This window comes from Netta rufina, assembly GCF_964035555.1.
Source record: "Netta rufina genome assembly, chromosome: 27".
Classification (NCBI taxonomy): Eukaryota; Metazoa; Chordata; class Aves; order Anseriformes; family Anatidae; genus Netta; species Netta rufina.
In genome coordinates, this window is record NC_140151.1 from 5,626,770 (window position 1) to 5,684,715 (window position 57,946).

A 57,946-nucleotide genomic window follows, 5' to 3' on the forward strand; every position below is an offset into this window, starting at 1 on the left:
TGGGATGGGGATGGGGATAGGATGGGATGGGATGGGGATGGGAATGGGATCGGGATGAGGATATGGGATGGGATGGGGATGGGATGGGGACGGGGATATGGGATGGGGACGGGGAGCCCCCGCTGGCAGCCCAGCCTAGCCAAGGGCTGTGTGCCGCAGGGCAGCGCTCGCAGCTCCTCTCCCGGTGCCGTTTCCAGCCGCAGCCCCGGGCCAGCGGGAGCCGAGCTCCGCCTGTTGGGCCCGGGGCGCCGCCGGGGCTGGGCCAGGCTGACCCCTGCGGGCCGCTGACGGCCACGGCCCGGCCCCGCCGCCGGGACCCCGATTCCCTTGGGTGGAGGGACAGCGACAGCCGGTGGCACCGCCGGGACACTGGGGGCACTGGGAGAACTGGGGATACTGGGAGCACTGCGAGAACTGGGAGCACTGGGGAAGCACTTGGAGCACTGGGGACACTGGGAGAACTGGGAGCAGTGGGAGCACTGGGGAAGCACTGGGAACACTGGGTGCACTGGGAGCACTGGGAGTAGTGGGAGCACTGGGGGCACTGGGCACACTGGGAGCACTGGGAGCACTGGGAGCCCCCGCAGAGCCCCGGGGCCGGGCACCGGCAGCGGCGGGCACAGGGACCCAGCGCCCCGGGACGCGCTTGGCCCCGCCCCCATCGCTAAACCCCGCCCCCTCTCACACCGCCCCTCCAGGCCACACCCCCACAGCACCCCGCAGGCCCCGCCCCCCATGAGAAGCCCCGCCCCCTTTTCCCCGTGCCGCCCTCACCGGAAGGGGCGGGGCCCGCGCCGGAAGCGGCGGGCAGGGCGGCGGGGCGGCAGGGCGGCGGCCATGTCGGGGCGCTGCTGCCAGGGGCAGACCCCGAGCCGAGACATCCCCGGGCCCGGCAAGCGCCTCGCCCTGCCCGACGGCGCCCCGCTGCCCCCCGGGGACTACAGCACCACGCCGGGGGGCACCGTCTTCGGGACCACGCCGGGCGGTGAGCGGCCGCGGGGGGGGGGGGGGAAGGGAACGGGACCGGGAACGCGCTGAGGGGGGGGAGGGGCTCGGCTGAGGGGGGGGGTTCCCCCCTTTTGGGGGGCTTTTCCCTCTTTTTGGGGGGCTTTTCCCTCTTTTTGGGGGGCTTTTCCCTCTTTTTTGGGGGGTCTCCCTCTTTTTTGGGGGGTTTTCCCCTCTTTTTGGGGGGGGTCTCTCCGTTTTGGGGGGCTTTCTCCTCTTTTTGGGGGGTTCTCCCCCATTTTGGAGGGAGTTCCCTCTTTTTTTGGGGGGGATTCCCCTTTTCTGGAGGCTCTTCCTCTCTTTAGGGGGGTTCCTCTCCTTGGAGGGGGTCGCCAGGGGGGCGTTTTTTGGGTGAGTAGCTCCCCAGAGGGATCTTTGGGGGAGTTTTTTTGGGGAGGGGGCTCCCGTTGTGGGGGGGGCTCTGGCTCCAGGCAGGCTGAGGCTGCCTCCCCCTTCGGAGAGGGGCTGGGACGCGGTGGGGTCCTTGGGGGGCTTCCACCTGGGGCGGGGGTCTTGGGGGGGGTTGCCTGGGGCTGGGCGTCCCCTTTTTGGGGGGCTGCCCAGAGCTCCGAACCCCCCTGGGGGCAGGGAACGAAGGGAGCCGAGACGGGAGTCCCTGGAGGGGGGAGCACCGAGCCTCGCCGCACAGAAAGCACCCAAAAATCTCAGGGAATGCCCAAGAAGTTTTTTTTCCTCTGGCTGAGGGGAGGCAGAGCGGCAGGGGGCAGCCCCAGCGGTTTGCAGAGCTGCTTTTGGGGAAGGAGCCGAGGATTTCAGCGCTTCCTGGGTTAATGCTGCGGGCTGGTGGGAGGGAACCCTTTGTGACTGTGGGTGGGAGCCTCGTCCAGCAGCTCCCTCGCAGGGAACACGCCGTTCAGCCCAGTTCCTAGAAATCCCCGCGCAGCCCCGGCTCCCCCCGAGCCTGCTGCAGTGCCCCCAGGAGCAGAACGTGGCCCAAACCTCTCTCGAGGGGGCTCCGGGTGGGTGACCCGGGGTATTTGCAGCCCCCTCCTGACAGTGCTGCCTCGTCCCCGCAGGTACCAGGATTATTTACGACCGCAAGTTTCTGATGGAGTGCCGCAACTCCCCGGTTGCCAAAACACCACCTTCTGACCTTCCCGACATTCCAGGCGTCACCAGCCCAAGCGTGGAGGAGTTGAAGGTTGAGAACAACCACGTGCAGAACGACGATGAGAAACCGAGCGTCGGTGAGTGCCTGAGGCCCGAGCCCACCCCTGGGTCCCACAGAGGGAGCAGGAGGGCTGTGGGGGCTGACACGGATACCCCCGAGATGCTGTGGGACCTGGTTGCGAGGTTCTCGTGACTGTTAGGTTCTGCTGTGGCCCACAGCAATGTGAAAATGCCTTCGTTTTGGTGTAATTTGTATCCTGTTATCAGTTTTCTCATTGATTTGGCATTTAGCAGAATGCCACTGCACCAAGAGTCCCGTGGCGAGGGAATGGCAGCAGCTGTTCTTGCCTCTGCTTATCCTCTGCTGTTTTGCAGCTGTTTTGCCCTTTTTGAAAGCGATCAGGTTACAGTTCAGAGCAGGATTTGTTTGGGAATTTAGTTTTTTTTTTGCAACACACAGTGGCTGCTTTATGTAGGTCGGTTTTCCAGTACCCACCGCTGTCTTGAGCGGCTCCTGCAGAAGCTTGTGGTTGTTTATAAGACAGGAAGGTAAAAGTTAGCCCACGGCACAACAGGGGTCACTGCCCACAGTGCACACAAACACATCCAAGGCACCGTAGTAGGAAAAAAGCCAGGATTGCTCTCAAACAGTCTAAAAATAAAAAGTTGAGGTCACTTCTTGAAGGAACCTGCAAATGCCACATATGATCAACGACCCTGTCCCTAAAAATAAAGCTCCGAGTACCCAGCAGCTGGCTTCCCTGCTTACTCCAGGGAAATCTGGGCAGGGTCAGTGTTGCTCAATGCTTTTGCACACACTCTGCTGACCTTTCGTGCCCCCCTGGGTTCTCTGGCAGGCTGAGCCCTGGCTGCGTGCTGGGTGCCCGCTGGGTTGTGAGCTCTTTGCAGATACGATCCTCTCTGAGGACAGAGCTTGCTTTTTGCTCGCACGGGCTGTTTTGGTACCAAACTTGATGCCTGGGTGCAGATTTTAAGCCCAGACAGACACATTTGATGCACAACTGGATGCTGTTGCTTCGGTACGATGCTTGGTGTTTAACTTGGAGCTTCGAGGACTCATTCGTGTTCTGTCCTTCTCCACAGGCGAAGAAGAACAGTTTGACATGGACATCTAAAGCACATGCCCTGAGAGTGCTCATCCGTGAAGAACCAGGACCTTGTTTTGAGGATTCCCACCAGCCAGGCTTGAAGCAGCCCGTGCCTTGAGTGCCTCCCTGCTTCCCGGGCAAGGCAGCTCCTTCCCTGCCGAGAACACAGCGTGTCCTGCTCCAAGGACTGAACCTCAGCCTCTCCGTGTGGGTGTGAGCACACGAGAACAGCCCCTGCTGGCGGGCCTTGGGGCGCCAGGGGAGACAGTCTCACTGATTGTTTTTGTTTCCAGTTTTATGCTTTTGTTAATCATTTTAATACCGTAAGAGTTACCGAAATGCAATATACGGGAGAAATAAATCATTTGGACTCTCCTGGTATGGAGATCAATGCAATAAAACGAGCGTCTGTCCTTTATTCGTTCCAGCAAGGGAACCGCCAGCCCATTTCAGAGCTGGTGGGGCGGTTTTGTGTGCAGGGTCGAGATCAGCACCGTGCTTTTGGGTTTCACCCAAAGATGAAAGCTGAGCTGCCTTCAGCCCTCTGAAAACATCTGTGTGCACCACGTGTGACACCTGGTACAACACGGCAGGAAGTCTGCTTCCAGAAATAGTTAACCCAGACTGTTTGCCACCTGCTTTCAGATGGTTCTCGTGCTAGGTCACAGTGCAGGTGTCCATAAGCCCTTTTTTCTAAAAGCCCTGCTTCAAATCATCCCCCAAGAGGGGCAGGGCTCAGTCAGGCTGCAGCTGGAAGCGGCTCAGACGAAGGCAATGGGAGCCACCTGCTGCTGAGCAGCACCCAGAGGGTCCCCTGGCCCTGCCCAGGTCCCGTGCTGCTGCCTCTGCCTTTCCAGAGGAGCTGCTCTCCTCCAGCCTGCAGGTGAGGTTACTGTTTCTTTGTGATCTGTGCTGAAATCCTTGTCTTTACACTCTGCTCTCCTTTTTATAATTTAATGAGCAAGAACTAAATCTTGGGAGTTTAACTGGGAAGCCAAAAGTAAACTTGTTTGGCTTTGAGGGGGAAAACTTCAGCTGAGAGGTGTTTTACTGTTCAACTTCAGCCCTCTGAAGAAGGCATTCAAATTCCCAGCCTCAATACATCCTAACAAGTGTGTATTGCGTGGCAGTCCCTAACGCGCTGCCGGTACTGCTTCAGAGGTGGTGCTGGTGGTGCCTGGTCCTGCCCATGGCTGCGGAGGTGCCTCAAAGGAAAAGAAAGCGTATTAGGACGTGGCCTGAACTCGGGGCTTCCTAACAGACAATAAGTGTCTGTTCGAGTCTGTCTTAGCAGATAATACTTAAATACCCGCTAATTAAGCCCAATTGTGACATTATGATATGCAAGCCTTTAATAATGAGTAACAGAAGAAAGAGTCAAAGCAATTGCTGCTGATAAAGCTTGCATTTTTAACGATAAGGTGAAGTGTTTCTCTGAACCCGTAATGGGAACAGATCGAAGCTGCCTCCCAGTGCCCCCTTATCAGTCTTGCAGCTCCGTACCAAGTGCCGAGTTCTGCTGCGTGCATTCAGCTGCTATCGCTGCAGGAGCATGCGCTGTGAGCTGCAGCTGGCACCGACCCCTCTCCAGATAAATATTTTCAGAAGTAGCACCACTGAACTGCTCGGCTGCTGACAGCCTGCACAGCGGTTGCAGATTCGGTGTGCTCGGAGCCATCCTGCTTTTTCTGGTCATTGCAAAATCAGAGCGCTCTGCGGCTGTGCTGTCTGGGGGAGGAAGCAGGAGCCTTGTTTCTGAGCGCCCTTACCCTGTTAGGTTAATTTCTGAAGCTGGTTACTTTAGGGGTAGACCAGAAAAGCCGTGACAGGCTTTTGGAGTGGTAGTTGCAATAATTAAATTCATGCACTCGGTGTTGAAGCGAGTTTTCATGTTCTCTCCTAACCAAACTAACCCATGCATGAGCCGTGGTGTGCTCCCCGGGGTGGGATTTGGGGCTGGAGCTGTTCTAAAACTGCTGGGATCTGAGCTCCTGGTCAGCATCCCCAGAGTGAGAGCCGTGTGATGTCAGCTTTTTGTCAGCACAAAAGCAACTCTGTGGGTTTTTTTTTTGAGCAAGTGTCACCTATTGCAAGTAATGCCCTTAAATTCCATCCCACCCCCCTTGCCCAGAGGGTCATGGATTATTTTAAGTGCCAAGTGTTTTGTCCATGCCTGTGGCAGCTGCAGTGCATCGCTATCTGCGTGCATATGTAGGGCTGGGGGGGCATCAAAGCCCCGGCTGCCCGCAGCAGCCACCCGGAGCACCTGGCCAGGTGTCAAACGGGGTCCATCCAGGTCAGGATTCCTGCGGGGTTTGCAGAGGGAGCGCCCTGGGGCCATGGGCACATCAATGCCTTCACCTGGAGAAGCTGTGAGCCCGTGGCAGATACGTGACCCTGGGGTGCTCTGCGCTGATGCAATCCAGCCCGAGCCCAGGCCTTGACCTTGCAGGGACCACGCAGCCGCAGCCGCCCCTGCTCCCTTTGCAGTTTTCCTCCTTTCCTCCCACCCCTGACCAATGCCACATCCCTCAGCCGGGTTTTTTGGCTCCGTCTCCTGCCTGTGCCGAGTTTCTGGGGCTCCAGGCTCGCCGAAGCCGTGCGAAAGAGCAGCTCGGGCTGCCGGGGCACGTCCCTGCCGCGCGGGCATTTGGTCCTCGCCCCACACCTTGCGCTCGGAGCCGCCTTTGTCCCGGGGCCGGCAGCTGTGTGGGTGCAGTTGTGCACCCAGCGGGGAGCCAAGCAGCCGTGGGTGGTGGCCTTGCACAGCTGGGGTGCTCCGGGGAGGTCTGGGGGGACAAGTGTTGGCTTTGTCACGGCGTTTCCCACCCCATTTTGTCTGGGGCAAGGCAGAGCAGAGCTCCCAGAGGGCCCCTCCGACCAGTCCATGTCCTGGTGGTTGGAGCAATGCCTTCTGCCCCGAGCTGTGCCTCGCTCAGCCAGCTGGAGGGCTGTTACCGTGCCCGATAAGCCCTTGCTCTGTTTGCTCTCACGCGCTCTTTCCTCACGCAGCCAAAGCAAACCACGCTTATCTGCGCCTCCTGGAGCACGTGCGGCTCCCAGGGACGCGGGCACTGGCCCACAGGCACATGGTGGCCGTGCCTTGCTCAGCCCCGAGGCTCCTCAGTGCATGTGCCCACGGACGGTCCCTGCCCTCCCTCCCATCCCAAGGCCCCGGGGTGCTGAAGGGCTCACGTCCCATAAGCCCTGGCCTGGCCCCACAGGACCCCACAGCAGGCAGGGCCTGGAGCTGCCCCCCCAGCACCACCGACCCCGTCTGGGGGTCCCTGTGCCCCGCAGCCGATGTGTATTGGGCCCAGCAGGCCCCGAGCAGGCCCCGTTCTGCTCACGGGGCTCCCGGGCAGACACCTGCCCGCCCCACACGGAGCTTTGATGTCTCCTGTCCAGCCTGGGATCAATCCCGGCCTGGCTGTGCCCCCCCTTCCTTCCCCAGGGTCGCTTCTGAACCCGCTGCTGGGTTTCAGACACACGATGGAGGGGCCGAGATCTCGAGATATGGCCCCGAGGAGGACTGGGGGGTCCCTGGCAGGGCAGGGGGCTGGGGGGGAAAAGGGCAGCAGCCCTCTGGGCTGTGCTCCCTGTGGTTATTTTTAAGAGTGAGCTCCTAGCCTGCGAGGGAAAAGGCACAAAAAATAAATAATACAATAAAAATAAAAGGGTTTTATTTCAGAAAGAGCCCCGCTCCCCAGGTGTCTGCCCCCTGCCAGGGGTTAGCACCAGGGCCGCCCTCTCCCAGCGTTTAACAGCCCCCGCAAATGACCCTCTAATGACGGCTGCGGGGGCGAGGTGCTGGTGGGGAGGCGAGGGGGCTGAGAACCAGACGAGATTTGTTTATCCACCGCCAGGGATGTGGATTGGGGCCCATCAGGCTGGGCTGGGGATGTGGAGTCGGGGCAGGGGGGTCCTACGGGGGGGCCAGGCTCAGCCCCAGGTCCCCGCTCGGCCCCACAGCACTGCCCAGGCAGGGACCCCCGGCAGCAGTGCCCCAAAAGCGAGCTGCCTGCCCCAAATGAGTGCTGTTAGGGAATGCCCTGCCCTTATCTCCCAGGGGCAAATAAAGGTGGAAATCCACTTAGCTCCTCTCCTCGCTTCAAAGGCCGCAGGTGCTTCCACAGTTGCTCTTGAGCAACCCAAAATCTACATGATCAGGGTGGGAACAGCACCCTCACCATCCCAGGTGAAGCTTCCCATCCCCGGAGCAGGGTCACTTCTTTTCCTGATGTTCCATTTGGGGTCCCCTTGCTCCACAAAGCCCGGCGCCCTCTGCGTGCTGTGTTAGTGCTGGGGGCTCCCAAATCCACCCCCCGTGCCCCGATCCGCCCCAAACATCCCATGGGAAGCTGCACGAGCAGCCCAGCTCTCCTCGTGGCGGCCGGGCAGGGTGGCCCAGAGCACCCAAGGGTGGCCGGGGTGGGGGGCAGCATGGGTGCGTTACTCCTGGGGGGTCAGAAAGTCCATTTGTACCAACAGGGCACCCCGCAGGTGGGCTGGTGCTGCTGCTCAGGGGCCTTAGCCCCTTGTTTTAAGGACGGTGGCATGTTGGTCACATCGGGAGGGGGCTGCCAAGTGCTCGCCGCCCAGCTGCTCACACCAGACCCCAGCTGGAGGCTGGGGGGGACGTCCCGAGAGACCACCCAGCAGCAAAAAGGGGGTAGAAACAGGCAGCATGCAGCAGGCGTTTCTTAAATACATAATTTATTGAGGAATGGTACAAACACGGCCCTTTCCCTACCGCCCCATCCAGTGAGGGGTTGAAAAGGTGTGAGCAAGGCTGTTCAGAAAGCAGATGAAAGCAGCGCGTGAGCTGAGGTTTCCAGGGCAGGCAGGAGGGCTGGGGGGGCTCAGACGTACCCCGGCAGACCTCAGGGCTGCGTTACATCCAGGGGCACCCAGCTTACCCGTGCGAGCTCTTAGTAGGAACTTTTAATAGAAATCTGATAGAGTTTTCATAGAAATACAATAGGAAATGTAAGAGAAACGCCCACCCTGGGGGGGATGCTGCAAATCTCAGCTGTTGGGGTGCTGAGCGAGGTCGGGTGTGGGTGCTGCAGGTGGCCCTTGGGCAAGCCTTGGGCTACCGGGAGTGCTCGGGGCGTGCAAGGGCAGCACCGACACGGAGGAGGGATGCTCCACGAGCACGAGAGGAGCAGCACCAGCCCAGCAGCCTCCCCATGCATCGCCTGGGTCTGTCCCTGCCCTGCAGCGCTGCCACCCCAGGGGACATTCCCTTGTCACCCCCCCGCCACCATCCACCTCCCGCAGTCCTGTCTCAGTGCTGTCTCCTCTCTCATATCCCAAACCCCCAGGCACGAGGGTCTCGGAGGTGCTGGGGGCTCAGGGATGCCCCATCCGTGTGCTGCTCGTGGCTGGCAGCCAGTCCTCGGGGGCACACACCCCGCTGTCCCCTCCCCAGCACGGGGGGAGCTCGCCTCAGTTGCAGCCGCACTCCTCGATGACCATGTCCTCGTGGTGGCGGACGACGATTTCGCCCTTCTCGTAGTAGAGCATGGAGAGGGGGCTCATCCTGACGGGCGAGCAGGCAGGGCACGGCACCTGGTGGGGCTTGTAGAGCTGCAGCAAGCTCTGCGGGGACACGGCAAGGGCACGGCCTCAGCTCCATGCCCCGTGCTGCCAGGCCAGGCAGCAGGAGCACGGGGCAACGAGGGCAGCGGGGGCAGCGGGACCCCTCTTACCTGTATGTAAGCGTGGTTGGTGGGCTTGAAGGTCTCGTCCACGGGTGACGGGCACTGCCCCTCGCACCGGTAGGCGTTGTACTTCTTGGGGTAGACGATCCAGCTGCCCCAGCCGGTCTGCTCGAAATCCACCATCATGTCCACCCTCCGGCACAAGGACTTGGCGTTGGCGTCCTCCCCGGGGCCGGGAGCGTCGCTCACCTTGATCCTTTGCTTCTCCTTCCTGTTCCTGCGGTGCCGCCGGCTCCCCGAGCCCTTGGGGCCGCCGTCGCGCATGACGTGCTTGGAGGTCTCCACCGTCCTGATGAGGCTGTGGTCTCCTGGAGACTTGTCCTTGGAGAAGACAAGCAGCAGGGCGCTGTCCGCCAGCTCCTGGGGCACGGCCGGCTCCTCGGGGACGAGGACACTCGTGTCCCACGAGCTCAGCGTGGTGGTGGCCAGGGCAGGCACCGCGCTCGCCTCCCACAGCCCCGTTTCCGCAGACCCCGGGCTGCCAGGAGCCGCGTCCTGGTGGAGCCAGGACCTGAGCGTGCCGGTGAGGTCGAACACCTCCCAGGCGGCCTGGCTGTCAGAGGGGCTGCCGGAAAACCTGCCCAGAAAGAGCTCTCCAGGGCAGGTTCCTCCGGCCGGGCACCGCCGCCGGCTGTGGAAGACGTCCAGGGTGAGGTTGGGGGCCGGGGGCAGCGCGGGCGGGTGGACGCGCAGCTCGGCCAGGCTGACCTCCTGGCTGCCCCGCAGGGACGACATGTCGAAGGAGAGCGCCCAGCGGGAGCCGTTCCGCCGGGAACCTGCGGCAGGAGAGGGGACGTGAGGGTGGCCCTGGGGTGACAGGGTGCTCGGGGATGGGATGGGGACGGGGATGCTCAGGGACAGGGCACCCGAGGGCAGAGCCAGACAGGAGAGGCTGGGGACGGACGGCGCTGTCTGGGGATGGGGATGCGCAAAGGTACCGGGGGACAGCGCGGTGCTGGGATGGGGATGCTCACGGACGGGACAACCGGGGACAGAGCTGGTCCCGGGACGGGGATGCTGAGGGATGGGGCACTCGGGACTGGGCACCTGGGAGTGGAGCCGGTCCCGGGATAGGAGCGCCTGGGGACGGCGCGGTGTCGGGACGGGGACGCGCAAAGGCACCGGGGGACAGTGACAGAACCCGGGACGGGGATGCTCAGGGATGGGGCACCCGGGGACAGAGCCGGACCCGGGACAGGAGAGTTTGGGGACGGCGCTGTCTGGGGACGGGGATGCGCAAAGACCCCGGGGATGGGGGGGACAGCTCCGGGCCGGGGTCCCACTCACCGTGCGGGGCGATGCTGAGCGCGGCGGCGGCGGCGGCGCGGAGCGGGGCTGGGGGGGCGCGGAGGAGCTGCAGCATCAGCGGGGGGCAGCGCGGGGGGGCGCGGGGGGCGCAGCCCACCCGGAGCAGGAGCAGGGCGCAGAGAGCCAGCGCGGAGCGCAGCGGGGGCCGCATGGCTGCCCCGGGCCGCCCGCCGCCCGCTATTTGTACGGCGGCCCCGAGCGCCGCCCCGAGCGGCCGCGGCCCCCCCCGGCCCCCCGCAGCCCCCTCCCCGCCCGGTCCCCTCCCCCGGTCCCTTTCCCGGCCCTCCCCGCCCGCCCCCCGGTGTTCCCCCTCCCGGCCCTTCGGCCCCTTCCCGGGGGTGCGGGAGCCGGGGAGACATCGGGGGATACCGGGGGGGGATGCGGGGACACCGGGGAGGGGGTGTGGGGACACCGGAGGGTGGACGGGGACACCCCGGGGATACCCATGGGGACACCCCGGGGGGGGACACGGGGATACCGGGGGGACCCCGGGGGGATGAGGGGGGAGGGAACGGGGATACCCCGGGGACATCCCGGGGGAGGACACGGGGATACCGGGGGGACACCAGGGGTACGCAGGGGGACACCGGGGGGGGAATCAGGGACACGGGGGGGAAGTGGGGACACCGGGGTCACCCCGGGGACACCAGAGGGACAACGGGAGAGGGACGGGGACACCGCGGGGATACCCCGGGGACAGCGGGGGGGGCACGGGGACACCGGGGGGACACCGGGAGCGCCCCCCCCAGCCAAAGGAGCGGCCGGGCGGTGCCGGCAGGCGCCCAGCCCCTTTTTTCCCCCCTCCCCGCTCAGCCCCAGCCCCGAGCCCGGCTTCTCCCGCTGCCTGCATGACGTCACGCCCCGCCACGCTGACGTCACGCTGACGCCACGCTCCATTTCCCCGCCCTCCCCTCCCGCCGCCGGCAGGGGGCGCCGCCGGCCCCCCTGGCTGTGGGCCCCACCGCGGGCATCGCCCTTTGAAGCGGCAAATCTCGCGAGAGCGGCGCGGCCTCGCGAGAGCGGCGGCCATGGCGGCGGCGGCGGCGGCGGCGATGGCGGCCCCCGGCGGGGAGGGCGCGGAGGCGGCCCCGGAGCCGCCGCCCCCCGCCGAGACCCCGGCACCGCCCGAGCCCGGCGCTGCCGACGGCGACAGCGGGTGCGGGACCGGGCCCCGGGAGGGGGTCCCGGGGGTGCTGGTGCCGCCGGTGCCGGTACCGGGGGGGGGTACCGGGGGTGCAGGCTCCGCGCTCAGGCCCCGTTTGTGCCTTTCAGGGGAGAGGCGGCGCCGGGGGACGTCGCCGCGGCGCTGGAGGCCGAGTCCGGCAGCGGGAAGGACCCCCTGGTACGGGGGGGGCGGGCGGTCCGTCCGTCGGTCCCCGGGGGCCCGTGGAGGCTCGGACCGGGCACCGGGAGGGCCGCGGGGCCGCGGTTCTGTGCCCGGGACGGGATGGGGGGGGGGGGCAGGCGGTTCTGGGGGGCGGCCACGGCGGGAGGGGGGGGCCCATAACGGGTGTGAGGGGCATTTCCTTACGGTTCTGGCTGCCAGAGAGGCTGCGAAGCCCCCTTTAGAGATATCCACCCCCCCCCGGGATGCCACCCTGCGCACCGTGCCCGGGGGGGCCCTGTCTGGGTGATCCCCGGGGTTCCCCTCCGATCGGAGCTGTTTTGGGGCTCCGTGTGATCCCTGCAGTCACCTCGTCACGCACCTCATCGCTTTTTCCCCAAGCCACAAAGTGTTTCAGGCTCACTCGCAGCATGGCTTTATATCGGGGAGGGGGGTGGTGCAGAGATTCCCCCCAAATTCCCCTATCTTGCCAGTTATCAGTTTGGCAGCCCCCGCACAACCCTCCGCTGCCTGGCCGGGTCAGGCTCTCAGCCCCGTGCTCTGCTTGCAGGAAGGTGCCGGCGATGCCTCGGAAGCCTTGGACGCGCAGGCGGGCTCGGTGGACGAGGAGAACGGGCGGCAGCTCGGCGAGATCGAGCTGCAGTGCGGGATCTGCACCAAGTGGTTCACCGCAGACACGTTTGGCATCGATACCACGTGCGTAAGCTCTGCTTAGGGCTGGGCGTGAAGCTGTGGTGTCTCTTTTTATTTGTGCCTCGTATTCTTTTTTAAAAAAAGCAATAAGTCTGCATAAATTATGTGTGGGTTTCACCTCGCACTGTCCTTGTCCACGTGCTGTAAGCAGTGACAGGCTGCTCGGGGCTCAGTAAGAGAAATCGGTGCAGAAGCTGCAGCCAGAGGAAGCTGAAAGTTTAATGTCATTAATGTGCTTGGGCAGTCTGAACACAGCGTTATGTGCAGTCATTAACCCTTCACATTTCTGTGCAGTGCTTTAATTAATAGTGTGCTGTTAGGTAGAATTCAATCCTTAGTCAAGGAGGCAGTGGAGGAAATAATTTTTTTCACTAAAGGGTTCTGTTCCAGTCTGCTCAAATCAATGAGTTTTGAAGGGCTGCTACCAGGTCTGTCAGAGGCTAAATTGATGATTGGTTTGCTTAAGGAAAAATGGAAACGTGGAGTGGGATTCTCAAGGACCAGGACTGTGTATTTTGTGCCTAAAAAGTTCCCCAGAGTTCCACTTTATTTTAATTGATTGACTCTGGTTGGGCTCCATGGCTAGAGCTTCTGGGTTGGTCTGTTTTTGCTGGGTGAATTCCAGGACTTGTCTCAAACAAGATGACACTTATTTTGCTTACAGTTTTCCAATGAGTTTTGTGGCTTTTGTTACTGCTCATGATAGTATTTTCATCAAATTAATTTTATGGAACCTGTAAGATGTTCTTTTTGTAGTGAGAGCATGAGAGTAATTGGTTTCCTAACCTGCTCTTTTCCAGATCGTGTTTGCCTTTCATGACCAACTACAGTTTCCATTGCAATGTTTGCCATCACAGTGGGAACACGTATTTCTTAAGAAAACAAGCAAGTAAGTGTAAAAGCTCGCTCGTTGGAACTTTGTGCTGGATAATCCTAGAGGCTTCATTTTATCTAGAGTCTGCGGGAAAGTTTTTGCAAAAACTTGAGCCACAAGCCTGCACAGCTTTTTCAAAACATGTATTGCCATTTGGGCACTAACTTTGTAAAAGTGAAAATCTGTTCGGTGTGGGCTGGTGGGGTGGGATGGAACTTGCGGTGGTTTCGTCATTACTCGAGATAGCACGGGTGCTTTGTGCTCTGTTATCACTCTGAGTGCTCGGGTGTTTGATCTTCCTCGTGAAGCCTGACTCTAGCTGTGGTGTATCTTTGTTTTTAAGATCTCAAGGAAATGTGCCTTAGTGCTCTGGCCAACTTGACGTGGCAGTCAAGGACACAAGATGAGCACCCGAAAACCATGTTCTCAAAAGATAAGGTAAGGCTGCTAGAAGATTATCACAGACCAAAGTAAGTTATGATGTCGCTGAAGAGCAAGTTCAAACAAATACGGGCAGTGTGACTTTCAGACTTGTGTTGTTAACTGCTGTTGATAGGATTTTTATTTTTTTTTTTACAGGATATTATCCCGTTTATTGATAAATACTGGGAGTGTATGACAACAAGACAGAGGCCTGGGAAAATGACTTGGCCTAATAATATTGTCAAAACCATGGTACGTAATTGGAGTTAAGTTCAGGGGGGATTTTCTGTGAGCGATACAGTTGTCTGACATTCATCTTTGAGGTCTAGACTTAGAGCTAAATGCTGAAGATTCTAGTGCTTCTTCCTGCAGCTGCTTATGTAGTTGGTACTGGTAGGACATACTAATAGTACGTGTTTTGGCTTAAGCATTTGTTAATGAATTTGCTGTGATTGTATCCCGTGTGGCTTACCCTTGTTCTCTGTTTCAGTGTAAAGAAAGGGATGTGTTCTTAGTGAAAGAGCATCCGGACCCTGGGAGTAAAGATCCAGAAGAAGACTACCCAAAGTTTGGACTTCTAGACCAAGTACGGAATTAGATCTGGAAGGAAGATGTGCTGTTGGGAGGGAAGGGAGGGAGGGAGGGGTGTTAGTGCCCTGTTTGGACTTGGAATGGTAAGTTTGTCTGAGCCTGTACTTCAGCACTTTCTTTCCTTCCTTTTTCAGGATCTTGCCAATATTGGTCCTGCGTACGACAACCAGAAGCAGAACAACGCTGTGTCCACAAGTGGAAGCTTAAACGGCAAGTTCTTCACTATTTCTTTTTCCAGTATTTGGTTTGAAGCTGCATTTTCCCAGTCCTGTAGCCTAGCACGTGTGCAGTTACATCAGCTGAGATGCAACAGATAAACCTGTTGTGTGGACTGAGGTCGTGTTTGTTATGTTTGAAACACGTCGAGCCAGCCTCACCATCCCTTTCTATAGAGATTAACTTACAGTAAAGGTTCAGCTTTCTTCTTCATGGTGCCCAGCTACTTCAAGGTGCTCCCAAGAAAGCTGAGCTGGTTTCCTTACATAAGTGTTTTATTTTGCATACTTCTATTACTCGGATTTCCTGTTTTCCTCACCCTGGAGATTTGCAAGTAGTGAGGGAAGGTGTAAGTAATGTGTTCCCTTCTGATCACTGTTTGTGTTTTACTGTTACTCCTTTTTGTGGGATGACAGCTGTGCAAAGAACTTTCCCCAACTCGTTACAAGTAATTTTAGTGATCTTGCTGTAGTAGTATTAAGAGCTGGTGACATTTCCTTGGACCATTCCATGTGAAACGTGCTGAGTTGTTACCTAGCAGGGGGTGATTCGCACTTTTTAAAATAGGATTTAAGGCTGCGTTGTCTCCGTTTCGTGCACTGGTTGTTTTTTCCTTTAACTTTTGGAAGTTTCTCAAACGTGTGGTGCCACTTCTGTTCTTACAGGTGGAGCCTCTTTGGGTGGTGAATATTTACCTTTCAGCTTCTAAAACTTAAGTATTATTGTGGTTTGGAAAGCTTTTTTGCTCAGTTATCTTAGAAGCTATATTCAATTTAAAAATCAAAAGTGTGCCCTGATGTGATTGCAAGAGTATTTTAATACAAACCAACAATTTCACCTTGTAATGGTTAGCAATTAGAAGCTTTTAATTCATCATATTCTGCCCCGCCTGACTGGTTTAAAGTTTTATTTTCAGTTAAGTTTATTTTTTAGTCTGTGTTATCAGTCTAAACCTGATATTTTTGTGATTTAAAATTGTAAATAAGAGATCTGAGTCTATGACATCCTGATTGCTTAGGTAAATACGTGGTGACAACCTGGGGAGTCCCAGTATCTGCACTAAAGCCAGCAATTGCTGTTTAGATCACGTCACGTGTGCGCAGAATATGGTAACCCTTCAGAGGTCTGAGCCCCTCACACTGCAAGGGGAATGCTGATAATTCAAAGCTTGCGATGTTTCTAGTTTCAACCCAGTTTGTGGTTCTTAAAGGTGTTTATCTGCAGTACAGAGAAATTCTAGTTTTCCTTGTAAATCATAGTAATGCTTTTTGAAATAGTGTAATGGTAAAATGCATACGCGATTTAGCATACTGAAATATTAATACTGGTAGTAGGTTGGTAAAATATGACACGTAGCTTGTCCTGTAACACTTTTATTTATCACTAGAAGTTGGGGGCCATAACATGAAATGACACATGCTTTAATCATAGTACTAATTGTGGTAATACTGAAGAGAAACACCTGTAGTGCTTTTCCTTTTTACCCAACTTCGATGTATTGTATTTTATAGATTAAAATACATTGTGCAGTGCTTACTGCGTGTGCAGGTATTGGTGTCAGAGTGTTTCTCCAGCATCGTGTGTCACTGGGCTGCCAGCTTTGCTTACAATCAGATAGTGTATGCTGTAGGTTGGGTTTTCTGCTGCTTTTGCAGAAATAAATCTGAATTATGTGGCTGGAATCTCCATGAAAACAAATAATGCTTTCAAACAGGAACCTAGTGCTGCTGGCTGGAGATCTTTCTGCAAGAGAAAAGGTTTTTATAATTCTTATTGTAAAAACTGGAGTGGAGTTCATTGTATTGGTAAATCTCATTTCACTTCCACTCTAAGTTACGACACTTGAGAAGTTGACTGGAACCTACAAAAAGTTCTGGGTGTTTCTGTGCTCGGTGAAGTTTGTTTCCAGCATAGCTGTGTGGAAGAAGGCACACGAGCTAGTGAACAGATGTGAACTTGGCTGCTTCTGCCTCTTCTGTTCATGGAGATTCCACACTCACGGGCTCTCTCTGGTCACCGGTTGCTTACCATGCTGTCATTTCTCTCTGAAGGGGGCATTGCTGCAGGAGGCAGTGGGAAGGGACGGGGAGCAAAACGCAAGCAGCAGGACGGAGGGACCACAGGAACAGCCAAGAAAACCAGAAGGTAAGAGGAAAGAGGGCATAGTGACACAGTGATGAGCACCTTTAGCAAGTCATACGTTGGTCAGAGGGACAGCTGCAGTTTTGATGCCTCAGTCTGCCTCCCGTCTGTCTCTCTCTGCCCTTAGTAGATCTGTGGGGAGTCACACCATAACCCTGTGATGTTTTGTGCGTCACCTGCTAGAAATATTTGAAGTAGCTGAGTACGTGCTCATTTCATGCCAGCTCTCTTGGGAGCAAAGTGCTGTGCAGGCTGTGACACTGCAGGTACTGCTCTGTAAGGTTGTACCGGGCTGTCCTGTAGCCGGACTGCAGCCACTTGGAGATGCCAACCTGTATTTTTTGTGCTTCACAGCGACCCGTTGTTCTCTGCGCAGCGGCTACCGCCCCATGGCTATCCTCTGGAGCACCCCTTTAATAAAGATGGCTATCGTTACATCTTGGCTGAGCCCGACCCCCACGCTCCTGACCCAGAGAAGTTGGAGCTGGACTGCTGGGCAGGGAAGCCAATTCCTGGGGACCTCTACAGAGCCTGCCTCTACGAACGAGTCCTCCTGGCCCTGCACGACCGAGGTACGCAGCTGGCTGATCAGACACGTGGTGTAGCCAGCTCTTCTTACGAGGGGCCATCTCTCTAACCTCATGTTACACGTTACTGAGGTTGCACATTATTGTTTTAAGAGGTGCTGTGAACGTTAAATCCACTTCTGTGTGGTCACTTGTGCAGCAATATCAAAAGGCATTACAAATCCTAAACTGTGAATATGTTCTTATCTGCTGCAGCTCCTCAGTTGAAGATTTCGGATGACAGACTGACTGTCATCGGCGAGAAGGGCTATTCCATGGTACGAGCCTCACACGGAGTGCGGAAAGGAGCGTGGTACTTTGAAATATCCATGGATGAGATGCCTCCGGACACAGCTGCCAGATTAGGCTGGTCGCAGCCATTGGGTAAATAATTTTGCCAAGTACTTGTAGCAGGCAGTGGTTTCTAACTAGTTCCTTCTTTTTGTTGTTGTTTTTCCCAGTAATTTAAGCCTCAGAAGAGGAAGTGGTGTTCAGCCTGACTATTTTGTCACTGCTTTACCAAGGGATAAACTCTTCCTGTAGGTGCTCTGAGCTGTGCAGAACTGCAGTACTGGCAGATCCTTTATGCTGCTGCACGCTTGGCCTTGCTCAACGCTTTAGTCACCGTATTTGTGCTAATGACAGTTGTATTTATTAACTGAATGTAATTATTAGGCCAAAACATTAAGGGCTGTGCATATAGAAGTGTTCCTGATGCGATCTGAATGCATTGGTTCCTGCAGGGAACCTCCAGGCACCTCTGGGATACGACAAGTTCAGTTACTCCTGGCGCAGCAAGAAGGGAACCAAGTTTCATCAGTCAATAGGGAAGCACTATTCGTCTGGCTATGGCCAGGGAGATATCCTGGGCTTTTACATCAGTCTTCCGGAAGATACTGAGACTGCCAAATCGCTGCCCGATACTTACAAAGATAAGGTGAGATGTGGGCTTCGTTAACTGAAGAGGTGACTGTGGGGAATAGAGGGAAACGGCTTGCGCAACCTCGTTTTTCCTCTCCTTGAGTGTGACCTTCCCAGCCTACCTCTGGGTGTCACTCTGCTTCACAGCAGGGAAGTCTGAAGTGTTGACTTCAAGAAAACAAAATACCCCCACCCAGAGGCTCTACAGGGGAACGCTGCATGTGGCCTACTGAATGAGATCGCCCACATCTCATTTCATCTACTCTTCCCCTCCTGGTTCTCAAATATTTGAGCTGTGTGAATCACTCTTCTTGGGTACTCTTGGCACAATAGGCACACCCATCCCAGAGCAGGGCTCCTGTAGGTCTGCCATTCTTTAATGTCACTGTAGGTAACAGATTTTTGGATTATTTCTGAATTATTTTCCTAATATTTCAGGCTTTGATCAAATTTAAAAGCTACTTGTACTTTGAAGAGAAGGACTTTGTGGACAAAGCAGAGAAGAGCCTAAAGCAAGCACCTGGAAGCCAGGTAAGTTAAGCATTGGGAGGTGGAGTGGAAGGATGCAGAACTGAAGAGTGGTGAGCCTGCTGGGACTGGGTTTTCTGTGTGTTACTCACTTCTATTTACTCACTTCTATTTAACGGCCACAAAGGGAGGCTGATCATCAAAAAAAATACAAGTGAACTGACCAAACCAGCTGCATGCTTTGCCTGTAGTGTTCTTGCTGTCACTTAAGTATGTTAAAAATGTCTGGCATCAGGCAGAAGGGGAGTCACTGATAAGCTGCCTTTTGACAATTACTTTGTGGCTTACAAGTAAGGTCCTGAACATTAGCATCAGTGGAAAAAACTTCTCATTTTACTTTTCAGATAATATTCTTCAAGAACGGTGTCAGCCAAGGCGTTGCTTTTAAAGACATTTTTGAAGGCGTTTATTTTCCTGCTATTTCTCTGTATAAAGGCTGCACGGTAAGTAACGTACTGTCAAAGATAATGCCTACGTCCAGCCATAGTTTTATTAATGCATGGAGTGGACATGCTGGGAGGGTGTCAAGTAAGCCCAGTTAACTGCACAAGGATGGGGAGTTGTTTTATTAAAACCAGTCTAGAGCATTGCAGCTGTTCACATGTGGGATTTAACTTTATTTTACTGAGTGAGTGCTGTCCTTTGGTGTGAGGATGTATGTCCACGTGTTCTTGCACAGGGTGCAGTTAAGCTCAGGAGTGTAAGAGGGTGAGGCCTGAAGAATTTTGCCTCTCTTTTTTCCTCACTTTTCTAATGCAAATGTCTTCCATAGGTTTCTATAAACTTTGGACCCTATTTCAAGTACCCACCCAGAGATATCACTTACCGGCCAGTAAGTAATGACTGAACTTCTGTTCCCCCCTACTTTGTTTAAATACCCTGGGGCTATCACTAAATGTGGTTGAAAATTTGCTATGGTGGGGAGGAGTAGATTTATAGCAAGCCTGGATCTGAACCTCTTCAGGTTTTGCACTTGTAGCTTGATATTGCAGCTGAAAGGAATGTATGTAAAAATCTTGAAGGACAAATAGCATTTAAAAAAAAAACAAAACAAAACACCTTTGAATAACTTTAAATATTTCATATGCAGACTACAAATCCCTGATTATGCCTGTGATAGCTTTTGGAGATAGCTCGAGTACAGGCACAGGGGTGGCACTGCCCCTACTGCTGTACAAACAGCAGTGGCCAGCAGGGCTTGTCCCTCTGTCCTGAGCCTGCGTGTCGTGAATTGAGCTAACTGCCTTTTGTTCCCCTTGCAGATGAGTGACATGGGCTGGGGTGCTGTGGTAGAACACACGCTGGCAGATGTTCTCTATCACGTAGAGACAGAAGTTGATGGCAGACGAAGCCCACCCTGGGAGCCTTAAGAAAATAGGTGCAACTGTAACAGACCACGGACACGGTGGCTATCAAATCAAGTGGGTTTTATTCTAGGAGAAGGTGCATCACTCAGAACAATCTGTCAATGAACAAACACGATGAAGCCAATGCAGCTCTTGGTGGCAGGTGTTTTGTATGTATATTTGTTACCTGCTGAAGATTCACGCGCTACCCCTCTGCTGGAGTCTAAGTGAGTGCAGGTCTAGTATGTATTGTGCTATTTGTGAGCATCTCCCGGAGTCTTCAGTAACTTACGGCGTAGCTAGCTGAAGAAGCAACTATTGTGTTGAGATAACTTCTCACCTGATGTACTGGGGTTGTAACAGTCACTTTGCAGTGAGAGCAGGCTGCAGCTGGACCTACCTGCTGTCTGTATACGTGCAGAAGCAACATTGACACTTCTGCTCACCCGTGTTTGGCTAATTGTAAACAGCTTCCATCCAGAAGGATTGTGTTGTAACAAGACTACTGCATGTAAGACTGAAATTTGGGCTTCTGCCCAAACTGTATTTTTTTTTTTACATAAACTGGCAGCCAGTTTAAAAATAAACCTTTCCTTAAACTCTTACATTTTTGTCTTGTGATTTTTCTTCTGTTTAGATATCTAGTTTCATTCGTAACCTGTAAACTCAAAGTAGCTACTTCAAATCTGAAGCTCTCCTCCAGCTAACTGCATGAAAGCATTGACTGTCTTTACAGGGACTCCTGCCAATGACCATCATTACAGAGCTTTGAATAAATAGTTTTCCTGTACAGACATGCATAATTATAATCAAATAAGTTAGAGCTGCTTCACTGGGGGAAAGGAGGGGAATAAATTTTAGGTTAAGTCCCGTGTTTGCACACTGAGCAGGTGCTGGCTGGCCCCACCTTCTGAATCAGGCTCCTGGGACCTCCCTAATAACTAATTAGCCAAGGCCTTTAATAGCAGACATTACTAATAAAGTGTTAACTGATGCAGAAGGCCAAGCCAGCACATGCTGTATGTGCAAACACAATACCTGAAGGGAGTAAAATTTCAGGTTGTCCTGCACGTGCACTCAGAGCCTGTGCTGGCTGGGCTCGCCTTCTAAATCAGGCTCCTGGGAGCTCCCAGCTAATTAGTTAAAGCTTTATTAGTAATGTCTGCTATTAGAGGCCTGGCTTGTTAGAACAGGCTGGAGTTAAACTGCATCTGACTTACCTAATTACCAAGATCCCTACTTTTACCCCTGAACAAAGCATTAAATACTAGTCCGTGCAGAAAGGAGGGCAGCTGCTGCCTGGGGCTGGGCGCAGTCAGCAGCTCACGGCCACCGTGCGGGCCAGGCGCTCCCGGAGGTGGTTGGCGAAGTCCACCTGTGTCTGGGACAGAACCTGGTTGATGATCGTCTTCGGCAGCCAGCCCTAGGGAGGAGCAGACAGCAGCCTGTTAGTGGGACTCACCACGGACGTAACTCTTGCTTTTAGGGGGAAATAGTTCCCTGTGGAGCTTACCTTCAGGTCGATGCTAAGCAGCCATATCAACTTGGTTTGCGAAGGGTCGCCGGCCACCGGGCGCAGGATCATGCAGGTGGGACCGTTCTCAGCTCTACAAGGGCAGCAGCATGTTAAAAACCAACCTCTGACTTAACCTCAAAAAGCGCTGAAGCACTTAATTTATTAAATTAGGATTTCCTTCGCCATTTCTGCCTTCCCCAAAACAAAACTCCCTTTGCTACTGAAACATGCACCACAGCAAGGCTGAGCCCATGCTGGGATGTGGATTTAACATTCACAAAGCACTCCAAATGTCTGCTAAGCGAGCACAAGAGGCGGTTACCTCACGAAGCCCTGCTGCTCTGGCATGGCCCCGTAGGTGGTGGCCATGCCGGCCAGGACGCAGGTGGAGCCGCGCCGCTTGGCGCACCGCACGCTGACAAAGTCCCGCGGCCCAACGATGTTCCCGGGGGTGGCAGCCGCCTTCTCGTGGGTGATCACCGTGTCTTTTCCAATCTTCTGCAGAATCTGGACGGTACAAATCGTAATGTGAGGCATTTATGGCAAAAAAGGGCTACAGGTAGCTAAAAGATGGCTTTTGATGGCTGCTTGTAGCCAGAGGCATGCTCTCGCAGCAGCTCATCTTACAATTTCTCTCAATACAAGCATTGTCTGCTTTATCCTGGAATATAGAACATTATTGCCAGATTTCGATACCCAAAAAAAGGCAGGCATGTCTCTTAATGCTTTCAGACAAGCTGTGGAATAGCAAGGTGCTCGTCCCTGCTATCGGGTGCTGCTATTTCTCCTCCACTAACACCACAAACCACCGCAGAGCTGGGCTGCTGCCACACAGCAAAGAGCAAGTGCATTTCCTGCAGAATCGGTAACAACAGCCCTCCCTCTGCACACAAGCTGCTCTAGCAGTGTGATTACTGCAAAACAGGCTTAGTACCTGGAGTGGGAAACATCCAAAATAGATGTCTATCCCCAAGGAACGGGTGGAAAAACCCCTGCTGTGCTGTGCAAAGTGATTCCCCGGCCCCTGTAAGGCCACGTGGAGCAGCGGGTGGATCTGAGGGGGTCAGAACGGAGCCTGGCACCCCCCCCGTGCAGGCACCCGCTCCCTACCTTGACCTCCTTGACGCTGGGGTTCCAGTCTCCCATCTGCTCCATGTTGTCCACCAGCTCGCTGTACACCGCGTCCAGGGGCTGGTCCACCACCACCTCCAGGCGGAACACCTTGCCCACGTCAGGCAGCACCTTGCTCAGCACTTTGTCTCCGTTGTCCTGCCGAGGGGAAGGCAGGGTCAGCACCACCAGGACAGGACCGCCGCCTGCAGCAGGACCACCCTGGCACAGCTTACCACCACCGTCTCCGTCTTCCAGCCGTCCTGATCCCCGAGGATGCTGAGCGATTTCTGCAGGGCTTCCTCCCCCTGCTTGATGTAAGACATCTCCGCCTCGCTGAAGGGCTTCTCCTCCAGCCTCGAGCCTGGGAGGCGGCGGACAAAAGCCAGGAGGGAGCGTAAGAACATTACAACGGGCTAAGAGTCCTAATACCAGATAAGCTTTAGCTATACCAAATAGACTTCGCAGTGCCCAGGGGCTCAGGGGCTCAGCTCAGCTCCCCCAGCCTGCGCTTGCCGTGTGCAGAGCGCACCCACAAGCGGCTTCCCTCCAGCCAGACCCCAAGCACCGACCCGTGGGGGCCAAAACACAGTAGGAGGAGGCAGTCCCCCCCTGCCTGTCACTTACTGAGCAGGGAGCTCCTTCGTCGGACCTGGTTAATCCACGTGCCGGGCCCCGCGCTGTGGCAGGCCAGCCGGCTCAGCTCCTGGCTGATGGCGACCGCGGCTTGTCGGCGGAGACCTGGAGCAGAGAGGGCATCACTGAGCCATGCGGGGCGTTTGTCAGGCTGTGCTTCTTTCCTTTAAGCATACAGCACTGAGAACCAACCCTCTGTGCGACTCCTTTCACCCCCCACCACCACTTGCTGTCCTCATGCCACGGGAGCACAGGAGCTGCGCAGGCTCTGCTCCAAGCCCAAGCTGTGCCCAGGGAGCTGATGGCACGAGCAGGTGCCCAGGAAAGGCTGTAGGAAATGGAACACGAGATCCTGACAGCCAAGGGGCTGTTACCTACAGCTGCTCCTCCCGGGCTCCAGAGCAAGAAGCCTGCAGTGGGCTAAGCGCTCCCGCAGCACTCCCAAAGAGCGGAGGCGCAGCCACGCTGGAAACGGCGCCCAGCCCTCCTCCATCAGCCCCAGAAACACAGCCAGCAGCAAAAAAGGGTCCCGGGGACCAAAATGCACCACCCGGGGACCGCAGCCCCCCGTGCCCTCACCGGTCATGTTGCGCAGGTGGCGGTAGGAGATGGCAGCGCACAGCTTGAAGGTGGCGGGCAGCATCTCCGCGGTCGGGGCTGGCGTCTGCGCGGCGAGAGCTCCTCTGCCCCAGCCCTCTGGATGCTCGGCCTTAAATACGCCCGCTGAAGGATGCTGGCTTGTCAGCAGGGAGATAAGAGCCGTCACTTACGGCAGGGCCCCGGGGGCCAAGGCCAGCCCCCTCCCCGCACAGCTGCCGGGGGCCGCAGGTCACCCGTGGGCCGGGCGCCGGGCGCACGCTCGCGGCCTCGTGCAGCCAGACCCAGCCCGAGCCACGGGACAGAGCCCACCGTGCCCGGCCCCCTGACATGGGACAGGCACCTCACACCCGTTACCGGGGCCAGAGTTTGTGGGACTGCTGCTGAGGGGTCTGTGTGGGGAGCAGCAGGCACCCCCCCGGGCTCCAGCACCCCGCGGCTCCAAGCCAGGCACAGCCCAGCAAGCTCGGAGCCCCCGAGCAGCCCCGAGCCCCCTGCCCGCACCGAGGGGCAGCCCCGGGTCCCCCCTGGGGCCGGTTATCTGCGGGTGGGCAACGGCGGAGCAGCGATAACACTCAAGGATGAAATGACATTTCTGGGATGAGTTACGGCCCCGGAGACGAGCGCTCCCGAGCCCCCGTGAATCACCAGCTGCTTCCTTTGACGTCAACTCCTGCACCCTCCTGCGGGGAACCTGACCTTCCTCCTCCTCGCTGTTGCAACAGCTTGGCCCAGGGGGAGGTCAGCCGCTCGCTGCGCCAGCAAAGGACACCCCGAGCCCCCCAAAATGGGCTGGGGGCACCCGGGGAGCCCTGGGCAGAGCCCCTGGGGTGGTCGGCCCTAATGGTCCCCCCCTACCTGTGCTGGGCACGGCCCCACTGCTCTGAGACAGCTGCTCTCCATCACCACGTGCGGAGCACAGCCACCACCTGCACGCAGGAGCGAACAAATTTGCTTTCCACCCATGCCACGGGAGGCACCTTGCGTTTGTGTAACTGGATGGAGGCACTGGTGGCACTGGGAGGAAGCCAGAAGCCGTGCGCCTCCCTCCCCAGTTACTGCACCACGAGGCAGCGCCGCCGGGGAGTGGCAGCCCCCTCGGGGGGGTGCAGGGAGCCCCCCGTGCCGGGAGGCAGCCGGGGCTGTTGTTATCCCAGCCCGAGCAGCCGCTGCCGCACACAAGGCCTCGGCACAAGGACGCGCTCTTGTTTTTGAGAAGAGCCAAAACAGAGCCCGGGCAGAGCCACCCCTTCGGCTCCGGGGCTGTGCCAGGAGGGCACCGAGGGCCCTTGGGGGGGACCTGGAGAATTGGGGATGTCCCCGGGCTGCTCACCAGCTCCCCGATGCCGGGTCACCATCTCCTCTGGATGTCCCCTGGGGGTCCCACGGTGTCACCATGCCATGGGTCAGCAGAGCCTGCAGGGAGGGAGAGGGACCCGCAGCCTCCCACGCCCCAGCAGCACCGGGATGGGAAAGCCCCCGGGGTGCTGGGGGAAGGGGAGCAGCGGGGCCGGGCTTCGTGCCTGCTGTGCCCCAGCACCCCCCTCGCCGCAGCTCTCCGTTGGGGCAGGAGGAGCAGAGCTGCTCTGCCCACGCAGGACACGGCCCCAGACACAGCCCCACCTGCCCAGGCCCCCAGCTGGTGATGTTGGGATGGATCCTGAGCTGGGAAAAGAGCCAGACCCCCCCCCAAACCCCCGTGGGGTGCAGGAAAAAGGGAGCTGAGCCGCACGGCAGCCACCCCTGAGCAACCATTTGGGAGCCCCCAACCCCAGGGATGGGGGCTTCGTTCACCCACCCCCCGACACCGCCACACCAAGGCGCCACGCGGCTCAGATCGCAGCTTTTCGCTCAAAAACGCAGGTCCAGGCGCTCAGCGTACAAATATTTACAGCTCTTTACAAATGTACAAAACCCAAACCGAACGCAAACCCGAGGCGCAGGAGCCGGAGGGGATGGGGGGACCCCCCCGCGCACCGTACAAAAATAAAGGACGTCTCTGCTGGGGGGCTCAGCTCTGCACGGGGTCCTGGCCCCCCCCCAGCGCCGTGGGGCCCAGCCCCACGTTGGCAGCACCCCCACACCCCGTGCGCTGCTGCCCCCCGCACGAAAATTCCCTTTTCTGAGCCCGTTTCACATTCTGGCGGCCGTCGGTGGCTCAAGCAAGGGGGGACGAGGCTGTGCCCCCCCCAGAAGGTCCCTCCCCACATCCCCAGCCCGTGCAGGACCCCGGGGTGCTCCCAGCCCCCCTGCTCCAAGGCTGCTTTGTTTCTATTTGGAGAGCTCAGATAAACCCGCGGCCCCCCCGCGCCCGCAGAGGTCGCGCTCGGAGCTGGCGATAAGATAAGGCAGGCACTGCCCCGGGCTCAAACGCAGCAAAAATGGGTGCTGCCGCTCACGGCACCTGCACCCAGCCCTGGGGTGGGGGGAGAGGAGCCCCCAGGGCGCCCTCGGCAGGTGCTGACCCCCAAAAAACAGGCAGCTGGGGGGGCTGGGGGACAGGGGCTGGGATCTGCTTCCCCCCTGCGCCCCTCGGCCACCGCGCACGCCAGCCCCGGGCAGCCTCTGTCCCAACCTCTCCTCCGCGAGACCCCGGCCCCGGCAGCCCCTGCTGCGGTCCGAGGTGGCCCTGAGACGGCGAGGAGGGGGTGAGGAGGGGGCTCGGGGGTCCCCGGGGATGGAAGAGCAGGGTCAGGACGGTGCCGGTGCCGTGCTCCGGGCTTGGCAGGCGGCGCCGGCCGCGGGGAGGTGCGAGTTCGTGGCTGCCGGCTGCGGGGACGGCACGGGGGCACCGATGGGGCAGTCGGCCGGCTGGAGGGACAGAGGGACAGGGGGACAGACGGACGGTGAGATGAGGGGGACGGGGAGCCGCGGGGCAGCCCCAGGACCCCGGCGCTTACGTGGCGGCGGAAGAGGCGCTGCAGGAGGCTGCGCTTGGGGGGCTCGGGCAGCTGCCTCCAGTCCAGGTCCGGGGAGCGGGTCCCGTTGGGTCCGAAGACGTTGAGGTCCTTGAAGCACTCGGTCTCGATCATCTGGGGGGGGCAGAGGGGGGCTCAGCGGGGTCGCGGAGCTGGAGCTGAGCCCCCTGTTCACTGGGGACCCCCCCGCACCTCGTTCTGCCAGGGGATGGAGACGCTGCCGGTGGCAAACTTGGCGTAGAAATCGTTGTCGGCTTGGTCCAGGTTGACGCCTTTCACGGTGGAGAACTGCTCGATGTCCAGCACGTCCTTGCAATACACGGCCCGGGGCTGGGGGGCCCAAAGTGCCATCAGTTAGGGGTCTCATCCACGCCCCCCCAGCCCCACGGCACCTGCACGGCCTGGAGCCTTACGTCTGGCACGAAGGAGGGCTTCGTGATGCCGGCCTCCAGGCGCTTGAAGTTGATGGTCCTGAAGAAGGGATGGCGCTTCACCTCGGCGGCCCCGTCTGCCCCACAGCCCAGCCGCTGCTGGGGGTCCTTGGCCAGGAGCTGGGGAGGGGGGACAGGCGGTCAGGGGTGGGGGTGGCGGAGAGCCCCCAGCCCCACGGGGACCGGCGTGCCCCCAGCTCACCAGCGTGCAGATGGCCCGGGCGTCCTCGCTGAATTTATCCGAGTAGTGCTCCTGCTCCTCCTGCACCCGCTTCTCCACCTCCTCCCGCTTCACCCGCTCCTTGCGGGCGCGGAAGGGCGACTGCCCCGCGATCATCTCGTACACCAGGCAGCCCAGGCCCCACCAGTCGGGGCTGAAGGTGTAGCGCTCGTTGTTGATCACCTCGGGGGCTGCAAGGCACGGCCACGGCCCCGCATCCTCAGTGGCCATACACAGCCACCGGCCCCCCCGTGCCCGCCACGGCCCCACACCTCACCCATGTAGCCCACGGTGCCCACGCGGCCCCGGATCGTCTCGCCCTCAGGGATCTTGATGGCCAGCCCCAGGTCGGAGATCCTGATGTGGCCTGAGGCAGGGAGGGGTTGGGGGGGCCCATCCCACGGCCCCTGTGCGCCCTTCCCAAAAACACACCCGGGGGCCCCCACATTGCCTCCACGGGGGCGCACGGAGACCCAGCCCCAAAGCCAGGAGTGCAGGCAGAGCCCAACCCCGCGGGTCTCCTCCTCACCATCATCATCCAGCAGGATGTTCTCTGGCTTCAGGTCCCTGCAGAACAGACAGACAGACAGCCAGACGGACAGCTCAGCAGGGAGCACCCCGGCCATCCAGCCCCGCGTGCCCCCCGCCGCCCCCACCTGTAGACGATGCCCTCCTGGTGCAGGTGCTGGAGGCCGCAGCAGATCTCGGCCGCGTAGAAGACCACGCGCTCGTCCTCGAAGCCCGGGTTGCCCATGTTGTAGATGTGGAACTTGAGGTCGCCGCCGTTCATGATGGTCAGCACCAGGCACAGCGCGTCCTTGGTCTCGTAGGCGTAGGCCAGGCTCACCTGCGCGCCACCGTCAGCCCCCGGCCCCGCCGAGCCGCCCCGCGCCCCGGGGTGCCACACTCACCACGAAGCGGCTGTTGACCTTCTCCAGGATCTGCTTCTCGTTCAGGGCCATCGCCTCCCCCTTCCGCTTCTTGATCCGCTTCTTCTCCAGCTTCTTGCAGGCGTACATCTTCCCCGTGGCGCGCACTTGGCAGGCGCACACCTGGGGCAGGGCGCACCGGGGTCAGCACCCCGGGGACCCGGCCCCGCGCCCTCCTCCCGCCCCGGCCGCACCTCTCCGAAGCCGCCCTTGCCCAGGATCCGGTACTGCCGAAACGTGTCCTTGGTGACCGACTGCCTGCAACACGGCCCCGTGCGTCAGCCTCGCTCGGTGCCAGCCCCTCGCCCCCCTGGGTGCCCCCCGCTCACCTCTCCAGGTACTTCCACTGCAGGAAGCGGTCGAAGTACATGCTGTCCAGGTAGTCAGCAAAGGGTGCCCTGCTCAGGTACTGGCGCAGGGGGCTGCAGGGACACCAGGGACACTCAGCAGCCCCCATGGGGACGCCCACCCTGAGGCCGAACCCCAAGACAGAGGGAGGAGGGCACAGCGGGGCCGGGACTCACTGCAGGCAGCTGCTGAAGAGCTCTTTGCAGGGGCTTTTCTGCAGCTCCTCCAGGCACCGGCTGACGTGGGCCTGGCTGATCTCGGGCAGGTAATCGGGGGACTGCGGGGAGCAGACGGGGCTGGGGCGGGCGGGCACGCAGCCAGCGGGGGACACACGGCCCCGCTCCTGGCCCCTGCTCCAGGGACCCCCCCCCGGGCTCACCTCCTGGTGCAGGAACCTGCGGATGATCTCCTCGCCCATCTCCTTGCGCTTCTCATCCGGGGCCAGCTCGTAGTCCGCCTGGGGAGGAGGGCGTTGGGGACGGGCAGCACCGAGCCCCCAGCACCCCGGAGCAGCCCTGGGACAAGCGACCCCGCTGCAGGCACCCACCAACCCCACAACCATCCCAGCAACGGGGAGCACAGCCCGTTTGGTGATGCTCCTGCTTCTGACTCCCCAGCACCTGAGGTCTCGTCCTGCCATCGCTCCCAGCCCCGCAGCACCCCCAGGTCCCCCCCCATGAGCCCCTTACCGCAGCGTCCAGGAAGCGAATGCAGCGCAGGAGCTCCGGCCGCGTCTCGCAGAACTGTCGGAAGAGCAGGCGCCCGATGGGCTGCTTCTCGCACAGGCTGCCGTAGTCCGGCTCTGCAAGGGACAGCGGGGACGTGCCACCACCACGCGGTGCCAGCGTGGCCTCACAGCGTGCCCCCTGGCTCATCCGGCACAGCGGTGACCCAGCGTTGTGCCGCTGCTTTTGGGGACACCCCCCCGCATTCCCTCGCCGGGGACAGCTCCGTGCCGAGCCCCAAAACGCCCGCTCCCCCGGGAGCTCACCCAGGCCTCGCCGCAGCTCGTTGCACTGGCTGATGTGGGGGAAGCGCAGGATCTCCCTCCACTTCTTGCTCCGGCCTTTGCGCTTGCCGCCGCCACCTGCGGGTGGATGGGAGGGAGAGGAGGTGATGCTGGGGGGCACGGGCACCATTTTGGGGTCTTCCCTTCGTCCCGCTGCTGCTGCGCCCTGGAGACTCGGGGGACACGAAGCCCCGTTGCTCTCACACTTAGCAAAAGCTGCGCAAAATCTAAATTCACGTGGGAAAAACAAAACTTTGGGCTCCACCAGGGACACGGAGAGGGCACCCTGACACCAGGGACAGGGCTCTGACCGCAGCAGAGAGCCCCGGTCCTGTTCCCAGCCCCTGCCCGGTTTGGGGCCCCGTGCCCACCTCGGTGGGGCGGGCAGGGCCCGGAGGGGCGCAGGCTTCCTCCCTGAACAATGCCGCGTCCCGCGCGGGCTCCCTGCCGTAAACATCTGGTTTCCTTCTCTCCCCAGCGCTCGGGGCCTGCGAGCGCCCGGCCAGATCCCGCTCGGTCCCCGATGGGGACGGGGATGGGGACGAGGAGGGGGCAGCGGCACGGCCCCGCTGCAGCCGCTCCTCCCGGGCAGATACTTGGCGCGTGAAGTCATCCCTGCAGGGACCTGACATCAGCGCGGCTCCCAGCTGGTGGCCGGCCAGCGCCGCCCGCCCCGGTGACGCCGAGCCGAGCCCGCGGGACGCCGCTGCGCCGGGCTCCGGCATTTCGGCGGCCCCGGGGAGGCGGCCGGGCAGAGCTTCCTGCAGGAATCAGCGCGCTTCCTCCGGCAGGAATCGCCCCGCGTCAGCCAGCGGGAAGGGGGCAGCCGGCACCGCGCACCCAGCGCATCCCCGCAGCGTCCCCCTGGCTCTGTCCCCCGCCTGCCAGGGCCAGGAGGGGAGAAAAACGCCCTAAGATCTGGGCAGAGCGTGCGTGCCTTGTCTCATAATGAAGTTATGTTATTTTATATGTTTTGGGTGCATTTTGAATGGGAAAGGCCGCACGGGGCACACCTGCCCTGCCACTGTGCACAGCCCAGACTGCGTCCAGCAGGGTGGCATCAGGAGGGGACACACACCAGGGACAGCCAGGGTGCATGTGGAGAGCCCCACGTCCAACAGAACCACGGCCACAGCGACAGGACGGCACCGGGGCACGGCCACCCCGGCTCCCACCAGGGCAAGCGGCCCAAAGGGGCTGCGATCAGCCCTGCACGCCTGCAGGACACGGCCAGGGAGCAGCTGGGCAGGTGGCGAGGTGGCCCCACAGCTCCCCACACCCCGCTCAGCGGGGATGTCCCGGGGTGGAGGTGCCCGGCCCCAGTGCTGCACGGGGACCTCGTCAGCTGGCAGCAGAGATAAGAGGAGAAATCAGCGCCGGGCACACGAGAAACCCCACGAGGAGCCTCCCTGCTGCCGGGCTGACCTCCGCCACGCGAAAAGCTGTCGAAAGCAAAATCAAACTGCTCCCCTGCGGGAAGGAGCCCACGTACCACATGGCGAGGCATACGCACGGGGAGGGGTGTTACACCAACAAAGCTGCCGGCAGGGAAAGCCCCAACCGGCCCCACGCTCAAGGCCCCAAAGCTCCCAGCCCCTGCCCGAGCAGCCCCAAGGGGTTGGGGTCCCACCACGGGCACCCCACTGCCCGGCACCCCCAGGAGCAGGCGGCTCAGCCCCAGCCTCCCCGGTCGCTGCTCCTCTGCGTCTTGGCACCGACCTCCTCCAAGGGACTCCGCACGCAGGACGTCGCCGGCTCGGGGCGAGCCATAAGGAGTTCCTCCCTGCCCTGTTATCTCCTCGCTGCTTACAAACTCCTGGGTTATTTACCCCGGGCACTTCCGCGGGCGGCCAAGCCTGCGGTTCAGAGGAACTCCTCCTGGCGCTGGGAGCCTCCGGGGATTTCGGCTCTGCTGGCTGGCAGGAGGGCCACGAGGCCAACCCCAACCTACAGCCGGGGCAGGTCCAGCCGTCCCCATCCCTTTGGAGGTGCAGAGATGCCCCCAGGCCCGCGGCCCCCACCCTGCCGAGCCCCCTCCCCAGCAGCGCCCACCCGGGGGCTGGAGCGATTCCATCGGCTGATCGCTGCCGGGACGAAACCCCCCGGGGTGTGGGGAGGCGCGGGGCAAGGGGACCCCGGCACCTTCCAGCCCCCGGGGCGCAGGGGCCCCGTTTCGCCCCCCCAGCACCGTGGGAGCGCCCGGCCCGGCGCCGTTTTCCCCGACGTGAACCCGGGGCGGGCGCTCCCGAGGGGCCGAGCCCCGCTCGCAGCCGCCCCCCAGGGCCGCTGGCGCCGCCTCGCCGAGCGCAGCCCCCGGTGTCCCCCCCCCGAGACCCGACGGCACCGGGCAGCGCCGAGCCAGGGCGGCGGCGGCGCCGCTTGTGCGCCCCGGGGGCCGAGCCCGGTACGGAACAACCCGGCCCGGCCCCGGCCCTCGCCCCCCCGGGTTTGGGGCCAGCCCCCCCCAGAGGGACCCAAATCGGCCGGGGGGGGGTTCGGGCACCCGCCGCCCCCTGCGCTGCTCCCGGCCCGGAGCGACCGACGGACGGACGGACCGACGGAGCGGCCCTGAGCCCGGGGGGGGGACACCGGGAAGAAGCGGTGGGGGGCACCGGACCGCTCCAAGAGCCCTGCCCCGGGACACGGACACGCAACCGGCCGGGCGGACACACGGACACGCGGCTCCCCCCCCGCCGCCGCCCCGCCCGCGGGCACCGGGACGCGCCCCCGGCCCCGCCGCCGCCTCCCCCCGGCCGGAGCGGAGCGGAGGGGCCGGACCGGGGCGGGGCGGGGGGGACCCGAGGGGGCCGGGACGGGGCCGGGGGGGACCGGGAGGGACCGAGAGGGACCGGGGGGGGGCCGGGCTCGCCCCTCGCTACCTTCGCGGGCCTTCAGCAGCACGGTGTTGGCCACGATGTTCTCCAGCTCCATGGCGCGGCGGGGGGCGGCAGGGGGCGGCGGAGCCCCCGAGCTCCAGCCCCGGCCCCGGCGGCGCGGGGCGGGCCGGGCGCCTCCCGCCGCCCCCGGGCTGCGTCACGGCCGTGACGTCACGGGCCGCCCCTTGGCGTCACGCCTTATGTAAGGGCAGCGCCGCCCCCCCCCCCCCTCGGGACCCCCCTCCCGGCACCGGGGCTCCTCCCGGCACCGCAGCTCGGGGACCCCCACCCAGGGGCTGCGCAGCCCTCGCCCCCCTGCCCCAAATTCCCTCCCCTCCGGGCACGGCGACCCCCTCGCGGCACCGGGACCGGGGTCGGTGCCACGGAGCCCGACGCCCCCCCCCGGTCCCCCCCCGGCCGGTGCCGTCCCCGAGCCGAGCCCCGGGAGCCGCGCGGTGCCTCCGGGTTTGTTTTCTTCCCCCCCAGCCCTCGGCGTTTCCGTGTCTGCGCCTTCCCTCGGGCCGAGCTCCCCCTGCAGCCCTCGGAGCACGGCCACGGCCTCGGGGTGCAAACGGCCCCGGGGGGGCTGCCCGAGAGCGGCCGGACCCAGCCCCAGCCCCTTCGATGCCGGCTGGTGGCTCTTCCAGCCCCCTTTGTGGCAGCGCTCACCCCACTCGCAAAGGAAGCGGCTGGTTTGGGAGAAATCCGCTCCCCTCGCCCCCCAGCTTTGCTTCTCCCTGCCCGCACACAGCAGAGCTCCCGGCTGCTGCCCAAAACCCGGTGTGGGGAGGGCGCTGCCTTACCCCCAGGCACCCAAAAACACCCAACTCAGCTCGACCCCCACCTCTCCTACCTGCCCGACCTGTGCCAGCTCCACCAAGGCACCGAATTTTGGAGATGCCTCGGGAGGAAGAGGGACTGATGGTGCTGGGGGCGGGGGCAGCCCAGGTGAGGCAGCTCTGTCATTAGCAGGGAATTAGCAGGGAATTAATTGCAGCTGCTGGGAAGGAGCCGCACCTGGGGAGCAGGGGCAGAGCCCTCAGGGTGCTGCCCCCGGGGGTCTCACCTGGAGCTTCCACAGGAGCAGGGGTCCCCTCGCTGCCCCGGCACCCCACGGGGTGGGGACCCCGCTCGAGGTCAGCACAGGACAGGTCCCACGTGCCAGCATCCCAAAAAATTGAGGAACGTGCCCAAAACACAGCCCAAACCGCTGCTGTTGAGATCCAGGATTTATTTACACGTCGGGGGGAACTCTTGCCCAGAGTCACATGAGGAAAAAACAAACAAAAAGACCCGAGGGATTCGCCTCGGAACAGACCCTCCCTCGCTCACCAGAGCATTTCATCGCCTCAGAGGGCAGCCCAACGCCATCGCTCCTCCTTCTCCACGCGGAGGAACCAAAACCATGATTTTTTTTTTAAGTTGTCTGCGCCACAGAAAACACAATTCTGAGATAAAGGCAGCCTTCCCGGGGAGCTCCATCATCAGCACGCGGGCGGGCGGCCCCCCAGCCCCGCTGCGGGGGACGCGTCCGTGGCGGCCCCGTTAGTACTCATCCAGGGTGTCCGCGCGCGGCACCGCGAGGCCCCGCTCCTTCAGCGCCTGCACCTTCAGCTTCTCCGACTCCTGCTTGGCCTGCAGCTCCAGCCGCTGCTCCTCCAGGATCTCCTCGATGGAGACCTGCTGCAGCGGCGTGTCGCTCTCCTTCTCCAGGTCCTGCAACACAAAGCGCGGGGGCGGCACCGTCGGTGACACCGGGCTCTGCGCTCCCGGCACCGCGGGCGCTGCTGCACCCGGGACGTTTTGCTCCATCTGGTGCCCAGGTCCCTGGAGCAGGAGGGTCCCTGGGGCGAGCAGCCACGGCAGGGTTTGCCTCCCAAACCCGGGGTGGGCTCCGCGGTGGGTCCCAGCCTCGGATTTGATGCTCGGGGCAAAGCCACCTCCACGCGAGCCCTGCTGTGCCCGGAGGGGGTGAAGTCGGGGCAGCCCCTGAAGGTCCGAGGGCAGAGATGGAGGCACCGCCGGGGTGGGGGCAGGCAGGGAACCACCCCCAGCGACACCGAGTGCCGGCAGCTGGGGGCAGCTGGATTTTGGGGCAGGCTCCTGGGGAGCACCCAGCACGACACAGAGGGACAAAGTGACACCAGATGGGACAGCAGCCGCCCCCCCAGCACCCCTCAGGGCTCCCCTGAGTTCGGGGCCAGCAGGGAGGTGAGCGCTGTCCCCACGGCTCCATCCCCGCCCCCCATCACCCCCATCACTTACTTATTACTTACTATTTCCCCCAGCAGGACGACGTTCTCGCCCCTGACGACGAAGATGCCCCGGGGGATGTCCCCGTACTTCTTGCCCACGTGGATGCGCTCCACGGTCTGGTGCAGCACCAGGTTCGCTGCAGGAATTACGAGGAAAAAAAAAATTAAAAAAATGAGAAAAAAAAAATAAATCACGTTTTCATTGTAATTTCTGGCTGAAAAGAGCAGCCCTGGGCAGCGAACCCCGGGCTGTGTGGCCGAATTGTGCCGCGGGAGCAGCCTCAGCCCAGGGGCTGGGAAGGGAGAGAAATACCGAAAATTGCCCAATTTACAGGAAGCCCCCCAAAAACCCTGAACCCCAGCAGCTGGGGACTGTGCAGGCTGGCAGGGAAGGAAGGGGGGACCCTGCAGCCCCGGCCGGGGCCGGGATCGGTGACCCCGGGGACGCTGACACCGGGTGCCCCCCCCCCACCTCCCGGTGACCGGCACGACCCCCCCGACCCCCCCATGTCCCCCCCGTGTCCCCCCCGTGTCCCCCCCGTACCGAACTGGTCGATGCTGCGCAGGAAGCCGATCAGCGTCCGGCCGTCACGCAGCAGCACCAGGTGCTTCTCTGCGGGAAACGGGAGTCAGGCGGAGACCCGGTACCGGGGGGGGGCCCGGTAACGGCGGGCGGCAATGCCCGGTGCCCCGGGATGGGACCAGGACCCCCCCCGAGGGATGGGGACGGGGCTGGGGGCAGGGACCCGGCTGCCCCCACGGGGAGCGGTGCCTATAGGGGAAGGGGGCAGCCGGCACCGGAGATGGGGGCATCGGGGGGTTACCGGGGGGCACCGGAGGGTTACCGGGGGTCAACCGGGGAGTTACCGGGGGGCACCAGGGGATTACCGGGGACACATAGAGGTTAAGTGGTGGGCACCGAGGGGTTACCGGGGGGTTACTGCGGGGCACCGGGGGTCAACCGGGGGGTTACCGGGGGACACCGGGGGGTTACTAGAGGTCAACCGTCCCGGTGCCCGCTGCCCGCTGCCGGGCGGCACTCACTGTCGATGTCCTGGATGAGGCTGGCCGTGCCCGGCATGTAGTTCATGGTGCCGGTGCCTCGGCGCCGAGCGGAAGCGCCGCCATGCGCCGCGGGGACCGCCCCGGAACCGCCCCGCGGCACCGAGCGGGGGGGGGCGCTGCGCCTTTAAGAACCGCGCCGAGCCCTGCGCGCGGGGAGCCCGCCCATTGGCCGAGCCGCGGCGGGCGCCGCCGCTCATTGGCTGAGCCGCGGGGAGGGGCGGGGCCGGGCGGCGGTCATGGAGCCCCGCGGTAGCGCCGCGCCCTGGGCCCCGGGGCCGCCGGCGGGGCAGGTACGGGGGGGGCGGGGCCGGGACCGGGGGAAGGGGGCGGGGCCTTGATCGGGGAGGCGGGGCCAGGCGGGGGCCGGGGGGCGGGGCCGGGGGGTCCCGGGGGCAGCCGGGGGGGGGGCCGGGGGGTCCCGGGGGGTCCCGGCCCGGTGCCCGCTGCCCCCGGGGCTGTGCCCGGTGCCCGGGGCCGCTCGTTTTGGGGGGTTTTGGGGGGTTTTGGGAGGTTTTTGGGGTTCCCGGGGTTCGCAGCCTCACCCCCGGGGGCAGCTCCCGGGCCGAGGGTTCCCCCCCGGTGCTACCGGGGGCTCGCTGGTGGCTCGGGGCGGCCCCGGTGTCCCGGGAGTGTCCCGGGAGCGCCCCGGGCACGGCGCGCAGGGAGCGGCCCCCCCCGGGCGGCATCGCCCCGCGGTGCGTGTGTGGGGACGGGAGGAGGAAACGGAAACCTGCCGCTTCCCGGGGCGTTTGGCACCTCCCGGTTTCGGTCCCGGGGCTGAGCCTCCCGGCAGCTCCCCCCGCCTGTCCCCGTTCTCCTCGGCAGGGCATGGACTCCCCGTACAGCACCGGAGCCTACAGCGCCCCGCACCCCCCGGCCGCCCCGCACTACCCCGGCCTGCCCCAGGCTCCTCGGGGGTTCGGCTCCTCGGGACCCCCCCGGAGCCCCTACCCCGGGGAGCCCCCCGCCAGGTACCGGCCCCCGTCTCCCGCTGCTCCCTGGGGCTACGGCACGGCGGACAGCCTGGAAGGGGCCTCGCTCCGGCGGCAGCACGGCCCCGGGTACTCGCCCCCGCAGGTAAGAGGCAGCCGTGGGGGGCGAGAAGTTTGGTGGGACCCCGGCGGAGGGAAGGGGAGGGGAGGCCCCCCCTGTGCCCCCTCTGATGGGATTTTGGGGCCCTAAATGGCTTTTATGCCCCCAAAAGCTCGTCCCTATAAATACCTGTGACTGCCCCTTTCTCCATTCACCCCACAATTTGGGGGGCAGCAGGCAGCGGGTGGCAATCCCAATGCTGTGGCTCACCAGAGGTGTATGGGGGGGCTGCGGGCACCCACGGGGTAACGCCTGTCCTCCCCTCCTCCTCCCACAGACCCCCGGGATGCCGGTCCCGCAGTACCCGTACGGAGACGGCCACCTCGGGGCCACCCCGCAGGGACCGCAGCCCCGGCCCCAGGAGGACGCCTGGGCTCCCCCCGCCGCCTACGGGGCGCAGCCACGGAACGCCTGGACCACGGCGCACGGGAACCCCTTTGGCACCGACCCGCACCCTGCGTGGGGTGGTGGCAGCGGGGCCGTGTCCTACCCGCCCGCCCGGGACTCCAAGGTACGGGGGATGCTTTGTGTCGGGTCCTGGTTGTGGTCAGACCCCTCAGATCCCGGTGTTTTCCCCCAAACCTGCCCCTGTCTCCAAGCCCAGCTGGTTTCTGCGTAGAAGCAAAGGTTGTGTATCAGATCTCCTCTTTGTGCATCAAAATCCACGAGTGTAATTGCAGAAAGCCCCACAGGCACCAGGTCTCTGGGGGCAGGTCCCGAAATGGGGCAGCTCTCACCTCACACCTCGCTCTGGCACAGCTCACGGTGTCGGAGCAGCTGAGAGCAGGCAAAGAGCGGGGGCAGCCCTCTGGGTCGGTTTGCAGACTCTGCTGTTCCTCTGCAAGTGCTTTTTGCCCAGGCTTCCCCTAAATAAGAAATCTTTTAGGCAGCAAATACAGGGAAATGATGCACCTGGTGGGGGCTGTCCCCTCGGATCCCTCTGGGTTTGACCCTGAGGCTGCCACGTGCAGCAGCAGCCCTGGGGGGGGCGTTAGGTGACGGTTCAGCACTGTCAGCTGGGGAGAAGGATTTTTGGAAGGGCCAGGGGGGACCTTGCTGAGATCTGTTCAGCATTTACCCCCTGGGTGTGACGGGGCATGCTCTGAGCATGGTCCCTGCTGCTGTGCCGTGCCGTGCCGTGCCGTGCCGTGCTGTGCTGTGCCATCATCACACGTGTGGCAGTGACACTGCCCAGGCCCCCAGTAACGCCAGGCAGTTTGCAGTGCCCCCCTCGGGCACGCTTGCCTGCCTCTGCAGAGCAAGGCGAGAAACCAAGAACCTGGCGTTAAGGGAAATACGCTTAAATATCTCCTTGCATTTATTTTTTTTCCCCTCTGATTGTAGGAAACGGCTTACGACAAACCTGATCCGAGCCCAAACCAACACAACTACTACTCCGATGTCAGCCACCAGCAGGCTGGGGCAACGAGCGACCACAAGGCACCCCCTGCGCCCCCAGCCCCCAGGGTGCAGTACAGCGCCCAGCCCCAGATGTACGGCGCTGCCCCTCGGAAGCTTCTGGCTGGGAAGCAGGAGGGAGGCCTCAGAGGGGGCGAGCAGGCTGCAGGGAACGCCGCAGCCACCCAGCCGGAGATCCAGAGGATCCTGCACATCACCAGGGCGGCTGTGCAGCTGGAGCAAGAGGTGGATGAGTTTGTAGGGAAAAAGACAGATAAGTCCTACCGGCTCCTGGAGGAGATGTTGACCAAGCTGCTGTTGGAACTGGATTCCATTGAGACTGGTGGCCAGGACGGCGTTCGGCAGGCCAGGAAAGAAGCTGTCCACAGAATTCAGGCCATTCTGGAAATACTGGAAAGAAAGGGATTGTGAGAGCCTGTCAGCCACAACACAGCCACAACACAGCCTGCTGCTGAGGTTCCAAAGAGTTTTAGTTCTGCTCAACGTCAGCTCTTTCTGCTAAGCACTATTGACAATGGAAAGCAATAAGCCCTGATTTAAAATAAAAAACAAAACCACAGAAAAGCCCAGCCCCAGGAGATAACTTGGCAATGGACAAATTAAGAGGAGATGGAAGCAGCAAAACGAATCGTGTGTTCCAGGCTTTGGAAAAGCAGCACCACCTGAGGTACCAACCCCTGCACAGGTCCCTGGGGGGGCTGCATCCTCTGAACAAGAAGAAAATCACCGCACAGAGCAAAATTCCCCACCTCCTGGAGCCACAGCCCTGGGAACAGCTGGAATTCCCCCTCAGATCTCGTCACAAAGGCACCGTGCAGCCGTGAGCCCCTGAGCTTGCCGATCACTGCGTGTACTTTCAGCTTCAGATCCCTTGCCATAAAAGCTGGTGCGTGTCCTCGGGGTCCTGCTTGTTGTCAGTGCTGCAGGACGTGACCCTGCTGGCAGCGTGCTCAGCACGGCAGCACAAGCACCCGTCGCGTCGCTCCGTTCCTTCTGTCGGGGGGAGCTGCTGCGTGGTGCCCTGTGTGGCTGCAGGAACGCAGCCTGGAGCCCTCTGAGCTCTGCCTCTGGAAAAGACGGCCATGGCCAGAAGTGTCCTCGCAGGGCAGCCCTGGACAGAGGGAGGCATAGGAATGCTTTTCAGGTCACTCGGGTAAAAATCCACTTTTTAATTGTAACGTCCTCTCACCTTCTGCGAGGTCTGTGTCCCGCTGCAAACCCCCTGCTCAGTGGCACTGGACGGGGCAGGGACAGGAGGAGCTCAGCCTGCCACTGACCTTCGGGTTACACCACGTTCAGTGAATCATTACTGCGTGTAAGGAGATAATAAACCCTGACAACTTTTAAATGCTGTTTTGTAATTACGATCTCTTGAAGTCTCTTCTTTTAAAGGGAAGTCGTGTGCACGATTGCGTAACTGAGACCTGCCTATGACCAAAATACCAGCCGGGTTGTCTCAGCAGCTGAAGGTTAGGGATGAACACAGCTCATCAGCAGCACCGAGGGTGTTTTTTTTGGGGGGTGTTGGGGTTAGGGGGCCCCCATCCGCTCCCAAGCAGAGGCTCCAGGAGCCCTCGCCTTGCTCCAGGGGTGGTGGCCGTGTTTCGGAAGGGATCTGGAAGGGAACTCAGCCTGCCTGAGGCCAGGAGCCCCGACCTTGTGCTCCGCAGGCTGGCGGCCAGCTGCTGTCCCCAAGGAGCCCGGCAGATGCCACGTCGGTGACGGAGCGGGCTGCGCGCATGGGACTGACCTTTGGGGCTCTTTGGATGCGCCTGGGATCACATGTGGTGGGCAGCCCGCAGGAATGGCCCGGTTGGAGGCGAGCCAGGAAAAAGCCGAATGTCCTGGGACTGGTAAATGCCTGACGGCGATTTCGTGCCGTCCTCCTGTCAGGCAGAGGGCAGCCGGGCCGAGCCATCTGTGCCTCAGCCTGAAACGTGAGGATCGGTGGCTCTGCGGGGAGAGAACGCGGACCACGATCAGCAGAGTGATGCCCTGGGGTGGTACCAAGGATGGGGTGCAGAGAGCAAGGGCCCAGCCCCAGTGAATGTCCCCTTCTTCCCTGCTGAAGGCAGCAGTGCCTGCAGCTTCTCCAGGCATTAAGCTGTGGCTCTGTTCCGTGATTCTTTTGGTGAGATTATTTGTGGTGGGGATGATTTCCGCGCAACCCCCAGAGGAACGAAGAGCAGCGCTGCGGTGTCATTACCCTTATCGGTTCATCTTAGGGCTGAAAGTCTTGGTAAACGCTGCCTCTAATGCCCCAAAGTCTTTCCCAGGAGCCTGCTGCAGGCTCGCTGAATGAGTTTGACCCAGCAATAACTTCATTTGGTTTTCTGGAAGGGAACAGGGGCAATAACATCGGCACCTGGCATGCTAGAGTTGTTGGATCAGAGGTGGCCAAGCAGGAGGTGAGCTCCCTTCCCACCTGAGAGGCACAGCCTGCAAGGCAGCGAGGTGTGGGGCTGACACAGACGTGCTCCGCAGCGGGGAGGAGGGGGCTTTGCCCCCAAGAAGGGGTCGCACATCACCGACAGCCCCAGAGGCTGCTCCTCGGTGCTCTGCAGCAGCTTGCTCGCCTTCAGTCCTGGTTAACAGCTCAGGTACGCTACCGTGCATCAACATGGATAGCTGTAGGAAGGGCAGATCCCCTGAGCAAAGGTCAGAAGCTTTTGGAAATCCCTCCCCAGCACGGCCCACGGAGCTTTCCTGGTAATTGAGGCCGTGTGGGTGAGACACCGGGCGAGCTGGTGGAGCCGGCCGGGTGGCACCGCACTGCACACTGCTGCAGGCGAGGGCTGCAGGACAGGAGGGAAGCCTGGAAGGAGAGCACGGGCCATGCAGCTGGGAGGGCAGGACGATGAAAAACAGCTTCTGCTGCCTCTTCCCTTCCTGCTTGGGGCACCACGGAGTGGAGAAAATAACCGTGTCTGCTGGAAGGGAGCGGAGCTGGTCCTAACCAAGGCTGCCCCCGGTGCTCCCCTGGCTTCGTGCTTCAGCCTGCCCACCTCACGCTGCTTCTTCTCGCTTCTGCCCTCCCAGGTTCAGCTCCACGTCCAGGCCCAGGCTGCCAGTGCTCTCCAAGGAGTTACCAAAGAGCTCGTTTCTCCCCGTTACCACATTCGTTTTCTGTTTCATTGGCGTGGGTGTCGAAATAAAGGCCTGGGTTCCCTTCAAGCAGGATCCAGCCACGGTCTGGAATTTGTTCTCGCAAGAGGTGCTATGTTAATCACACCTCAACGAAGATGAAATAAAGTGAAATCACTCGGTTCTTGAACCGGTGCCCTGTACGGCACTGAGAGCTGCAGGGGTGCCCGCAGCCTGCCCCCACCCAGCCCCTAACAGGGGGTCTGCCCCCACGATGCCGAATCAGCCCCTGCAAAACCCACCAGGAGGAGCGGGCAGGGCTGGAGCCTCGCCTTCACCCCCAACACATCCTTGCAATAAGCACAGCGTGGCCGCCAGCCCTCGGGAGGTCTCCCCCCGCTACCGCTGAGCTTTCACAGCTCTTTCTGCCACTGCCCCTTGAGTACCGTGGCCACAAACAGGCGGCTGCTGCGTTCTGGAGGACGCGGCGGTGACCTGAAGGCTGGTGCAGGGCAGAAGCTATCGGCCAGATGCAGTCAGCCTGGAGCTGGCTGCAACTTTGTTTTCGACACCGGTTTCGCTCCCAGCAGCCAGATTTGCATCGATCACAAAGCTGCTTTGTTTACTGCATCCTGCTTGCTCTCCTGCTCACGTCTCTGCCCAGAAGAGGCAGCTCGGCTCCACCTGTGCAAGGAGGCGCGTGGAGCGACCCCGGGTACCTCGCAGCCTCTCTAGCACTGCAATGCAGTCAGCTAGGAGAGGACACAGAGCTGCACACGCAGCCGCTGTATCACCAGCGCTCTGTGGACTGGTGCAAAGGTTTTCCTGCTGCGGAGATGTGGTAGGAACGATAACTTTATCTAATCATAAGAAAAACTGGAGGTATGCGCGTGGCATGCCAGCAGACAACGCCTGGAGGAGGGGAGGTGGTTTTGGTTTTTGGTGTTTTGGTGCCGAACCCATCCAGGTAACAAATCCCTTCACGATATTTCCTCTTCCGGAGCTTCAGTCCCTGTGTATGGGAAGGACTTGGCAGGGGGTTATGTAAACCCCAATCAAAATCACACGAAATAAAACTGAAAAGCGTGCTGACACGGCGGCGTGTTCCTGCAGGGCTGGTTATCGGGGCAGCTCTCTGAAGATGTGACTCCGAATTACGCCTCCAGCCCAGCAGCCACCAGCATGGCCCTCGTGCAGATGGGGTCACCTCATTTTCCCCAAATCCCTGCCCAACAGGGGGGCAGCGATGGGATTAGGGCACACCGGTGGTGCCGCAGCCTGCAGAAATCCCCTGCTGCTGTCCCCGTGGGGTTCCTGGTGCCTTCCACCCCCTCAGAGCAGGGCCCAGGCTGGTCCCCGTGGGGCCGCAGCACCCATGGGTGCCCAGCGGAGCGGCTGTATGGGTGATGCTCGTAGTGGGTGGAAAAACGAGGATTTGGGTTTTTTTGCACTGGTGTTTTTAGCTCTGTGCTCCTGCCAAGGGGCCGTGGCAAACCTCCCCCCAGCCCCCGGGCTCCCCGCCTCTAAAAGGGCTTCCCCTCAGCCGCTGCCACGGTGTGGGGCCCACCGGGCTCCGGCCCCACCGAACCGGGGGGGGGTCGCGTTTGTGGGGCCGACCCCAACCCCATCCCCGGCCCCATCCCGGGGGCCCAGCGGCGGGCGGGGCCCGGTCGGGGAGCGCCGCCCCGGGCTGGGCCGGGCCGGGAGCGGGGCCGGGCCAGGCCTGCGCCGCCGGTGGAGCCGCCTCGGGAACGGGGACGGGGACGGGGACGGGAACGGGAACGGGAACGGGGGCGGCGGGGGGCGACAGCAGCCGGGGCCCGGCCCGCGCCCTTCGGCCCGGTAGGCGCCCGGTGCCCGGTGCCCATGGCCGGCCGGGAGCAGCCCCCGGAGCAGCCCCCGGTGGCGGTGGCGGCCCCCCCCGGCCCCGCCGAGCCCCGCTACGAGCCGGTGGTCCCGCACTGGTTCTACCGCAAGGCCGCCGAGCCCCGGGAGCGCTGGGTGCCCTTCAGCGGGCAGGACTCGGCCCGGCTGGAGGAGGCGCACGGTGCAGGTAGGGTTGGGGGGGTCCCAGTGGGGGTCCCGGACACCACCGGGCTCTCGGGGGGGCTGCAGCACGCCGGGGGGATTTGGGGGGGTCCCGAGGTGTGGGGGTGCGGAGGGGGGTCCCGGGGAGGTGGCGGCACCCCCACAGATCCAGCTGCCAACGCGGCCGGGCACTGGGTGCAGTGGCTGCGCCGACCTGGTTTGGCGGCACGTGCCCGAAATGATGTATAATTGATTAAAATGATGTATAATTGATTAAAATGATGGGTAATTGATTAAAATGATGGGTAATTGATTAAAATGATGGGTAATCACGCTGTGAAGGGCCCCCCCTCTCGGGGATGGGATGGTGCAAGTGGCACCGGGGAGATGTCCCCGTGTGGGCTGGTGGCGGTGCCTGGCACGAGCGGCACGGCTCAGGACAGGGCCCTCGTGCTTGGCCAGGGGCTCGGTGCTTTCGGCTCACCTGGGGGATGTCTGACGTGGGGCACATCCCTCCTGGGATGCTCTCCAGCACCGTTCCCCATGCTCGAGTACTGGGAACACGGGTGGTTGTTGCCGCTTCTCATCCATGGTATTCGTGTGCTGCCCACGGAAGGTGCTCCGGTCGCAGCCCTCTGGTCGTGCACAGCACAAAGCTTTCTGGTATTTTGCCTTCGTGGGCCTCTCGTGAGTAATTTCGGGCTTTGGTTCCTGCAGGAAGAGAGAAAGAAGCCGTGGTTGTCCCGACGTCGGGGGGTCGGTACGACGTTCACCTGAAGCAGAGGCAGCGCGTGGCGGTGTACTGGGAGGAGGAGGTGTCCGAGGTGCGCCGCTGCACCTGGTTTTACAAGGGAGACAAGGACAACAAGTACATTCCCTACTCGGAGACCTTCAGTGAGGAGCTGGAGGTAAACACGCCTTGCCTGACAGCATCCACCGTGCCCTCTAATTGTCAAACCCTGGCCCTGACATCCCAAACTCCATATGGGGCTACTGGCACCGCGGTCACGCCTGAGGACATGAACTCAAAAGAGGCTTTGGCAGGACATTTTCACAGCTGATTAACATAACTGTAAATACTGCCACTGTCTCCCTTCTGGCCTGCTGGAGCTCGGCGGCCTCCCCTTCCTCCTGCCCCCACCCAGCAGCATCCTGCATCCCTCTCCTCAACAGCCCGCTTGTTCTCTGCGAGCCGTGCAGCTCGGGCCTTGCTTGCAGCCTCTCCCTAGCATCCTTGTTCTTTTTTTTTTCTCCTGACCCTGCCTGTTACAACTTCTCCCTGAGAGAATCATCCTCGCCACGCTCATAGCTCCACCAAGCCCAAAGGAGTTGTAAATGTAAGAGTATTTATTTACGCACTTACTTACAATCGTCCGTATCCCGATGTGCCAAAAACACAGTTCTGAACTGATTCTTATGGGGAAGTCTGTTGCTGCCATGGAGATGGGGACATCTTAGAGACTTCCTAGGAGGTGATATTTAGATAACCCTGTTGCTTCCCCAATTCGACCTAGCTGATTTCTATTCCTCTTTCACAAAGTGATGCCTTAAAATGAATGGGAAATGTCTCAAGTGGTTGAATATTCATAGGCATACCTCCAGCTGACTCACGGGGGCATTCTTTTCCTCAGGAAGCTTACATGATTGCTGTAACCCTGGATGAGTGGAAGAAGAAACTGGAGTCCCCCAGCAGGGAGATCATCATCTTGCACAACCCAAAGGTGAGGAGAGTGATCCCTCTGCGGACTGGCGAGGACATTCCTCAGCGATGGGAGAAAGCCATCACGTGCCTCCCCTTAGTTCTCTTGGGAGCCTGTCATTCTGCTTTTATGTGGTTTCTTTTAACCACCTCTGCTTAGAAATCAATTTTGTCTGAATGGCATTCCCCTCTCCTGCCTGCTGTAGAGCTGAGGGCGATGCCAGCGGTGTTTCACACTGTAATGTTTATCTCCAGGCACCTCTCACTCTGTGCAAAGGGCTCGTAGCAGCTCGGTTACAGCAGCGTGACCTGGGACCTCTCCATACCTCCCGTATCAGCCATTGCAGCGAAACGTCCCCTCTGCTTAACCACAGCGTGCGCTGCAGCTTAATGACAGGCTCTCCTTGTTTACAGCTGATGGTGCACTACCACCCGGTTGCCACCTCTGATGATTGGGGCTCAACTCCTACAGAACAAGGTCGGCCTCGGACTGTGAAGAGAGGAGTAGAAAACATCGCCGTTGAGATCCCCAGTGGTGAGCTTGCTTCTCCCCCCCTTAGGCCCAACCAAAGCTAGCGAGTCTGTTTTCCACACAATTTCTCATCAGAAACATCCATAATCCTGATCAATGAAGGGCACGTCTAAAAGTTTTGTGCCAAAAGGATATGAAAGGTTTTTAGAAACCTTCGTAGTGCCCCAGTGCACATCAGTGCAGAGAGGAGGCAGACGCGTGGGAAGAGAGCTGCTCCCAGCTCCTGTGCTCTGAAACCAGAGCTGCTGAGAGTGCCGGGGTGCCTGAAATTACTCCTGAGGTTTTGGCACGTATGCTCTTAAAGGAGGGAGTTGCCTTCCGTGCTGGGGACACCAAAGCTTACCACCCAGCCTTCCGTGCTGGAATCTGTCTGGCTCGTGTGCTCTCCCTGTCTCTGCAGCCGTGGATCAGCTCTGAGTTGCTGTCAGGCTGCAAGACTTGTCCTGTTGGTGAGGACAGGCATTTTTTCCCATTTAACGCCTTTGTTTTCCATGTGCGTATGCCTTTGGGAAAGCATTTATGCAAACTAAAGTGTGTGGGAAGTCGGGACCAAAATGCTTGAGAGGCAGCTCCTGCCCGAGCGCTGAGCCTCGGCCGTGCTCAGGCTGGGTGACTCAAGGCTGTGCACGGGGCAGCTGCAACAAGTCCTCGGGGTCGTGCCCTCTCCCTGTGCCAAACGTGGAGAGTGACAGCATGGGTGAAGCTCCTCGAGCTACCTCACCTTCCTGCGCTGTCCCCTCCATCTGGACCCATCCCAGGTGGGAAGGGGAATTCAGCAGGACAGAACTCAGCAGGACAAGGAGGTCAGAAACTCGAGAAGTGTCACTGCCTTAAGGCACACGCTCTGGGCACCAACTCACTTTTTTAAATTATTTTTTTTTAACCTGGACTGAGATGAGGATGGCAGGCTGGCACTGTCCTGCAGAGCACGTGGTGTCACCGGGTCGGCTCCTCCTTCAGTGGTGGTCTCTGGCAGGGTCTGTGTCCTGACCTCTCCTGTTTATCCGCAGGAGAGCCTCTGCAGATCGATCACCTGGTGTTCGTGGTGCACGGCATCGGCCCAGCCTGCGACATTCGGTTCAGAAGCATCGTCCAGTGTGGTAGGTGGTGAGCCTGGCCGGGGAGCTCCTTCCATGCTCTGCGTTCAGCACAGCGAGTACACCCTCTGCATGGACAGAGGGAATCGCTGTCAGAGCGCATTCAAACCATCCTGACACTCATCTTGGCAAGCTGCACTGCTGAATTTGCTGACTGCAATGGGGAGTGTGAATACAATGCTTGCTAATCCATTAAATCCTACCATCTGGAAAGGTTTGGGCAACCACTTTTCATCACTGCATTCCGCTGCTGCTCAAAATAGTGAGCTTCCCAAACTGGATACAGATTTTCCAACTGTCTAAACCTGCTAAACTAATTAGTAACCTGCTCAGTTTATTGCTCCAGGTTAATCTCGCTGGGTGTAACACCAGCCCGGCAGCCTCTGGCATGATTTTGGACAAAACCCCAGGGACGCTGCTTCCGGCTCAGGAAATCCCTGAAGTGCAAATCCCTGCAGGCTAGGGGAGTGTAAGAGGAAGCTGTTGAGTGCTGTTGTCGTGTGCTCCTCCAGACATCCAGCACTGATCAGTACTGGAGGCAGGACACTAAGCAGAATGAACTCCAGCCTGACCTGTTTTGTAGTTGTAGTTCCGAGACATTCAGTTCTGATGAGAGGTCATCACCGAAACTGCCTGGAAGCCCAACACCACCTAACTTGTACAAATCAAGGCAGCTGGGACTTTTCACAGCAGGCTGTCTTTAACGCAGTCTGTTCTTCTATATGTTCATCCAGTGAAACTATTTCCAAGGCTGCTCATTTGAAATCAGCCTCTCACCCTCCTCAAAACAGTAATTTCAAGTTCATCTCCCTTAGGATTCCCCTTCTAACATGTGCACCTTCACAATGGTTTCTTTCTTCTAAATTCCTACAAGTACCTTCCTTATCTTGACTGCCGGGTTAAAGCCCTGCACACGTGGAAAGGAGGCTTGTTACAGATGGGGCAGCAAAATCCAGTAAACACACATGTAAGGACATGGAGCCTTCCCCTGATCTTGTAGTTAAAGATTCAAGGTCTTAGGGTAGCAGCAGCTTAAAGACCCTGGTGGGATTTCCCCTGGTAATGATCTTTTCTTTTATCTTATTAAGTGTTGTTGATGCAGCAGGCTTGCCCTGTAGCCCTGCTGCTCTTGAGAAGAGTTCACGTTTGTTTTTTTTTTCCAGTGAACGACTTCAGGAACGTTTCCCTGAGCATGCTGCAAGCACACTTCAAGAAAGCCCAGGAGCAGCAGCAGATCGGCCGCGTGGAGTTCCTGCCCGTGAACTGGCACAGCTCCCTCCACTCCACCGGGGTGGACGTGTAAGTGTCCGCAGCCAGCCCCCTCCCACCGAAATGCTGCTTTTTGTGGCAGCTGCTGCAGACAAAAGGAAAGCCGTGAGTATTTGGGGCTGTGTGTGCACGGGTGACCAGGGCAAGGAGCACCCCGTGCACACCCCCACCCTCTGCCCAGCCCGGCTCTGCAGAGCGCAGCAGGTGTCTGATCTGATCAGCATGCAGACAGAGGGAAGAAGCTTCTGCCTTTTCTTAGCTAAGATTAGAAGGGGCCATGGGCATCCGCATCTCTTTAAATAGGACCTCTGGAAATGGAATACTCCATTTCAGCACTTACAGACCGCTCTGCAGTGCCCTAGGAAGGGGAGAAAGCAGGCTGGGTTCCTGGGGAAGGACGGACAGGCTCTTGTGCTCCTGCCTAGGGACGTTCCTGGGTGCTCAGGCAGGGCACAGGCTGTGCTCCAGATTTAGCCTCTGCTAAGGAATCTGGGTTACAACATCACATCCTTTGCGATGTGGCAGTCCTTCCCTCAGCTTCAGTTTTGCCTTAGAAATGTGCTAGGGTTCAGGGGCACCTCTGACAGCAGTTTCCTCTCCTCTTCTTGGCCCCTGCAGGGACCTGGAGCGAATCACTTTGCCAAGCATCAATCGCCTGCGTCACTTCATAAACGACACCATCCTGGACGTTTTCTTCTACAACAGCTCCACCTATTGCCAGACCATCGTGGACACGGTGGCGTCCGAAATGAACCGCCTCTACCAGCTCTTCCTGCAGAGGAACCCCCACTTCAAAGGGGGGGTCTCCATCGCGGGTCACAGCTTGGGTAAGGAATTCCCCGCTGTCCCAGCGAAGTGGCTGTCACCACGGTGTCCCCGAAGCATGGCAGCAGGGAGGGCACTGGTCTTCCCGGCCCTGAAGGGAGATGGCTCGGGGTTTTTCCTTGACTAGATGCCGATGCTCGATCTATCTGTGCTTTGTTTCCAGGGTCACTAATTCTGTTTGATCTCCTGACGAACCAGAAGGCTGCTCCCGAGGAGGATGAGCAGAGCAGAGAGGTAGGAGCTTGCTGGCTGAGCAGGGAGCCAGGGCATTCCCACAGCACCGTGTGGGGAGCTGTGCTGGGGCGGGGGAAGGAGGAGAAGGTCCAAAATGCAGGAAAATAAATGAGCAGAAAGCACAGTCCCTGGTGGCTCTATTCACAGGGCTCCAGGACAGCCTCAAGCAACACAGGCATTGAGGAATTAAAAGAAATTCTGAAGAAGCTGGAGCTGTCTGAATACTGCGATGTTTTTGAGAAGGAGAAAATGGACAGGGAAGCACTGGTAAGGAGCTCTGTTATTATTTTTTTTTTTTTGCCATCTCTTGTATTTCTTCTTTGTTTTTCTTGCCAGTCCTCCCACCTGTCTTCCTGGTACTGAGTCACTTGCACATGAAACTTCTCTTTGGAGTGCAGCAGGAGCAGAATGATAGAGACCAGAACAGAACTGTGCACACCTCTCTGCTCCAGGGCTAACAGCTGCGCTGCTTATTTTCTAGTTCTTGTGCACAGAGGAAAACCTTAAAGAAGTGGGAATTCCCTTAGGACCAAGAATGAAGATCCTCAATTACATCAGCTCCAAGAAGGAGAGGCAGGTATGTTGTCTGGGTGGCTTACCTTCACCCAGGCCACGTCTCTTCACTCAGACAAGGAGCAGCATCACCATTTACGATCACAGTATGCGGGATGTGAGGTTTCAGTCCCTGAGCACCCCAAACGCCTCATTCCCAGCTGTTCCTATTTAGACAGCTTTCAGGGGCTCACGTTTGGAGCTAGTGTTATGGATGTGGCCCTCCCACAGGGTCTCTGACACAGGGAAGGTGCTCAGGAGGAGCTTCTCACCTTGCCCACCGCCAGCCCTGGTTCTGGAGGGGTAGGGGTGAGGGCAGCTCACGGCCTCGCTGCAGGATCTGCCCCTGCAGGGTTCTCTCTGTGTTGCTGCAGGGCGTCAGTGAGCGGGGCGCAGCAGCGCCGGGGCACAGCGGGCAGGCTGGCCCCGATGGCACAAGTGACAGCAGGGACTGCCAGTACCGGGACATCGGCTTAGGACAGGTAAGGGCTGAGCTCGTCGCTGTCCTCGAGCAACGAAGCACCTGCAGCACCAGCGTGGAGTCTGTCTCACGAAACAAACCCAAATCTCCCTCCCCTAGGTGTCAGCAAACTATCCCCAGCTGATCTACAAGCCCACCATCTTCTTCGCTTTTGGGTCTCCCATTGGGATGTTTCTCACGGTGCGAGGAGTGAAGAGGATCAACCCCAACTACAGCCTGCCCACCTGCAAAGGCTTCTTCAACATCTTCCACCCCGTAGGTATAGGAGGCAGAGCCCTCCTGTGCGGGAGGCACGGTGTGCGCCTCGCTCACTGCCCTCCTCCTCTGCACAGTTCGACCCGGTGGCGTACAGGATCGAGCCCATGATTGTCCCGGACGTGGAGTTTGAGCCCATGCTGCTGCCTCACCACAAAGGCAGGAAGAGGATGCACCTAGGTAAGGGGCACGGCTGCTTCCTCAGCCGGCCGCAGCCGCAGCCCCGGGGCTGACGCCGAGCCCCTGCCTTTCAGAGCTGAAAGAGGGGCTGACGCGCATGAGCGTGGACCTGAAGAACAACCTGCTGGGCTCCCTGCGGGTGGCCTGGCAGTCCTTCACCCGCGCCCCGCTGCCAGCTGTGGAGGCCGGGAGCACCGACGTGGAGGCAGAGGAGGCTGAGGACAGCGTGGAGAAGCAGACGGGTCCACCAGGTTGGTGGGGGGCACGGGGCGGTGGGGAATGAGGGATGCAGCATCACCACCAGCCCCCTGAGAGGCTCCTCAGGGCTGCCCGTTACCCGTCCTGGTGCCAAAGCCAGGTGCTGCTGCTGTCCTCTGCACTCAGCAGATTGCCTTCAAGCTGCACCCCGGTAGTCTCTTCAAATGCTGTGAACTCTCCCTCCTCCTTCTGTCCGTGGGGGGGCACGGCTATGGGCTGCACTTTGCTGGGTGCTGGTGCCCCGTGGCTGAAGCACACTCCTCTTCGCCCCTCCAGATGTAAAGCCAGAAGAGCCCCCGCCAGCAGCGAAGGAGGAGGCCTCCCCCATCAACGTGGGGAGGCTGAATGGAGGGAATCGCATCGACTACGTGCTGCAGGAGAAGCCCATCGAGAGCTTTAACGAGTATTTATTTGCACTACAAGGGCACCTCTGCTACTGGTAAGCTTCTGCGTAGCCGTCAAGCTTCAAATTTCTGTCCCATATCGGCAGAATGGTTCATTTTTAAAGCCAACATAATAAGAAAAGCTTTAACTGAGGAAGCAAGGTACACTCCTGTCCATACCGACGCAGGATGGGGGGTGGGAAGGAGGCTGCTGTGTTCTTGCCTGGCACTGGCAGAGGCTGCACCTACCCTGTGGCCATCATGATGTCCTGAGAGCAGAGGGAAGTGTCCCCCTCTAATACCCGTGTCCCCCTCCTCCAGGGAGTCAGAGGACACGGTCCTGCTGGTTCTGAAGGAGATCTACCAGACCCAAGGCGTTACACTGGATCAACCTTTGCCTGGAAGCCAATGACCAACCTGGGCTGTTCTGGCCTCCTGACGTAAGTCACCTTGGCTGTGTTTTTCTGCCAGATTTCCTGGGCCACCTCAGAGGACACGGGGTCCATCTGAGGGAATGATGTTCCTTACTTACAGCCCTGCAGCCAAGGCAGGGATCTGTGTTGGGCTTTTGAGTTTATTCCTGTGTTCTCTGTTGGCTTTTTTAGATATGATTCAACCGAGTACTCACCAGGAAAGTCCAGACTTCTTCTCTGCCTTCCTCTCTCCTCTGCTGCTGTGTCCCGCATGCTGCTTCCCCAGTACTTGCTGCTACCTGGAGATAAGGACGATTTTCCTCCGTTTTGGGTAGGGTGAAAAAAAATAATTAAAGGAAACCACTTCTGCTCACACACACACACACACAGCACTCACACTGTGACTCCCTGTGCAATAACTACTCCTCAGCCCTGAGCTCTGTCTGCCCACCCTGAGGTTCTCTCACCAGCTCTGCAGCACTGATGCAGACCGGGTGCCTGGGCTAGGAATTGACATAGGAGGGGCCTGAACCCTGCTGCGGGCTTAGCGACACAACTGAGAGCTTGCAACCCTGCGAAATAAAAGCCTTAAACACGCAGCACGGAGAGAGCTCTCGCAGCCTTGCCGAGGGAAGGAGATGCTGCCTTCTCCTGGGAGAGGGCCGAGGCGCTGCCTTTCTCCCTGCCGCAGCGCAGGGCACTAGGCTCACGCTGCAGCCTTTGGGCAGCGCAGACAAGGAGCAGGGGCATCTGGTAAACAGGTCGGAGGTTGTGTGCCAGCTGTCCTCATTCCCTTGTCGCTGATGCTGGGCTGTGCCCGGCGGGATTGCCCCATCAACAAGTGGTGAGAGTGGCATGTTTGTGAGTACCTGACCTACTGAGGCTCCTGCCTGCTGTAACACCGTGGCAGCAGCCTCCCAGCACACCAAGGACCCCCCCAGGCACCGCGTGCGTTTCCCACAGGACCACAGCTAGCAGCTAGGTGTAACCATGCATGAGGGAAGTTTTACCTTCAGCTCCCAACTCCAGTTAGGCTGGGGGAAAGCAGCTGCCCCAGGCACTGCGGAGGCCTGGAGGGCCAGCTCCCTCCCGTGCTTTGCAGGGGATCCCACAGGGATCTCACGCCAGCCAGGCTCCAGTTGTTGTTTTAGTTTGCAAACACGCAAAACTGAAGAAGCAAAAGCAGCTTTGCGTGCAGCGCAGGCTGCAGCGTGCTGCTCTGTTAGCTCTGCTCTAAGGGCAGCGGGGCCAGAGCCCCAGGTGATCCATGCCTTGTGACCAAAAGCATCCAGGCTGACTCACTGCCTGGGCTGGAGCTGGAGCACAGAGCAGGGCAGAGGCGGATGTTTCGGTGACGTGTAAGGCCATTGCTTTGATAATACGGGACAGCCTTTGGGAAGAGCCAAGCCCCCTTCCCTCCCCCTGACTTTTGCCCTGCATGGGGTAATAAGCCTTGTTTCCACAGCCTCGGTTTGTTTGTCCTCTGTTGTACCACGTTATTTGCACTATTTGAAAGGTGTTGTTTGCAGCCTCCAACCTCCTCCCACCCCAAAGGGACTGAAGCTGTTCTTTTACCTGACGGCAGAAACAGACATGCTGCTCAGTCAGAGCCTGAATTACTGATTGCTAAAGCGTCTCCTACAAGAGTAGGAAAAGGAACAGTCTTAACATGGGACATTCAACTCATGATCAGCTTTTTAAGTTATGCACTTTGTTTAAAAAAAAAAAAACAAAAACAGAAAGGAAGAAAAAAAGAATTTTAAATGTTATTTAATGTCTTTTCCAGTAAAAGCCAACATAAATAAATAGATGACTCTGGTGTGTTCATGTTTGGAGGAGAGGGAGTGGGCTGAAGAACTTACATTTGTCTAATTTTAAGGGAAAGTTAAGCTATTTCTGTAACTTTTACTAAAGCTGCAGGGTCATACCTTGGATTTCTCAGCAGCACTCTGCCTTTCCAGTGTATGACAAAGCAAACCATGGCCCAGGGAGAGAACACCATTGAAAGGATGCTCTAAGACACTACTGCATTTTCTGCTGCTTGCCATCTCTTCACAACTCGATTAAAGCCGCAAAGAAAGAAAGAGAAATCCCCACCTAGAGACCCACGCCGACATACCAGAGTAAATGGTTTGTTTATAAAGCCATAAGCCCAGTCGCTGAAGTGAAGTTTTCAGCACCACAGCTCATTTGAAAAATTAAACTCATTTATTCACCAAATTGGAGAAAAAACAAAAAACAAAAACCAGGGTAGCACAATAATGCACAGAACAATCACGCTCGTTGCATCTTCTCTCTCCCGCACTTAAGCCGTGCTTAAAGGCTGCAGCCTTGCACTTATCACTCTAAATTAGTTCAGCTCTGACTGGGAAGACGCACGGCAGCCCGGCACCAAATAGGCCCTACAATCGTTAGGACAGTTCCCGTGAGGAGGAGTGGGACAGGGTGGGTGGAAGGGGGACATCTGACCGAGCTGTCTGGCCCAGGAACACCCCCAGAGGGCACGGCACAGTCCCACTGCTCCAGGTTCCAGCTTCAGGACCTTCCGCAGGGCTGTCCTGCTGGCGCGGGCTGCTAACCTCACCTTCCATCGGGTCCAGAGGAAGGGACACCTACAAAACTCACAGAAACTAAACACAGGCCCTGGGACAGCACAACTTACCAACGCCGCAGAGAAGAGTTCCCGTTTGGTTTTCAGGCTCATCCCCCTTTGAGACAATTCTTGCGGGCCACGACCAACCTCCTCCAGCCTCCCAAAGGTGCCAGCAGGACAGAGCCCAGAGTTAGACGTCCAGGTGAAAGCTGGCAGTCGCAGCCTTTTCTTGGTGCGCTGGCAGCTGCTTGGATTTAGAGAGAGATGGTTTGTGGCACATGGAGTCCGTCAGAGGGGGGTAATACTGCCTGTAGCAGAGGTACGCAAGCACGAAGCCGATCACCGAGCCAACCAGCACATCTGCAAGGCAAGACCAGGAAAGAGTGAGCCTCCTTCTGCCCTCACACCCCTCGGCAATGTTTTCCAGCACGCTGTTCTTCAGCTCAGGGCACCCAGCGGTGCCCGCCCCCTCCGGGCCCGCAGCTCACCCACCTTGCCAGTGGTGCTTGTAGTCGCAGATGCGGGACAAGGCGATGAGGGTGGCGAGGAACAGGGGGAGGAGGAAGGCGCAGAGCCGCAGAGCTGTGCCACGCTGCCCGGGGGCAAAGCAGTGCAGCTTCCCGGCCAGGTAGAAGGCAGAGAAGGCGAGACCAGCAAAGGCAACTGGAAGAGAATGATTTGCTTCAGGAACGGCGCTGGGCTCTGCTGTGCCCTCTGCCCTGCAGAAGCAGAAGGGCTGGTGGAGGAACATCTGCCCTGCCCAGGGAAGCCGAGGGAAGCAGCAGCTCCTGAGCAAGGGGGGAGCCCCAGCAGCCGGTGCTTGGCAAGCATCTCTCCTCCCAGGAGTTACACACAGCTTCAGGTTACCCTTCAGGAGGCCAATGAATGCAGACAGAGCTGTGGGGTGCATGAAAGCAAGCCCCTATCCCCAGGTTTCTGCTCACCACGCTTCGTTGCCTGGGGATGCTGAGGACTTACAAGAAGCGTGGCCGCTGGGGAAGCTTTTGCGTCCCTCAGCCACGATGCTGGGGTCGCCCGTGCACGTCAGCTCCGCGTTCACTCGTCCGTCCGGGAAGCATCGATAGAAGAAATCCGGCCGCGGCCTGGGGCAGAGAAGCAAAGCAGGTAGCCCAGAGGATGCTCGGGAGGCCTCGATGCGCCCCCTCACAGCCCGAGGAACGCCACGCAGCACGGGTGGCACTGTGACATCCTGCCAGGCGGCACGGAGAGGTGCAGCCACCCCGTCTAAATGATGCTCAGAGGACAGCAGATCCCTGCCAATATCTGTTCTAATACTAAATTATCTTTACAGCTGGAAAAAAACACGTTTGTTTCTAGGCTGAGCATGTCCAGCTTCTGCTTCCAGCCCTTACTCCCACTTCCTAGCGCTGCCACTGTGCAAGCACACACCTCCCAGCCCCGCTCCGTGCAGCTAGGAGTGTGCCAACCATCTCACCTGCCCACCACGAGCTTCAGGGTGTTGGTGAGGACCCCGTTGAGGACGAGAGCAAGGCTGGCAGCTAGGAGAGAGCAGAGAGCTCGCGTCAGTGCTGCACAAACCCCAAACAAACCTTGGCAAGAGCCAAGGGCTCTCCGCGAGAGCACGGCCCCAGGGTGGCAGCAGGAGGGCAGGGGGAGGCAGGAGCTCACCCAGGCAGGCCTCCCGCGTGTCTTCGTGGTCAGCGCCCAGGAGCAGCCTCGCCAGGCCGATCAGCAGCAGCGGCGACAGGAAGGCGATGAACTGCCACAAAACCAAAGCGAGATCTGTCGGGCCGAAGCAGATTTAAACGCAGCAGGAACTGCTCACAGGAACCACACAGCGTGGACCTTGTAACCCAGCCCCGTGACCGATAACGCACAGCAGCCTCCGCTGGCGTTTAGGAGCTCGGGTAAGACCCAGAAGGCGACGCTGGGCGGCAGGGCTACGAGGACGGAGCCCCTGAGCGTGACCGGTGCCTTTTGGCAACGCCACGGCGCCCTTCCAGCGTGGTCACTGAGGGACCCCAAGCACTGGGGATGCCGCTGGCCCCCAGCCCTGCCTCGGAGCTCCGGTACGGCCACAGGCAGCCCAGCAGCGCTGCAGCCCAGCCCCACTTACGAACATGGGCACGGCGGGGACGCGCTCGGCCTCCAGGAAGGGTTTCTGGTACAGCCGCAGCTCCTCGGGCGGCACCGCGCGCTCCACCGGGGGCAGCGCCTCCAGCACCCTGCGGGGGCACCGGGGCGGCTCGGGGCGGCTCGGGGGGCGGCCCCCGGTGTCCCCCCCGGCATCCCGGTGTCCCCCCGGTGTCCCCCCGTCCCGGACTCACAGCAGGGCGGCCCCCAGCACCCCCCGAGCCGCCGCCTCCGCCGCCAGCCCCGCGCCCGCCCGCATGGCGCCGGCCCCGGCTCCGCCTCAGCCCGGGGCGGAGCGGCCCCCGCCCGGTTCCCCCCCCCTCCCGGTTCTTCCCCCCCCCCCCCCCCCCAAAATTGTCGGGAAGCTGCCGGGCCTCGGAACATTCAGAACGATTTATTGAAGTCAAACCTCAAGCAAAAAAGTTCATCGAGATCAGTGGAATGTCGTTAAAAACCTTCCCAAATGAACCCTTCCACGGAAGCGAAAAAACCACATCGGAATTCCAAAGGAGTCGGAAAATTAACAAAAAAAACAAAAAAAAACAAACAAAAAAAAGGCCAACATCTCGGTAAATAGAATGTACAAAAATTATATGGTCCTACCGTCACACACATTCAGTAAGAAGCTAAAATATTACAGGCAAGTCTAAGTACACTATACCTAGTGGACAGTAAGCTACCTATGTACAGGTTACCCAAGCTTTACAGGTTTCACACTATGCAAGAGAACGTAGGCCGAACAACAAAACCCCCCAAAATATCGTATATCTCAAAGTCTATGCGGCAACATCAAGTCATAATACAGTAATGCCCCCGTGGAACATCGCCAGGGAAATCGAACACTACCTCCTTAGTGTTGAGCGTCGAGCCAGCCGCCGCCAGCTCCGAGCAGCGCCCGCCGCAGAGCGACACGCTGCTAGTAAAGACTCGAGTGATTTCGGTAAAATAACATCTCACAGGATCTACAAAGTTTGGTACAGATAAACAAAGTCTACAGAAATAACGACTCTACAAAGGTCATCGTTACAGACAGCACGTGGAAATGGAGACGGAGCCTGCGGGGGTCTGCGCCGGGCGCCCACCCGGCCTCGGGGCCCAGCACCCGTCCTGTGGCAACGTGATCGGGGTGGAAAGGAAAAGCGACGCCAGAGTGAGATACAGTCCGAGCGAGGAAGGTGAAGCTCTCCCATCCAGTCCGTTCACAAAGCAAAGTGACCGAGGAGTCCCCAAAGCGCGCGCTGCGGGGTGCCCCGAGGGCCCAGCACCGCAGGAGGTGGGCGAATGGCTTTGGCGAATTCGTGCGTGATTTCCCTTTTTTGCTTGCCCATTGATTCCCAAAGTCTCCAGCTTCACGATTCCCCACTCCCGAGCAGTGAGAGCCCCTCCGGGGGCAGCAAGGACCTGAGCTGGCCGCTCAGGAACAGAACAGAACAGGGAATTTTTTTTTTTCTTTTTTTTCTTTTTCTCAGAACAACATTGTGAATACATCCAACACATAGGAGTGTATCGTAAGTGCAAATGGTTTTGCTACACAAGGATAATGGCAGGGGGAAGCTGATGTGGAACTGAAAGCAAACGGACAGCGTTACCCAAGGGTTGCCAT

General features: G+C 59.7%; 9 protein-coding genes across 14 annotated transcripts; 4 read left to right on the forward strand and 5 right to left on the reverse strand.

Annotated features, from left to right (window-relative positions):
- Positions 1–771: 771 nt before the first annotated feature.
- On the forward strand, positions 772–3,646 carry EIF4EBP1 (eukaryotic translation initiation factor 4E binding protein 1). The gene is made up of 3 exons (XM_084302159.1): positions 772–985; positions 2,043–2,213; positions 3,241–3,646. The coding sequence occupies exons 1-3, from the start codon at positions 838–840 to the stop codon at positions 3,270–3,272; spliced, it is 351 nt and encodes a 116-aa protein (XP_084158285.1). The 5' UTR covers positions 772–837; the 3' UTR covers positions 3,273–3,646.
- Positions 3,647–8,696: 5,050 nt separating this feature from the next.
- NODAL (nodal growth differentiation factor) lies at positions 8,697–10,430 on the reverse strand (the record flags this gene model as incomplete). The annotated part of the gene is made up of 3 exons (XM_084302171.1): positions 8,697–8,849; positions 8,960–9,747; positions 10,259–10,430. The coding sequence occupies 3 exons, from the start codon at positions 10,428–10,430 to the stop codon at positions 8,697–8,699; spliced, it is 1,113 nt and encodes a 370-aa protein (XP_084158297.1).
- An 874-nt stretch (positions 10,431–11,304) lies between these two features.
- Positions 11,305–20,954, forward strand: ASH2L (ASH2 like, histone lysine methyltransferase complex subunit). 2 transcript variants are annotated; one of them, XM_084302168.1, is made up of 17 exons: positions 11,305–11,435; positions 11,552–11,621; positions 12,175–12,320; positions 13,118–13,206; positions 13,535–13,629; positions 13,771–13,866; positions 14,105–14,200; positions 14,340–14,415; positions 15,087–15,104; positions 16,473–16,566; positions 16,918–17,135; positions 17,346–17,513; positions 17,873–18,066; positions 18,489–18,581; positions 18,923–19,021; positions 19,351–19,410; positions 19,841–20,954. In XM_084302168.1, the coding sequence occupies exons 1-17, from the start codon at positions 11,308–11,310 to the stop codon at positions 19,946–19,948; spliced, it is 1,848 nt and encodes a 615-aa protein (XP_084158294.1). In that variant the 5' UTR covers positions 11,305–11,307; the 3' UTR covers positions 19,949–20,954. The 2 variants fall into 2 exon arrangements, with proteins under 2 accessions (XP_084158294.1, XP_084158295.1); XM_084302169.1 differs by lacking the exon at positions 15,087–15,104.
- A 176-nt stretch (positions 20,955–21,130) lies between these two features.
- Positions 21,131–24,795, reverse strand: STAR (steroidogenic acute regulatory protein). The gene is made up of 8 exons (XM_084302170.1): positions 24,642–24,795; positions 23,766–23,919; positions 23,178–23,291; positions 22,787–22,914; positions 22,551–22,709; positions 21,763–21,947; positions 21,438–21,531; positions 21,131–21,347 (listed from the first exon to the last, which is right to left on the reverse strand). The coding sequence occupies exons 1-8, from the start codon at positions 24,747–24,749 to the stop codon at positions 21,240–21,242; spliced, it is 1,050 nt and encodes a 349-aa protein (XP_084158296.1). The 5' UTR covers positions 24,750–24,795; the 3' UTR covers positions 21,131–21,239.
- An 860-nt stretch (positions 24,796–25,655) lies between these two features.
- LOC311219152 (G protein-coupled receptor kinase 5-like) lies at positions 25,656–32,623 on the reverse strand. 3 transcript variants are annotated; one of them, XM_084302166.1, is made up of 16 exons: positions 32,518–32,623; positions 29,621–29,716; positions 29,319–29,431; positions 29,009–29,086; positions 28,806–28,906; positions 28,611–28,703; positions 28,476–28,539; positions 28,264–28,404; positions 28,009–28,199; positions 27,882–27,919; positions 27,630–27,719; positions 27,335–27,543; positions 27,115–27,252; positions 26,894–27,031; positions 26,684–26,815; positions 25,656–26,594 (listed from the first exon to the last, which is right to left on the reverse strand). In XM_084302166.1, the coding sequence occupies exons 1-16, from the start codon at positions 32,567–32,569 to the stop codon at positions 26,475–26,477; spliced, it is 1,794 nt and encodes a 597-aa protein (XP_084158292.1). In that variant the 5' UTR covers positions 32,570–32,623; the 3' UTR covers positions 25,656–26,474. The 3 variants fall into 3 exon arrangements, with proteins under 3 accessions (XP_084158292.1, XP_084158291.1, XP_084158290.1); XM_084302165.1 differs by having other exon boundaries at positions 27,630–27,919; XM_084302164.1 differs by having other exon boundaries at positions 29,319–29,716.
- Positions 32,624–33,725: 1,102 nt separating this feature from the next.
- On the reverse strand, positions 33,726–35,960 carry LSM1 (LSM1 homolog, mRNA degradation associated). Of its 2 annotated transcripts, none has more exons than XM_084302224.1 (4): positions 35,814–35,960; positions 35,314–35,382; positions 34,791–34,906; positions 33,726–34,230 (listed from the first exon to the last, which is right to left on the reverse strand). In XM_084302224.1, the coding sequence occupies exons 1-4, from the start codon at positions 35,857–35,859 to the stop codon at positions 34,060–34,062; spliced, it is 402 nt and encodes a 133-aa protein (XP_084158350.1). In that variant the 5' UTR covers positions 35,860–35,960; the 3' UTR covers positions 33,726–34,059. The 2 variants fall into 2 exon arrangements, with proteins under 2 accessions (XP_084158350.1, XP_084158351.1); XM_084302225.1 differs by having other exon boundaries at positions 34,780–34,906.
- Positions 35,961–36,023: 63 nt separating this feature from the next.
- Positions 36,024–39,706, forward strand: BAG4 (BAG cochaperone 4). The gene is made up of 4 exons (XM_084302223.1): positions 36,024–36,124; positions 36,660–36,911; positions 37,204–37,437; positions 38,271–39,706. Exons 1-4 carry the CDS (start codon positions 36,071–36,073, stop codon positions 38,754–38,756), a joined length of 1,026 nt encoding a protein of 341 aa, XP_084158349.1. The 5' UTR covers positions 36,024–36,070; the 3' UTR covers positions 38,757–39,706.
- Positions 39,707–43,156: 3,450 nt separating this feature from the next.
- On the forward strand, positions 43,157–53,455 carry DDHD2 (DDHD domain containing 2). Its single transcript, XM_084302242.1, has 17 exons — positions 43,157–43,482; positions 44,175–44,365; positions 45,089–45,178; positions 45,571–45,691; positions 46,699–46,788; positions 47,949–48,084; positions 48,673–48,881; positions 49,043–49,113; positions 49,261–49,380; positions 49,595–49,690; positions 50,040–50,147; positions 50,246–50,401; positions 50,479–50,581; positions 50,656–50,832; positions 51,116–51,278; positions 51,544–51,662; positions 51,828–53,455. The coding sequence occupies exons 1-16, from the start codon at positions 43,296–43,298 to the stop codon at positions 51,632–51,634; spliced, it is 2,109 nt and encodes a 702-aa protein (XP_084158368.1). The 5' UTR covers positions 43,157–43,295; the 3' UTR covers positions 51,635–51,662; positions 51,828–53,455.
- A 366-nt stretch (positions 53,456–53,821) lies between these two features.
- Positions 53,822–56,608, reverse strand: PLPP5 (phospholipid phosphatase 5). 2 transcript variants are annotated; one of them, XM_084302250.1, is made up of 8 exons: positions 56,538–56,608; positions 56,327–56,435; positions 55,879–55,969; positions 55,685–55,748; positions 55,207–55,331; positions 54,721–54,891; positions 54,376–54,588; positions 53,822–54,247 (listed from the first exon to the last, which is right to left on the reverse strand). In XM_084302250.1, exons 1-7 carry the CDS (start codon positions 56,600–56,602, stop codon positions 54,419–54,421), a joined length of 795 nt encoding a protein of 264 aa, XP_084158376.1. In that variant the 5' UTR covers positions 56,603–56,608; the 3' UTR covers positions 53,822–54,247; positions 54,376–54,418. The 2 variants fall into 2 exon arrangements, with proteins under 2 accessions (XP_084158376.1, XP_084158375.1); XM_084302249.1 differs by having other exon boundaries at positions 53,822–54,588.
- Positions 56,609–57,946: the final 1,338 nt, after the last annotated feature.

Coding starts and splice junctions, on each gene's coding strand:
- EIF4EBP1 (XM_084302159.1), top strand. CDS start 838: ATGTCGGGGCGCTGCTGCCAGGGGCAGACCCCGAGCCGAGACATCCCC. Junction 986..2,042: donor CTTCGGGACCACGCCGGGCG/GTGAGCGGCCGC, acceptor TCGTCCCCGCAG/GTACCAGGATTATTTACGAC. Junction 2,214..3,240: donor CGATGAGAAACCGAGCGTCG/GTGAGTGCCTGA, acceptor CCTTCTCCACAG/GCGAAGAAGAACAGTTTGAC.
- ASH2L (XM_084302168.1), top strand. CDS start 11,308: ATGGCGGCGGCGGCGGCGGCGGCGATGGCGGCCCCCGGCGGGGAGGGC. Junction 11,436..11,551: donor GCTGCCGACGGCGACAGCGG/GTGCGGGACCGG, acceptor TGTGCCTTTCAG/GGGAGAGGCGGCGCCGGGGG. Junction 17,136..17,345: donor CCTGGCCCTGCACGACCGAG/GTACGCAGCTGG, acceptor TATCTGCTGCAG/CTCCTCAGTTGAAGATTTCG.
- STAR (XM_084302170.1), bottom strand. CDS start 24,749: ATGGGTGGAAAGCAAATTTGTTCGCTCCTGCGTGCAGGTGGTGGCTGT. Junction 23,920..24,641: donor TGGGGCCGTGCCCAGCACAG/GTAGGGGGGGAC, acceptor CTGACAAGCCAG/CATCCTTCAGCGGGCGTATT. Junction 22,915..23,177: donor ACGAAGGAGCTCCCTGCTCA/GTAAGTGACAGG, acceptor GCCGCCTCCCAG/GCTCGAGGCTGGAGGAGAAG.
- LOC311219152 (XM_084302164.1), bottom strand. CDS start 32,569: ATGGAGCTGGAGAACATCGTGGCCAACACCGTGCTGCTGAAGGCCCGC. Junction 28,405..28,475: donor GCAAGGGCGGCTTCGGAGAG/GTGCGGCCGGGG, acceptor GCCCTGCCCCAG/GTGTGCGCCTGCCAAGTGCG. Junction 27,032..27,114: donor AGCCCTCCTTCGTGCCAGAC/GTAAGGCTCCAG, acceptor TGGGCCCCCCAG/CCCCGGGCCGTGTATTGCAA.
- LSM1 (XM_084302224.1), bottom strand. CDS start 35,859: ATGAACTACATGCCGGGCACGGCCAGCCTCATCCAGGACATCGACA. Junction 35,383..35,813: donor CCTCATCCAGGACATCGACA/GTGAGTGCCGCC, acceptor CGTTTCCCGCAG/AGAAGCACCTGGTGCTGCTG. Junction 34,907..35,313: donor GCGCAGCATCGACCAGTTCG/GTACGGGGGGGA, acceptor TAATTCCTGCAG/CGAACCTGGTGCTGCACCAG.
- BAG4 (XM_084302223.1), top strand. CDS start 36,071: ATGGAGCCCCGCGGTAGCGCCGCGCCCTGGGCCCCGGGGCCGCCGGCG. Junction 36,125..36,659: donor CGGGGCCGCCGGCGGGGCAG/GTACGGGGGGGG, acceptor TCTCCTCGGCAG/GGCATGGACTCCCCGTACAG. Junction 36,912..37,203: donor CCGGGTACTCGCCCCCGCAG/GTAAGAGGCAGC, acceptor CTCCTCCCACAG/ACCCCCGGGATGCCGGTCCC.
- DDHD2 (XM_084302242.1), top strand. CDS start 43,296: ATGGCCGGCCGGGAGCAGCCCCCGGAGCAGCCCCCGGTGGCGGTGGCG. Junction 49,114..49,260: donor AGGATGAGCAGAGCAGAGAG/GTAGGAGCTTGC, acceptor CTCTATTCACAG/GGCTCCAGGACAGCCTCAAG. Junction 49,691..50,039: donor GCTCCAAGAAGGAGAGGCAG/GTATGTTGTCTG, acceptor GTGTTGCTGCAG/GGCGTCAGTGAGCGGGGCGC.
- PLPP5 (XM_084302250.1), bottom strand. CDS start 56,602: ATGCGGGCGGGCGCGGGGCTGGCGGCGGAGGCGGCGGCTCGGGGGGTG. Junction 55,970..56,326: donor TCCCCGCCGTGCCCATGTTC/GTAAGTGGGGCT, acceptor GTTTTGTGGCAG/TTCATCGCCTTCCTGTCGCC. Junction 55,332..55,684: donor CTGAAGCTCGTGGTGGGCAG/GTGAGATGGTTG, acceptor TCTCTGCCCCAG/GCCGCGGCCGGATTTCTTCT.